Source organism: Gastrolobium bilobum, unplaced genomic scaffold (assembly GCF_033153095.1).
Source record: "Gastrolobium bilobum isolate Gb01-03AN ecotype WA unplaced genomic scaffold, APGP_CSIRO_Gbil_v1 utg2160, whole genome shotgun sequence".
In the NCBI taxonomy this organism is placed as follows: domain Eukaryota; kingdom Viridiplantae; phylum Streptophyta; class Magnoliopsida; order Fabales; family Fabaceae; genus Gastrolobium; species Gastrolobium bilobum.
The window spans coordinates 12,956-85,044 of NW_026900008.1; the positions used below are offsets into that span (position 1 = coordinate 12,956).

The following is a 72,089-nucleotide window of genomic DNA, read 5'->3' on the forward strand; positions in this document are numbered from 1 at the left end:
AAACTTGTTGATAAGGAGTTGGAGGTGAAGACCTGGTCGAAGAAGGCGTGGACTGAGAGCGAAAGGCGGGTCTTGGTGGAGAATTGCTTGAAGGAGAAAAATAATGCCCTTAAGGTGAAGGAAAATTTTTTCTAGTCTAGAGTCTGCAAACATTGCATTTTTCTGAGTGCCAAGTTAGTTGAGCGTGACTTTGACACCTGCGCTTAATTGACTCTTAGTGAGTTTACTCATCGAATGGTTTCTTTGGTGCCGAGTTCAGGTCACGTGAAGGATGTATATCTCCCTATCAAAATTCTTGTCGAGTCTTTTAGTTTGTCTAGCAGTAATTCTTTTGGCTCAGATTTATTTGCCTCTGACCTCGGATCTCCTTGTTCTAGGATGTCTATAAAGCCTCTGTCAGCCATCCTGTTCGCGTAGTTCCCTTGGGGGCTTGGGAGGTCCTGAACACTACCTTCGAAATGGACGCAGAGGATGTTTCCAAGTTCGTGGTTGGCAATACTGACAAGGTCTACCTCTTACCCCCAGTGATAATGAGCCTATTTTTTATTTAAGGCGGTTTATGGATGAGTCGTTCTTTTTCTTTATGTATCGGGATCTAATCACTAAGATCAGGCTTCAACTTCCCTTCACTGAGTCGCCCAATACCCAGCTATATCCTAATGCTTAAGCATTTATCTAGGCTTTTGAGCAAGTTTACGTCTATTTGGTGCAGCCTTGTCTGGTCAAATTATTTTTCTACTTTTTCAAAATTACACTTCTTACTCTGGGGCCTAAGGATTGAAAGGCCTGGGTGAACATCTGCGACCATTCAAAATGGAAGATCTTCAATATCTTTAGTGACTGTTTTAAAAAATTTAAAGGTAATTTCTTTAAGGTTGCCATCCAATCTGAGATGTTGGCTTTGTTCGCCTTAGAGGGCGAGGAGGGAAAATTTCCCTTGTACTGAGCCTATGAACATTATTATATGAAGACTAATTGTTAGCAAAAAGCCCGAGTCCGATCTGACGAAGGAGAAAGTTGCCATGGCAGAGGCTTGTTCAAATATGTTAAAGATAATGCCACTCTGGACGCGGCATGACTTGTGAATAGATTCAAGGAAAAGCTAGACAAGGAATTTGGTATGCGACCTTGTCCTTGACCTAGTCTTATCTATTTCTTTGTTTTAGCTTCTAAGCTTTTCTTCGTTGTTTTTCCACAGTTCACATGGCTGACCCCAAGTACCTCAACTTTCTCAGGAAGGACACTCCTAGCAAGGGAAAATGTGTGATGCCCCCTCCTTCGAAAAAGAAAAAAAAATGTCATGGTGAGCTCGACCAATCCTGCTCCAGCTAGGGAGAGCTTTCAAGCCACACCTTCCACTCATACAGTCTTTGCATTACCTCTGACCTTTGCTTCATCGACCCGACCCCTACTGTTTGTGGTATAGTTACCCTCAAGAAAGGAAAACTCTGGGAGTCTGAGATCTCGAACAATCTCTGTTGAGTGTCTCCCCAAACTTTCACTAGTTGTGCCCCATTCTCTAAGGTGTAAAAAGAAACAAGAAGTTCCTTTCTTAATTTTTTTTCGGAAGTTGTTTTTCAACAATAAAAAAATGGAAGTTCAGACCAACATGATGACTAATGCTTCACCTTATGCTTCTTCAGAACATGATGCTGGATCACAAACAATCTTTGCATCCTTGGAGCCATATGATCCACTAAAAGAGGCATTTGGAATTTCATCAATATATAATAATCCAAAAGAAAAAAAAACTAAAAGTAGTTCAAAAGAACCACACGGTGGCCAAAACATAAAGAGTCTAAATCAAAATGTCAAGATCTAGAACTATCCCGAGTCTGAGCATTCAGGGAGAGCAGAAAGTGATGTTCAAATCGTAAGAAAAGCCTCAAGAAAACTTCCATTTGACAAGGGGATTATAATGATGCCAAAAAACTAATCAAGTTCCAACAACTGTAATGGCTCCCTAGGCGATTCTTTCATACATGTACGTCCACCTTTGTACCAATATCTTCATAGATATCGAAAAATACTTGTAATGAACATATATTATTATCCTTGGAAGGATTGGTCGACATCTCGAAAAATGGGCACAACCACCATTTACTTCCCCACTTCTCGAGAGAAATAGATGATTGAGGGACTGGGCGAGAGAAAAGAGATAGCTTTTTCGAATACAACCCATCTTTTCCATTGGAGTCATTGGATGCTTAGCCATTTTACCTTCCAGAAAAAGAAAGCTAAGATTTGTAAAGCATTGAGTTCAAGCTTAATATATGTTTTATAGAATTTAATAAGGGTTTTAATTTATTAAATTGGGTTATGTGTGTTCTGAATCGTGAACTATTTAAAAGAAAAGGGAGAGGAGTGATTATTCTATAAGAATAGACATACAAGTCTTCATCTTGTGGTAATGATATAAGTTAACCAATCAAGAGGGAGGGGGTGGATTCATCATCCCTGACCATTGGATTGACTTGTGTTTTGTGAACGTAAAGAATAATTGTTGGATCGATAGATACTAGCTAATTAAGTTAGAATGAAATTGGATACCCAACAGGCTACCTTTGTTCTAATTTTATGCCTTAATCTTGTGATGATGATGTATCCTCGAGGAACTCTCCCAGGTTGAGGATAAAACTCTAAAGGCCGCTTTTATTGTTTGAGCCTTCGTCAATCTTCATTGCAACTATGATTTTTCTAATTCTGACAATGTCTCCCTTCGTACCTAAATAGACGTTGTTTCCAAGGAGAAATAGACATATTATGTCTCCTTGGCTAACTCGGAGAAGCAACTTGCTGACAAAGAGGTGGAGGTGAAGACCTGATTCGAGAAGGTGCAGACCGAAGGCGAAGGCGGGTCTCGGTGGAGAATATCTTGAAGGAGAAAATGACACTCATAAAGTGAAGGATGACTAGCTCAAGGAGTTTCAGGATGCCAATCATGCCCTTTATGCCGCTTTTGAGAAGGCAATTGAGACATCTTTTTCCAATGAAATTGATTATACCAAGGTCCTTAACCTAGAGCTGAAAATCGACGACCTGAGCATTACTAGCTATGTCAAGGATGAGGAATTATTGCTCCTTCAGCCGAGGCTCCCCTTCCCGAGGATGAGGAGGAAGAATGCGAGGAGAATAGGGTTCTGGATTTGACTGCCCAAGATGACATCGTCATCCCGGAGCATAACGCCACAACAAAATGACTTTGAAGGGTCGGGATGCCGACTTCCTTGTCATCATTTTTCTTTTCTTGTTCCTTTTACGGGGGCCTTTGAACCCTCTTTTGAGTTGTAAAATACCTTATCACATTTGTTCTCGGTTTTATCTCCTTTAATGTCCATTGTAATCTTTGTTCTATTCTTATAATGCATCTTTTCTTTTTGTTCAAGTTACTTTGGCACAACTTAAATGGCAGAGGCCTTAGATTTTGGAGGCAGTTGTTAGCCCCTTCCTTCATTTATGGCCAGACTTGATTTTTTTCGAGGTATAAGGTCTTGAAAGTGGCATTTGACCCATTTTTCCTACTGTTTAGGTCCGACTTATGTAGCTATGGTCGTGAGGGCGGTGTCCAAGCCCCTACAAACTATATTGTTTTTCGAAGTACTTTGCAGGGTCCATAACACAAGCGTGTTGAAACCTTTGTTTAAAAATATTGGGATAATTGTATATTAACATAGTAATATTGAGATTCTGGATTATTTTTTAGAATCATTATAATGTAATAAGATTATGATAGTACAAATATTTTATGTTTTATGGATTTGAGAGTACATTGGATAAGCTATTTTTTTTGGAAAAAAAAATGTTTCTCGCTATAATTAAGTATTTGGATGTCAAAGGCGATATTCTACAAGCACGTGTAGAACATGAAGAATGAAAGTCGATGGTTGACAATCTGGTTGGAGTTATTTCTAGAGACCAATGTCATTTGTAGTTTTCGGCTAGATATTGACTCATCTCCCACCCACCCATCGCCGTAAATATCCTCCTAAATATATCAAAAGGCACATTCATCATTCTCTGATAAGGATGCAGGTTTAGGGGGTGGGAAGCAACCTATGTTACTCTCCTGAAAACCCTATCATACATTGGTACTATGTAGGTGGCACCTAATAATTTCCCAAATGCAAAAACCTCCTCTCAGTTGTTCTTGCATGGGCGTAGGAGAAAATAGTCCTTTATTAGGAAACTACTTCTACCAAAGCCATCATGTTTATCCTGTGGTGGAGCACGACAGTGGTAACCACCATAACATAGTGGCAACACAAAACTCATACTTTACAAAAACAAGATATCATAACCCCTCCCAATCATGTTTTCATAAAGTAAAGAATACGGTGGAACACCAACAACAACAAAGAACAACGATGGTAGCCACAAAACCACAAAGAAAAATTAGGAAAAGTGGGATACCTAAATGAAAGGAAAGATGATTGAAGTGCTTTGATCACATAGTTGATTGTGTTGTAAGATAACACTTCTTTATGAACTAAAACATTTAATTATGTAATTAATAGTCTAGACTTGTGTTGGGCATATTATTGACATATGAGTATGTAAAAAGGAAATTGAATCAATAAATGGCTAAGTCTTGTATATTTACTTGACTGATTAATATGTAATTAATGGATATGTATGATTCCTCTAGGTGTGCCTAGAGATACTTACTTGTGAGGACATTGAGTTGGAGCGTACGTATTTGCCTTGGCAAGTGGGCTTGAGTATAGCTCTGAGGTAAGCTCTTTGTTTAGGATGTTCCTCTTCTCTTGTGAGTCTACCATGATTGTGAACATTATGGTTGCATTGTATGAGAGTATGAGATATATTGTATATGTACATTCATTCACATTCATATAGAGATTATATGATTCATTATGTTATGATGCACTAATGATATATGTTATGAGGTTCCTGGCCAGTGAATAGGTATGTAGGCTCTTGGGTCATTCCTTTGAGCTATTCATAGTAGGCAGAGATTTGTGTGTAGACCGCCTATGACTGGACTCTGAGAGTTATTGCACACTATGCATGTTGGACATGCTAGGATGTTGGCTATTCGAGGTTCGAATCCTGAAATAGCTAACCAAGATCAGATATAATGCTATGCTTATGCTGTATGATTATATATATGCTTTATATTTGACTTGTCATGCAAGAAGTGGGTTCAAGGGAATAGAGGATTCTCTATAAACCTTGAGCTTACTGAGATTGTTGTTATCTCATCCCATCTTGGAGACATCATTGTAGGTACCTACCATAGTGGTGAGCCCTCCATGGGCAAGGACCAGGCACGTGACTAGTGGAGTGCCAGTTGGATATTTATTTAAATACATGTTCAGTGTTTTTAACATCCTATGGTTATGTTATTTTGAGATTATGGTAATTGTGTAATAATGCTCATGACTTGTATTTGATGAGCTAATTGGAGAATTATGTATATGCTATGTATTTATTTAGAGCATGTGTTGATGATATGAACATGATGTGATCACAGTCCGTGTGGGACTTGTGAGATGTCTGATTATATAAACCGTGTCTATTAAGATTATGTTATTGAGTGTGATTCTTATCTCCCAGATATTCGTTAAACAGCCGTTATGCTGTCTGTGAGACTCTAGCAGGAATGACACTTGTTGTCATATCCAGTTAGTCAATGGCCACTAATCATGGCTAATGAGATTAGTTAGTAAATGTATGGTTTAGAAATTACGCTTATGTAATATTTCATGTGAACGCTTTTGAAAATATTTTTAGAAAACGTTTTGGAAAAAGTTAACTCATATTTTTATAAGATGATTTCATATTTAATAAAATCAAGTCTTTCACTGTGTACGCTAAATATCATGTATGTTAACAATCAGAGTACTACGGAGTGTTACACATAGAGCATCCAACAGAGTGAGACAACACTCTGTGAGGCTCAAGGATTTTGTAGCTTGAGTTAGCACAAATATGTGTAATTAGTTAGTTAGCTTGAGTTGGTTAGAACGGTTAACTAGTTGGGCATATGTGTATAAGTTGGGAATTCATTGTAAAAAGAAGGATATCAAAATAATAAAAATCTTGTTTGTTCTTTCATTTTCTTTCTAGGTTAGGTCACTACCTAACAATATATGCTAGTTAGGTGCCAACCATGGTGTGTAGAGTTTAGTGTACATAGTGCAGGATACTTTACACACATATATATCGGGTTTTAACTTTCTTACTATTTTTTCCTCATTTTATTTTATTTGCTAAACCAAATTTAAAAAATTAATATGACTGGCAAAAATGGCAAATTTAAAGGGATAGTGCTGAGTTTCCCCTGGGTTCACGAGGAGCAACGTCATTGGCCCATCCATCCTTCCAATTTTCATATTATTATTATTGTTATTAATTAATTAATTAATTATTATAACACAAAAAGAATAGCAAGTAGAAACGGGAAAAGTTTATTACAATAGCGTGCACTACAAAATTTGAATCATTTCCAAATTAATATAACTAAATTTGTTCACTTGGAGACAATTTACCGTAATCCCGTAATTCATCTTAAGGATAATGTCTTCTTCAACATTACAAGTGCAATTGAATTTTATTATATTCATTCTCTGCACAGATAAAACATTTCTTAAAGCGAATTTTGAGTCGTGTAAGCAAAAGACAAAGGGTCATTCCCTCGCTTTATGTGTGTGCCTCGAGTGCATACGTCAAATAATAACCTAACTAACTATATCTCACCTAACACTTAGAGCTTTTCTCATGGATATAAAATATGGAGAAATAATTTGTTGTTTTAAAGGATATAACATACATCATTATAGCAATTTACAATTATGTATTAAGGATAATATATAATTATAATATTAAAATTATACTTTTTTCTCTCTTTTCAGACACTGTTTGCTAACGTGTAAAGTAAAAAAAATCCAACTTTAATATTATAACTATGTACGATTATTAGTACATAGTTATAAATTGCTAAAAGGACATAAGTTATATTCTTTAAAATGACAAACTTTTAACCCAAAAAATATAGGATTTAACTTTTCTGCAGTTAATGCAGAAAAGTTATTTGCAATACACTATGTACTAAGGGTAGTACATGTTGGGTTTGCTCTTTTACTAAAGTCCAAATGGGCTATTAGTATGAGAAGAGTTCAAGAAACCTAGAGTCCAATGAACTAGGGTTTCTTGTAGGGGTGTTCATCAACCGATCCAAACCGATTCAAACCGCGAAAATCGAACCGAAAAACCGATAACCGAAAATCAAAAAATCGGAAACCGAAAGAAAACCACAAATTTTAATTGGATTGGATCGGTTTTCGGATGGGTTGATGAAAATCGATCCAATCCAAACCGATCCACTATATTAATTATCCTCTACCTACTTGTCTTTTCTCCAATCATAACCCAAAAATTTCTAAACTCAAGACCCATTAACTCACCAACTAAACCCAAAAAAAACTAAACTTAGTCATGTCTCATCAACTATAGTATTGTTTACTGATATATTTGTATTTCAATTTTTTTTTTACAAAGCCAATATATACAAAAGATGTTATTTGCACAATAATCATGAAACTAATTTTAGGATATTCAAAAAACCGAAAACCAATCCAATCCAAACCGAAAAAAATTGGATTGAATCAGATTGGATTTGAAAAAAAATCTAAACCGAATGGATGATTACATGATCAAACCGAAGGGATTGGATCGGATGAGCTTTGCTTCCAAAACCGATCCAATCCAGACCGCGAACACCCCTAGTTTCTTAGAACCCATATAAATAGTACCACTTAAATCATCAGCCTTCTAGTGCTTTAGAGAGAAAAGAGGCAAGCTCAAATCTGATTGGTGCCCACACACTTCCCCTTCCTCCTCGAGAGATAGCTTGGAAGGTTTACCTCAACAGTTCGTGAGTTCGTGCTGTGACGCAAAGGGCTCAAGCGTGAGGAACAACATCATCTCACATCTGCGTCGTTAAAGAGGTAATTGATAAAACCATGATGATCCTTATACATCCAAATCACAATGGTCTCATACGCTTCCGCAGATGCAATTGCTCCTACAATACAGTGTATGCTGATAACTTTTTCGCCAAATGTTTTTTCTTAAAATATAGGGAGAGGTTATTCTACTTACCTTTACCTACCTTTTAATACCGTTAGAATATAATCTCATCCAACGGTAGAAATTTGCAGAATAAAATAAACTCTTATTCCCATTTCTTTCTTTTGAGTGCCTCTCACACCTTTTCTCTCTCATTTCCTTTCTTCATAATTCGTTTTACTATAAAACTAGTAATTCTAAACACCTAAACCAGGTTTAAGGCAGAGATAGCAAAAGAGTGCATTTTCATCCCCATAATTCCAATCACCGACAAAATGAAGAAAATTCAATAAATAAAAAGGGGAATTTTCGGATCAGGGACCTCTAAATTGTTGAATGGTGCGAATGAGGATGGAGACCTCCATGGTTGAGAAAGAAAACAAAAATGTTGATTGATTTATCTACAATACAATGAGTTACAGGCACAAGTTCATTATTCGATTTTTTTGTTTTGCTGATTCAATTGTTACAATTTTATTACAATGAGTTGCATCATCATATGTTATTATTTAAAAGAGAAATGCTGAATACAATTCTACAATACAATGAGTTGTCTCTGTCTTGGTCGATAAAGAGAAGGAGAAGGAGAGAGAAAGGGTGAGAGGCAGGAAGGAGAATGAAAGAGGTAAAAATGTTTATTTTATAGTACAAATCTCCACTTGGATGAGATTATAATGTAATGATGTTGAAAAGGGTAGGCAAAAGTAGGTAAATCAAGAGTATACAGAATAACTTATCCCTAAAATATATGTAGTAACAAATAAATTTCATCATCATTTTTTTTTAAATATATGCACAAAAAGCACAAAACTGAGCATTGTAAAACATATTGGGATTGATCAGTATATTTGGGCGTCAGTGTTCAAATCAGATTAATTAAGTTTTCGATGAATAAGTTCGAAAAAACAAAAAATTATTAAGAATGGATTGAAAGTTAGTCACATTATAATAAAGTAAATAAAAAAAAGGCTTTAGGTACACTCAATTTAGACTAAAGAGAAAAATTATTAAATAGTGGAACATTATATATCTGGATACACACATAATCTTATCCTTGATCGTGGGTCTTTTACTCTTTTATACGTAACTGTTATCGAATATATTTATATCCTAATCCTCTATCTCATGTATCCCTTAATAAATAATGACACAGTTATCTTAATAGCATGAGATGATAAAGATAAGAGACAAAACCTTTATTCCTATAAATAAGAGGTAAAATCCTACATCAACTGAAAAATCTACACAGCCCAAGTCCAAGCCCAAGAGGTAACCCGTATAAATAAAAGTCTAAAGAACCCAAGTATACACTTTTTAACTTATTTATTATTATTGCCAATACTGTGCACAGCCACGTCTTGGCTGTAAACATATTGTCTGTGCGTAGTGATTGAGATATTGACTATAAGCCAACCAAAATATCTATTTCTAAGATATCTCTAAACATATACCTTACAGTATAGGTACATGATTCTCTAGACCAAACAGTAACCAAATAGAATTGATCCCCGCATAAATGTGTTTTTGCTCAAGTTTAAATTTATTATATTTGTGCGAGTATATTTCTTTTTACTTAAAATAATGTTGTCAAGCAAAGAGATTAAAACTAATAAAAAGTAGTTTACCAAAAAAAAAAAAGTGTCACAAAACAATAATTATTTGTAAACCGAATTCTTTGGACTATAAATGATCATTTTTTCGTGATGATATTGAACATGGAAAGAAAGAAATTAACCTTGGATAGAGGCAACCTATGTTGGTTCAGCATGTAAGAATTGAAGCATTTTGCTTGCAGAGCGCATGTTAAATTCTCACTACTAACATTCCTTTTTCGCAGATAATATGTAATATGTTGTAAGTTTTTATGACACTCCAACCTAGAAATTAATTAGTGTCGTTCATTCTCTCTAAACTTTAATGTACCGAATACAATTTAGGATATGATTACCTAATCATATGAACTAACATCTGCCTAATAAATTGGCATGGATTGGGAATTTTTTTTTAGAGAAAGTGTCCGTATAGCTCCTAAACTTCACACTGTTATAAAATAGCCATCATAAACTTTTTTTTTTTTTTTTTTGATAATGATAGCCATCATAAACTTTATAACATTTAGGGGTGCTAAACGAACCAGATGTCTTTGGCTCGGCTCGTGAACGCATGAGCTTATATGTCTAAAATTGATTGTTGGAACCAAACTTGACATTGTATAAAAGCTAGTTTAATAAAAAGGTCTCAGGCTTCAATTTAAAAGCTCAGCCTTTGAGCCTCTCAGACTGGCCTGATATATTAACTTTTATTTTTACTTTATATTTTTTATACTATTCATAATAGTTTTCTCTCTCTGCTCAATCCATTTCACTCCATTTTATTGATTAAACAGACTTTTTAAATGATTTTGTTTTATATTATGCTTTTTGGATATACATTGAATTTATGAAGGGTTCATTTTCTCTGCAATTAATGTAGATAAGTTATCTGCATTTGAGCCCAAAACGATGTCTTTTAGGAGCAAAAATTAAGGTAATTTAATAATTTTAATTTATTTCAGGGTTATAATAGTCTTTATAATTATAATTTTTTAATATTTTAACACCAAAACAACGTCGTTTTGGGAGCAAATACAGATAATTTATCTGCAATAACTGCAGAAATATTTTTTGTAATTTATGAATCTTTGTGAAATTATTAGTGTTTTGGATCATATATTTTGTTTGAATAATTTTTTATATTTTTTTTAAGGGTTCGCTTTTTCTGCAGTTACTGCAGATAAGTTATCTGCACTAAGCCTAATACGATGTTGTTTTAGGACGAAAATCATAGTGTTTTTGTAATTTTAATTTATTTCAGGGTTATTACAGTCTTTATAATTATAACTATTTAATTTTTTAATACCAAAACGACTTCATTTTGAGAATAAATGCAGAAATACTATTCTATTTTTTAAACAGGCTAAACCAGACTTTTATTTTTTGTAAGTAAGCTAGGCCACATGCCGACAATTATATTCATAACAGGTAACAGACTAGGATAGGTCAGGCTGACATATTTAAACACAGACTTAGCTTTTTAAGATCAAAGCTCGACTCGGCTTAGTCCGTTAACACCTCTAATCACATTGATCCAACCCTTTCTCAAGCCTTCTTTCACCAACATATAAAACCCACAAACAAACTCTAATACTCCAACTAATCAAAATAATGTATCACGTAACTTGCATATATATGTTCATTGATACAAGCATTAGATCTCATTCATTCAAATTGATGTTATGATATAAAAAAATTAATAAAAGAATTTCACAACTTTCATTTTATGAATGGTTTTCGCTTAATTAGCTGAGCGATTTTCAAGGTTTTTTATTGGTTTAATATGTGCGAGAAGTATTGAGTAATTTATGCAATAATTTTATCTTGAATTTGGTTTAAAAAAATATAAACGCTACTATTATAATATATAATTGAATTCAAAAGAAAAAACGCCAATTGATACCTCACTATATAAGAGAACAAGAGAATCCCAGGTCATCCCTGTGCAATTTAAATCTGAACCACATGCAAATGCAACCATAAAGGAACGAAAAAACGTCTCATGACACATCACTATTCCCCTGTCTTTCCATGCAAAGCCACGCCATTTAAGCCAGGAATCAAGTTTTCTTTTCTGTTTCTTTACATTTTCTTTGCAATTTAATTTTAAATTTTCAAATGGTTTTCTTAATGCCAAAGAAATGACTAATTAATTAGTGTATATAAAAATTAGTCTTCCCATGAAAAGTAACGCTCAAATTCAAACATGATGATAGTGTGAAGGCGTTAACACCAAGGAAGCCATGGTATTATTTATATTGAGCCTGTGATAAAACCAATCTCTGATATAACTTATAATTCTTCTACTCATACGCTGCAGAGAGAGAGAAACAAAGAGCTCAATTGAGTGCTTCTATATGGCTACCCTTGTTGCTCATCATAACCAATCATCTCCTGTTGAAGACGCTGAGGCTCTCCAAAAGGCATTTAAAGGTATCACACAAATTTATACATCTTCAATTTGTTTGGTTTTTGTGTTACATTTTGTGATCAATTAATTCTTTTTTAATAGCGATCTCATTTCATTCTTTTTGTTTTTATTTTCATTTTATCATGTTAGAAAATACATACATATAGTTGAATCGCCTCTAAACCACCTTTAATTTTATTTATTTATTTATTTTTGTAAAATTCCCTTAATCTCGGATGCTCTTGATTACCGTAAAAATCAGAATGCCATAGTTTTTACTAATAATTCTAGGAGCCCGTTCGACATTTTTTTTTTTTGAGCTCAAAGCTATTTTTAAGCTGAAGTTATTTTTTTTTATAAATAAAATTATAAGCTGTTTGATGATTATATAAATTTTTTATCTTAAAAGTTATTGATTTCAAAAAGAGCACACATTTAAAAAAAAAAACAAACAAACTCATACAACTTAAAAAAACTTCTCCTAATAGCTTTTGGCCTTAGACTTTTTTCTTCATTATATAATTTTTTTTAAAGACTTTTGTAAAAACTTATTTGGTCAAGCTTCTATAGATAATTAAGAAGAAGAGAAATTAAAAAAAAAAACAAAAGACCTCACAACCAGGCACGGTGTGTTTCATATTTTTTATATGTTAAAAATATGAATTTTTTTTTTAAAATTATACTCCCCCTTAGATGGTAAGAGTATCAGATAAAGATCAAAGAGGTATAAAAATGTTATTATTAATATTTTTTAAATTAAAAAAAATAAAACTAAAATAATGTTAACCCGTCCCATCACGTATTCAACCCGTTTTTATGCAGAATGGAAAGTGAGGGTCTATAAAGGGGGTTTATTTTCAAAATGGAAAGTGAGGGTTTATGATAGGGGGTTTATTTTCATATTTCAGGCAAAGTGAAAGTGGTAATTTAAGTTATTCGTATTTGGTAGAAAAATTTTAAATTTTTTTTCAAGAATGTGATTTTCACAAAATTTTGTTTTGTGTATAAAATATAAATCAAAATACCACACAAGAATACCACCCGAATGGTGGTATTTTCACTTTCCAAAGAAAATGAAAAATTAGATGCAAAATATTGACAAAAATCTCGATAATATTTTGGCTACCAAATAATTTTTTGATAATATTTTCGTGAAACCCAATTTTTCATCTGAGAAATCGTAATTTCTTTGTAAAAAAAAAAAATTCTTCTACTAAATCCACCGTTATGTGACACAGGGAATAGCACCTCACGATCGAGGTGAGGTGCGACCACTGGAATTTTTATCTATGATTCTTTTAATTATAAAATTGGGTTCACCAAAAATATTATATGTAACAGTATTTTCATAACGAGTATTATAATTTATTTATTTATAATCTTTAATTACATTAAAATTTAAAAGTCTATAATATGCTGATAGATGTAAAGTGTCCCAACAATGTAAGCCTTTGGCTTACAGCTGTGTAAAACATTTTAAATTACCATATATAATGTCTGCGTGTGAGTTTGCCACCCCTCAAAATTTTCCTCCTTTGCTTTGGATTAGGTGAGACATTTAAATCATTCATATATATGGTTACCCCTTAAACGAAAATGGTTACCTCCAATATAAATGTAGATCAGCTTGTAATATATTCTGTTCAATTTATATAGAAAATATCAGTAACAAAAAGAGATATTGTTATTGCATATCCATTTAAACCTTATGTAAGGCCTTGGCATTGATGACTCATTCAATACTGACAAGGAAAAGAATAACTTAGTACTCATTTAATACCAATTAAAGGATTGACAGTAGCTACAAATTCTTTACTTTCTTAGCATATTGATATAAAGGTCCAAATTGAAAGTGACAAAATCTTCAGGCTTGATAACACAGTAAAAAGCAAAGTTCATAGCTGTATAGGTTATTAATTATATTATATATAGAAGAGCTAGGAAGCTAAACTTACAACATAACTAGCACCATAGTGAGAATATATAATCAACTATGGCTACCCTTATTGCTCCCATCAATCATTCACCTGTTGCAGATGCAGAAGCTCTTCGAAAAGCTTTCCAAGGTTGTTCATTTCTCAGTCCATTTCTTAAATTGGATTTTTTTTCTATTATTATTATTGATTGGGATTATGAATTTGCTATGTTTTTTCTCCCATCTTGAAAATCCTTTAAGAACATTGATTCTGTCACTTGGTGGAAAACATTTGATCAATATGATGTATCTTTGACAAAGTAAACTAAGATATAGTATTTAATATATAATGGTTTTGAACTCTGCAGGATGGGGTACTGATGAGAAAACTGTTATATCAATATTGGGTCATAGAAATGTTCATCAGAGGCAGCAAATCAGAAAGGCTTATGAGGAACTTTATCAAGAGGATCTCATCAAACGACTTGAGTCTGAGCTCTCTGGTGACTTTGAGGTACCATTAATTAGAACATTTAAACATGATTTTGCTAACAATTTCATATAGTTTTTGTCATAACCTCACTAGTCATGATTTTGAATAATGGGGTCTAATCAAAACAGAGAGCCATGTACCGTTGGATGCTAGAACCTGCTGATTGCTATTCTGTTTTGGCCAACGTAGCCATCAAGAGTGGCAGCAAAGGTTACCATGTGATTGTGGAAATAGCTTGTGTCCTTTCCCCTGAAGAGGTTTTGGCAGTGAGGCGTGCCTATCATAACCGTTACAAGCATTCCTTGGAAGAAGATGTAGCTACTAATACCACTGGCCATCTTCGCCAGGTAAGTCATTCAATCATGTAATATATCACATCATTAACTCTTTTTTTATAAATGTAGCAACACATAATTCGATGATAGTATAAACAAAATGTTTCTAAGAGAGAGTGAATCAAAAGTATATGCTTAATGACTCGAGAGTTAGTTTGGTCAGTGGCGTCCCAGCTAGACCTTAGGATTTGATCTGTTCAAAAAATAATGGATTTGATTCCGAAGAGTCACATCTTCTGGAGAGGATGGAGAGACTCAAACCCGAAATTGGATTAGTCAGACCTATTAGGGTTTCAGATACCTGATGGTATTTAAAAGAAAAGGGTATATGCTTGATGAAATGTTAGAGGTATACTAATGGTCTTAGTCTGTACTTGGTTTATGAACTTGTGCAGCTTTTGGTTGGGTTGGTGAGCGCATATAGGTATGGTGGTGATGAGATCAATGCAAGATTGGCAAAAACTGAAGCTGATATTCTTCATGAATCTGTCAAGGAGAAAAAAGCCAACAATGAAGAAGAAGCCATTAGGATTCTTACTACAAGGAGCAAGACTCAACTTATGGCAACTTTCAACCGCTACAGAGATGACCATGGCACTTCCATCACTAAGGTATAAAAGAAAATGTTCAATCTTTTTCTTTTTCTTTGCTCTTTGCCTCATTGCCATCTTTCCTTGTTAATTGTTCTCTACTTGTTCAATCAAAAAAATTAAAAGACACTTGATAATTGATATGTATATTTCTGTTACAGAAATTGTTGGATCATGCATCTGATGACTTCCACAAGGCATTGCACACGGCTATTCGCTGCATCAATGACCATAAGAAGTACTATGAGAAGGTAAATATACATTTTTTAAGTTCAATTTGACTTAACAAACCTAAACTTCATTTGTACTTGTTCTATAGATCTTTAACACTTGTGCTTCATGTCAGGATTCATAAATAACCAAAGCCATTTTATTATTACTATTGGAACTTAAATAACTCCAAAATTAGATTCTATGCTTAACAAATGGAATGTCTTCTTGAGGATAGAATAAGTAACATTTCGTACACAATGATTTACGCTTAATATTTTTATTTTTTTTACCATGATGTATAGGTTCTGCGCAATGCGATCAAAAGGGTTGGAACTGATGAGGAAGGACTCACCCGTGTGGTGGTGACAAGGGCTGAGAAGGACCTGAAGGACATCAAAGAGCTCTATTATAAGAGAAACAGTGTTCACCTTGAGGATGCAGTGGCCAAGGAAATCTCAGGGGACTACAAAAAATTCATCCTTGCTTTGTTGGGGAAGCAGGATTGAAGTAATTACTAGCTGAGGGCATACATTGTAATGGGTTTTGGTTGTGTTGGTTTCTTATGGTGTGATTTGGTTTATTTTCCTATTTGGAGTATGTTTTCATGAGTACTGTCTCTATTATCTTTCTTGTGTAAGACAATATGTAATTCTATCTTAATTAATTACTATATTTGATATTGGAGTAGTATAATGGAATTGTTATGAACCAATCCCACAAGCTCAAGTCAACCATTAAGACCCATAAAAGGGGTCATAACTATATTATGGGGAAAAGAATTATCATGTTACAGGAGAATTCTTTCTCCTACTAGTGATACATTAAAATGTGTGCAATAACTTTTTTGACTTTTGTTTTTTAATGGGAGGTGAAACTCATCACATCTTGTGTCTATAATAGAAGAAAGAAATCTCCTTCAACATGAGAAAAGAGAACCCATACTATATATGCATAAAGTGAGATAATTACAAAAATCTCACTCCCCAAGCACATACATCTCTTATGAATCACATGAGGATGTTTGTCTTATACCTAATGGGGCCCACAAAGACAAAAGAGTTACAACTTCCTCACTCTTTCATCATTGGAGAATCTTGTTCACCTATATATACCCCATTCTGTCATTGAAAAGACACATTTTGCAAACTCATTCTTGTATTGTCACTCTACTAAAATATCACCTCACATGTCGTGTGCCTCTCCCTAGTTCTCATTCTTAGCCTAAGACATATTAAGTGTTTATTTAGATTCTCTCTTTTTTAAGCTAGAAGCTACTTATAAGCATAAGTTAGGCCAAACAGATTTTGAGAAAAACTCTTATAATGAAAAACTCTTTTGTTTTTATAATGAAAAAAAAGCTAAAAACTAAAAGCTCATAGAAGGAGCTTTGGTTTAAGCTCTTATATATTTTTCTTGAATTATGTATTTTAAACGAAGAACTATAAAGATATAGAGAGATAGTTTTCTTGAAATATGTGCTTTTAAGAAAAAAAAATTTATGTAATTACCAACAGCTTTTAACTTTTTTTAAACTCTTTTTTTTTAGCTTTAACTTATAAGTAGCTTCTATCTTATAAAAAAAGAGAGGATCCAAACATGTTCTAAGACATACTCATCATATAACTCTGCATTGAGGAAATTATTACATTTGCCCCGTAAATTATTATAATATTGACATACTCTACCTCGTTGAGGAAAATTGGACATTTCTACTACATCAATCGTTGAGGACAATTTGTAACATTCCCGTCTCGAGCCGGTTCAATTTACATACATATGATACAAACAGAAACAACAAAAGACTTAACTTACGAAAATACGAGTTAACTTTTTCTTTTTCTTTAATCTTTTTTCACATGACATAACACATTGCATACTTCTTCTAATTTAATTCTTATTTGAAGGAGACGAAAATCGGACAGAGTAACCTCTGTAAATCGGACAACTGGGGATTTGCAAATCCCACTCTCAAGGTACCCTGATAGACAGTTTATACAGTATATACTTTCAGAATAGCAGATATCCATATAGGATCATATACTCATCCATGAGTGCATGCATAACTTGGCACTGTGCCACTATGTCTAACAACATGCAAATCCAATAGGTAAACATATAACTGAATACTGCATCATAATATAAACATGTCTGAATACACAATTGTACATGCATCAAAACGGAAACATGTACAAAACATATACAGGCCATATACAAGTATCGAATCAGACATCATGATCCACCAAAAGAATGGAATAAAAAATAACCAGAATATACTCCAAAATAGCAGTAGCCTACAGTTACTCCAAAATTTGGTCCGTCGTAGCTCCTCTAACCATCGGTCGTGTCCCTGCCTAGTGAAGGCTCACCGGGAATCTGAGAACCTGAAATGATGTCCCCAAAAAGGGGTGAGATAACAAATTTCAATAAGCTCTAGGTTTATAGAGAATTCTCCATACCCCTGGCCCACTCCTGCATGATAGTCAGATACAGGGTATACAAAGCAACATATAACAGATATCATCACTAAACAAAACATATATACATATCTTATCAGAGGCGTACGCAGTCATTTCCAAGGGAGGATCCCAAGCAGAAATCAACGCACGTGTTCCCAAGGGATGACCCCAAGCGAAACTAGAACATATCAGAGGTGTGCTCAGTCAGTCCCGAGGGAGGACCCCAAGCAGACATCAGCATACAATACAATCAATGGCCAGAGATTAATACATAAATCACATCAGAACAAATCATATCATGTTATCAAATAGCTCTATATAAATGCATCTATACAAAGCATCAAATACAATCATACAATCCAACCATAGTCCACTAACCATGGTGAAGCACTCAAGCAGGAAAAAACTTCTTAAACATAGAGTTTACCTTTTGAAGCTTTACCAATCTACTCACTTGTAACACAAGTTACCTATTTAGCTCCAAAGGCAATTCAAACCCTCTCAGTCCCTAGGCACACCTAGAGAAAGAATTCAAAACAAAATCAATAAAATGCTACAATGCCATGAAATTTACACAAGGCGTATATCTTATTGCTTACTTTCATTTTTTTCTTACACTTTTGCCAAATCTATGCCAATACACAAGTCAAGACCATATTTTCCTCATTTCTTTATTAAACCATTTTAAGGATGATTTAATGAACCACAAGCACCCTCATGGTTTCTTACTCATGTAGGGTCCTAAAATAACCCAACCACGCTTCTAAAATACCATTTATAATTTTTAACAATTCCAAGCCCCCCACAAAACTTAATTGGCTGAACCAACATCAAGGGAATCTAGGAATTTTTGCATCAATTCAATAGATACAACTCCAAGTTCCTAGAATTCACACATAGCCCTAAACTATTCAAATATTCTCATAACAATTTTAAGCTTAACTTTGCCTAATTTTTTGTTCACAAGGTCATGGCAACTCATACAAGGGAGCTAAGGTGCCTCTCATTTTGTCTTAAACCATTTAACTTCCAAATCATATTAAAACCATGCATTAGGACTTAAATGCATCATCAACATGATTTTAACATAATTTTCCCTAATAATACCCTAATGGCCGAAATGCATAGAGAAGGTTTCCAAGGAATTTTCCACAAGTAATCTCACTTTCACACTTAATCTCAACATAAACCAATATTCAAACCTTCACCATTCATGCAAATAAATTTTTGCACATCAAACCCTAAATACCTACCATGGCCGAATTCTAGGGTGGTTCAAGGGGAATTTTTCTTAAATTTTTAAACACATGTTCATGGTTATTCTACATTACAACTTACTACACAACACTAATTCATCACAAATTTCTAATTTTAAACTCAAAATTTTCCACCAAAACATGCTTCAAACTTTCAAGACTTAAATCACAAAAGTCAAACCATGGAAATAGAGATTTCTCGCCTCTAATCCCTTATACCAAGCCTAGAGAACAACCTCCAAGCAAAGCTCCATGAAAATTCACAATTTCTCTCCTTGTTGAATAATGATCCGAATTGGGGGAAGAGGATATCTCTTTCTACAAGCACTTTCAGCCCAAAATAAATGGTGGAATTGATTCCTTGGGTGATTTACTATAAATTTCATCTAATGCACCTTACGATGTGGATGATTGTAGAGTGGGAAATCAAGGAAGGAAAAGCTTGAAGCCAAGCTTCCATGGAGATGCTACGGTGACAGAGAAAAAAAAGGAAAGAAAGAGCGTAAGAAAGAAAAGAGAGGATACAGAGATGTCACGGTTTCTAAATATGAAATAGGTTAAGATACTTTAACTGGGTAATAGCTTATCTATCTACACACCTCCTTCAATACCAAACTATACCCAATGAACTAGAATATTTTTCTAGTCATATTTTCCTACACCCATTTTTACCCCAAAAATCTCACTGAGTGTACTTTTACCTAAAAAAAACCCTAATTTATTTAATTAGATATTTTACTTAATTTAACACATTTATGCATGATTAAATATTTAATCACATGCCCTTTTCTAATTAAATGGGTTAGAGGTATTATACAATTACAAGGCTTTATTTAGAAAGCTAAACAAAATTGTTGGGTCTTATACCTTGTCTAATTTTGATGATAACAAATAAGTGAAGTCAAATTATTCAACAATTTTTTAGTTTTTGAAAGTTTGTTTCAAGATTTAATTTGAAATGAATTATGAAGAAGTGAATATAACAAAATTGTTGTGAAATCGTGAAGATCGAAATTGCAAAATAATATCTTAATTTCATGTAATGGTCAAATGAGGTGAAAAATAATCATGCCTTGTATTAGATTATCTTAAAGTTTTGGAAACTAAAGAAAATAAAAAAGTTTTATTTTTTATTTAAATAGATTTTTAAGATTTGAGTTTTTATTTGAAAAAGAAAAGTTAATTTGATATTTAATTCTCTTTGAAAGATTCGATTCTATTTTATTTTGAAAAGTTATTTTTTGAAAAATTATTTTAAAAATTTTGATTCTATTTTTAAAAAAAAATTTGGAAAGTTTTCTTAAAAATCATGATAACCTTAAAAAACAGATTTATTGTAAAAATTTAGATATTTTTCCTAAGTAATTGATATTGAGAAAAAGTCTATAAAAATCATACTCTAAGTCTTTCCTAAAAATATGGGTGAGCATTCAAGCAAAAAAAAAGGGGGTGGGGGTGTTGAATGTACAAGGAGTATTTCTTCTTAACGTGCATTCAAAACAATTTGCTAACCAAGTCATAAACAGATTCATTGAATCCACCTCTTAGGTTTGATTTATACATATTTGCTTATTTATTAGAAGCATGTAATATAACTCTTAATTTATTTTTATTTATTTTTAGCTATTTTCGGAGTAGGCAATACGTGAGCAATTATCTAGTGATAATTAGGGTTTTATACTTTTGGCGAAGAGTTAAGCCGAAAGTGTGTTTTGCAATTGTTGAGGGTTTGACAATTAGGACACAATTTACTAGGGTAAATTAGAGTGCTTGAATCTAGAGGTAGATTTAGTTGAATTTTTGTAAAATGATAGACTATGTTCTATTCTTATATTTTAAATTGAGTTTGGCTCATTACAGTGGATTTGTCTCTCAATTGAGTAGAGGCAAGTATGTGGATTGGGATCATGGTTTTCCCTAGTGTTGGCAAAACGGGCCAACCCGACCCAATCTGCGTTCAACCCGAAAAAAAGAGTCGGGTTAGGGTTAGCTCGAAAATAAACGAGCCAGAAAACTTAATCTGACCCGACCCGAGTCGGGTTAGGGTTGGCTCGCGGGTTGACTCGAAAAAATAGAAAATAAAATAAAATTCCATTGATGCTGTAACTTCTAAATTTTTTTCCTAAATTATTAATTCATTCAATACAAAGACATTATATAGATAAACCATAGAAAATTCCTTTTGCATTTGGACTTGGACTTGGACTTATTGGCAGTTGACACCTCATTCACACTGTCACACATATTATAAAAAGGTCCTTAATGCACGATTTTGGACTTATTGGCAGGCTGCAGAGTATTTTTCGTTTGGCTTTTTGGAATTGAGATTTTAGGTTTTAGCTTTCCACTTTACCTTCATTAATTTTTATACTTTTATATTAAAAGAAAAAACCATAACCCGCGAGCCAACCCGTTTGACCCATGGGTTGACTCGATTTTTTTCGAGCTGAAACGAGTCAGGCTGACTCAAGTTACCAACTCATTTTTTCTAACCCAACCCGGCTCATTTTAGCCGGGTGGGTTGGCTCATTTTTGCGAAGCCTAGTTTTCCCCCTTCCTTTTGGAGTTTTTCTCACGTATGTATTTGTGTTAACTCTTTGCTATTTTTTATTAGTCAAAATTTTTATGGAAAAATTAACATTGATTTAAATTTAAAAAATTTGTATAACTCAATTCACCTTTTGAGTTCGGGACCAACAAAAACTATACAAAAAATTGAAATAATTAAGGTCTGATTTCCTTTTAAAATAGGCGCTTAGATTTGGTTGGTTCAAGTTTTTAAATTTCCTTGTACAAAATTTAAATAGATTATTCAAGAATTGTAGCTCAAGTGACATTAATTGGGAAATGTTATATTTATAAAAAAAATTTACAAACTCAACTATGTCTTACTGATAGTAGATTTGGTAGGAATGTACTACCGGTAAGACATAGTATAATTTGTACATAAAAAATTTATAAATATAAGTTACCCCTTACTTAAAACCTTTACAGGAACTCTAATTTATTTATTTATTTATTTTATTCGTTTTTTATTCAATCCATGAATATCGTTTGGAATAGAAAAATCTAAGTGAGTTTAAAATAATAAGAAATATTCCTTTATTCTTTTTTCATGTACAATATTTAAAAACTTGCCTTGCACGTGGTTTTAGACATTATTTCATATAAAAATCTCATTTTAAAAAAATTGGCAATAACTCACACATCTATAAACATTAAAATAAAACTCTAAAATAATCAAGAATTCTTTTTATATGCTGGTCTATTTAATTTATAAATTTTAATTAATTGGATTGGTTGAAATATTATTTTTCTTGAATATCTTTGAATATTTTTTGTGAAAATGAATTGTTTAGTTTATGATTTGAAAACAATAATGTCTTTCTTTATACACGTTTTTCTTTATATTGAGCATGAAATTTTTTCCTCAATGTTTTCTTTTCCTTTTCATTCTGTTTTTCCCTTTATGGACCGGCCTTTTGCAATATCCTATAAGATGGAAGCGCATGCGTTACAAAATGCAAAAGTGCATAAAAATATCCAAACAACTTAAATAATAGAAAACTATATCACCTTCATTCGAGTACTAGTTTGAAAAGCATGGCTCGCATGCGAACTTAAATATTATTTTATTTAAAAATAACTTTTAAAACTGTACAATAACTCTTAACTTGCATATATCAAATAGAGTTTAATTAGCTACAAATATTAAGATAAATATTTAAAATCAACAAAAAAAACTTTTAAATTTTCGGCCTTAATTTTTTTTTTATAGATTTTTATTCAATTACTTGAGATATGAATTTTTTTGTTTACGATATAAATCATATTTGAGCAAATGCATTACCAACTTTAATTTCAAAGAACCAATAGTTTATTTTTGGAATATATTATTGTTTTCTATTGACACCAAATTCGGGATATACTTTTAATTATCTTATTTTTGTTGGGCTTCCTCCTTCAATGCTAAGCCAAAGCCTATTTGAGGGGTTTCCTAAAAACCCTAACCCTAATTTCTACCTCCACTATAAATACTCATTAGTTGTGGGTGGAGGCTAGGTCAGATTTGAGAGAACAAATTTGAGAGAAAAATTATTTGATTGTTTGAGCAAAGCTTTATGCTCTGCATTTGATAGATCTCTAGAGAGAGTTTGAGTGAAACATCTCTAGGGTAGTTTGATTATCACCATTGTTGGAGAGGTTGAGTTAACCACCACATTGGTGTATTTGATTCTTTGTAACCATTATTTTCATAGTGAATTTTTGATCTGGACTAGGTCCCGTGGGTTTTTACTTCTTAATTCAAGAAGGTTTTCCCACGTTAAATCTGGTTGTGTTCTTCTTCTCTCTCTCTCTCCTGTATTTATGTTTTGATTTTTCCGCTGCGCTGCCTGACCTGGTGAAGTTCAGGCTAAGGTATTGCCGAGATCCGAGATCAGGATCTTGTTTATTGACTTCCGCACAAAGGCCCCTGAGCCGAGCTTGAGGGAACCGAGTTTTCCCAACAGTGGTATCAGAGCCCGAGTTCGACGGGTTCTGAAGGAGACGAGATGGAGACCAGTGGCATAACTCATGATGGAGATATGTTCAAGTTGACCGCAGACAACTTCACTTATTGGAGACCGATGATGGAAGATCATCTCTACTGCAAAGATCTGCATGAGCCCATTATCCTTGATGAGAGACCAGCAGGAAAAACAGATAAGGAGTGGGAGATCCTGAGTCGGAAGGCGGTAGCCACGATCAGGAAATATATTGATAAAAGCCTCTTTGAGCACGTGTCCGAATTCACGAACGCGTATGAGTTGTGGACGAAATTAGAGTCCATGATTCAGAAGAAGACTCTCAGGAACAAAGCACACCTGGTTCACCGACTTGTTAAGCTTGAATACAAGGACGGCATGAGCATGATTGAACACTTGAACACCTACAAAGGTATTGTGAATCAGTTGTCAAAGGCTGATATGAAAATTGATGAAGAATTGCAGGCATTGCTGCTATTGAGCTCGCTGCCAGAAAGCTGGGATACTCTGGTGGTGACCCTGAATAACTCGACTCCAGATGGAAAATTGAAGATGGATGTCGTGACTGACAGCCTCCTGGGTGAAGAATCCAGGAGAAGAGAACGAGGTACTTCGAGTACGTCTGAGGCCAACGTTGCTGAGAATAAAGGGAAATCTGACTCTCGTGGTAGAAGTAAGAGCCGCGGTAGAGGTCGTGATAGACGAGATAAGTCCAGAGGTCGGTCAAAGCCGAAATATGAGTTGAAGTGCTTTTACTGTGGAAAGACAGGCAATAAGAAGCCACACTGTTGGACCCTACAAAATGATGAGAATAAGGGCTCTGTGAAGCCGGATCAGATTGTTCCCAAGAAGAGGGAAGACAAGAGCACCACTGCGGTGGCTGCAAATCCTGATGCCGAGATATTCCTCCTTGGTGAGGATAATTATTTGAATGTTGCATATAATGAATGCACCTGGATTGTTGACTCCGGTGCCTCCTTCCACGTTACTCCACACAAAGGTTTTTTCTTCTCTTATCGAGGTGGTGATTTTGGAGTCGTGAAGATGGGAAATCAAGTGACCAGCAAGATTGATGGTGTCAGTGATGTAACTCTGACCACAGATGTCGGATGCCGACTTGTGTTGAAAGATGTGAGGCATGTTCCTGACATGCGTTTGAACCTAATCTCGGTAGGCAAACTTGATGATGTCGGGTTAGTGAACTACTTCGGTAGTGTGAGATGGAAGCTGGCCAAGGGAAACTTGGTCGTGGCCCGAGGTAAGAAGGAAGGCTCCTTGTACGTGATGCAAGGAAAGATCAATGGCGGAGAAGCCAATTCTGTTCGAGATGAACTTAGCTTGGAGCTATGGCACAAGCGCCTCGACCACATGAGCGAGAAAGGGCTCCAGATCCTGAACAAGAAAGGATTATTGACCGGGTTGAAAGGCCAAGCGTTGGAGAGTTGCACGCACTGCCTAGCTGGAAAGCAGCACCGGGTTTCTTATGTGAGACCGGATCAACCTAGACGATGCAGGCATATTCTTGACCTCGTCCATACTGATGTTTGCTCCATGTCAGAGAAATCTCTTGGAGGAGCTCAGTACTTTGTTTCGTTTATTGATGACCATTCCCGCAAAGTGTGGGTATATTTGTTGAAGTCTAAAGACCAGGTACTCCAATCCTTTAAAGAATTCTATGCTATGGTTGAAAGAGAGACTGGTAAGAAATTGAAGGTGGTTCGATCTGATAACGGTGGTGAGTATTGCGGCTCATTTGATGCATACTGCAGAGCAGCCGGGATTCGACTTGAGAAGATGCCCCCCAAGACTCCACAGTTGAATGGACTTGCTGAGAGGATGAACAGAACTATTGAAGAGAAGGTCCGAAGCATGTTATCCAATGCCGGATTGCCGAAATCATTCTGGGGAGAAGCCGTCAAAACTGTTGTTGACTTGATCAACCTCTCACCATCACGGCCACTTGAAGGAGAAATTCCAGAAGAAGTCTGGACAGGTCGGAAAGCGGCCTATAATCAACTGAAAGTGTTTGGATGTCGAGCTTTCGTGCATATCCCTAAAGATGAAAGGGCCAAACTTGATGCAAAGACCAAATAATGCATTTATCTTGGTTCGTCGAGATGTGAGTTCGGGTTCCGACTTTGGGATCCAATCAATAAGAAAATCGTGAGAAGCCGAGATGTGATCTTTCATGAGCAAGAGAACATTCATGACATCTCGAAGCCCAAAGTCCGGGTTACTGTCAGACGTGAAGAACCCATCCCTCCTGTCCGAGCTGAAGCAGGGGGAGAAAATCAAGAAAATGAAGAAAATGATGATCAGCAACAAGCTGAAGATGATCAAGACATTGAGGTCTGAGCTGATGATGAGATCCGAGATGAGAATGATGAACCGGGTTCTCAAGCTGAAGAACAGCCGAGATATTCAACTCGAGAAAGAAGACCCTCTACAAGATACCCATATGATGAATACACCGTTGTTGTTGAAGACGGTGAGCCTCAGAGTTATGATGAGGCTGTGACTAGCTCAGAGAAAGAAGAATGGGAAAAGGCAATGCGAGACGAGATGAAGTCTCTGCACGAGAATCAGACTTATGAGCTGACCAAGTTGCCTAAAGGAAGACGAGCTTTGAAGAATAAATGGGTCTACAAGATTAAGAATGAAGAGAACGGGCAAAAGCCGAGATACAAAGCCCAGATTGTAGTGAAAGGCTGCAATCAGAAGAAAGGAGTAGATTTTGAGGAGATTTTTTCTCCTGTGGTGAAAATGACCTCGGTCCGAACCGTGTTATCTATGGCGGCTTCAATGGACCTCGAGGTAGAACAAATGGACGTGAAGACGGCATTTCTTCACGGTGACTTAGAAGAAGAAATATATATGGGGCAACCTGAAGAATTCCAAGCTCCAGACCAAGAAGACTTGGTATGTCGGTTGAAGAAGAGCCTCTATGGCTTGAAGCAAGCACCTCGGCAGTGGTACAAGAAGTTTGAATCATTCATGACTGATCATAAGTTTGAAAAGACAGATGCCGACCACTGCGTATTTGTGAAGAGGTATGAGGCCGGAGATTTTTTGATATTGTTGTTATATGTTGACGACATGCTTATTGTAGGGAAAGACAAATCGAGGATAGTCGCCCTGAAAAAGGCGTTGAGCTCGTCCTTCGCAATGAAGGACCTCGGCCCTGCAAAGCAGATACTCAGAATCAAGATTATCTGAGATAGACAGAAGAAGCTACTGTGGCTGAGTCAAGAGAAATATATTGAGAAGATTTTGAAGAGATTCAGGATGGACAAAGCCAAAACAGTGAGCACCCCCCTAGCCGGACACATAAAGCTGAACCAAAAGCAATGTCCGAGATCTGATGAAGACAAAGATGAGATGATGAAGGTCCCTTACCAATCCGCCGTCGGAAGCTTGATGTATGCAATGGTTTGCACTAGACCCGACTTGGCGTATGCTGTAGGAATGGTAAGCCGGTATTTGTCAAACCCCGGCAAAGAGCACTGGGAAGCAGTGAAGTGGATCCTCAAGTACCTCCGAGGTACAACCGACTTATGTCTCCGTTTTGGAGAAGGAAAAGCCGAGTTGCAAGGCTACTCGGATTCTGATTTAGGGGGAGACACCGACTCGAGGAAGTCGACTACATGATATTTGATGAGATTTGTCGAAGAAGCTGTCTCTTGGCAATCAAGACTTCAGAAATGTGTTGCACTATCGACAACTGAGGCTGAGTACATTGCCGCTACTGAGGCAAGCAAAGAGATGCTGTGGATGAAGAAGTTCCTCATGGAACTTGGCCATGACCAAGACAAGTACGAGCAGGGTTGTGACAATCAAAGCGCAATCCATCTTGCGAAGAATTCAACCTATCACTCTCGCACTAAGCATATTGATGTGAGGTATCACTGGATCCGGGATGTGGTGGAAGGTGGTGAGCTCGAACTCGTCAAGGTGCACACTGACCAAAATTGGTCCGACATGATGACAAAGCCGGTTCCAGCAAGAAAATTTGAAGACTGCTGTGAAGGAGCCGGGTTGATGCTGAAGCCGACGCATTGAAGTCGGAGGGGGAGATTTGTTGGGCTTCCTCCTTCAATGCTAAGCCCAAGCCCATTTGAGGGGTTTCATAAAAACCCTAACCCTAATTTCCACCTCCTCTATAAATACTCATTAGTTGTGGGTGGAGGCTAGGTCAGATTTGAGAGAACAAATTTGAGAGAAAAATTATTTGATTGTTTGAGCAAAGCTTTATGCTCTGCATTTGAGAGATCTCTAGAGAGAGTTTGAGTGAAACATCTCTAGGGTAGTTTGATTATTACCATTGTTGGAGAGGTTGAGTTAACCACCACATTGGTGTATTTGATTCTTTGTAACCATTATTTTCATAGTGGATTTTTGATCTGGACTAGGTCCCGTGGGTTTTTACTTCTTAATTCAAGAAGGTTTTCCCACGTTAAATCTGGTTGTGTTCTTCTTCTATCTCTCTCCTGTATTTACGTTTTGATTTTTCCGCTGCGCTGCCTGACCTGGTGAAGTTCAGGCTAAGGTATTGCCGAGATCCGAGATCAGGATCTTGTTGATTGACTTCCGCACAAAGGTCCATGAGCCGAGCTTGAGGGAACCGAGTTTTCCCAACAATTTTTTCCTTGTATATCCTTTCTCAAATTATTCAACATGCCTGGGTATACTTTTGTTAAGTTAATAAGATTCATTCTTATCTTTCTTAATTGTTTAAATTTATTTTCATCTTTCTTTAAAGTAAAGATTTTCTTTTATCTTTTATTCCTTCCTTAAAATACTAAACATGCATATGCTGCATAAGTTTCAAAAACATAAAAAAATATCATGATCAGATTGTCTCGTTTCTTGACACGTAACTATAAAGTGTATCGGATCTATCAAAAGAAATTTAAAAACCGAGAATAATGATGTGTATCGATGTATTGAATATTGATAATAACTTTCCTACCCCTAATTAATAATGGTTCGTTTTTCTGCGGTTACTGTAGATAAGTTATCTGCAGTAAGTCTAATATGACGTCGTTTTGAAGTGAAAATCATGGTGTTTTTATAATTCTAATTTATTTCAGAATTATTATAGTCTTTATAATTATAATTTTTTAATATTTCAATCGCAAAACGACATCGTTTTGAGAGTAAATGATAACTTATCTGCAGTAATTATAGAAATATTTTTCCCATTAATAATATAATAAACTTGCATTACATTCAGGTTTAACTATTATTTTATATAAAAATATTTTATTGCACAAATATCTTAAATAAATAATTGTTGATTTATTTTGGACTTATATTTTATTCAGTTAAAAATTACTTTTTTGTGTACATTTATATTTTTTATAGTAAGGAATAAAGAAAAAGATTGCTTGATTTCAGTGTCTGACAGACGTTAACAAGGAGTTATATTGTTAATTACTAAATCATTTACGATAAGGGATTACTTGCAATGAAAATCGAATTTAAGATGTGTTTGTTAATGGAGAAAAATACATAACAAAAAGAGGAAAGAAAAATGTTTTGAGTAAACTTTTCCATATCTTGTTTAGGAAAATGAGGAATTATTATGTAACCCTCCAAATCTCTCCGCGCGTGTTTATTTTTATGGACACTGTAATGTTCTTCTATTTTCATTTCATTGAGTCTGAATGAGTATGGATGAAAATTAAACTATTTACTTCTTTCACTATAAATTTCTCATAAGCAAAACATATAAGAGCAAGATATATAATAGCATTATAGTTGATCCTCTAAATGAGTCCTTAATTTAGAAGAAAGCCCAATTCACAAGGAATTTATGCACTTTCATGCACAAAATCTTTATCCAAGTGTTGAGAATCCTCGAGCATGTTGCCATTTGTCCTTCATGCACGAAGAAAGGGACAAAAGTACCTCATACCAATGATATACTTGTTTTCACACATTGTTTTTGCAAGCAATGAAACAGGTTACTTGATTTCAGCGTTTGCGACTGACGTTAACAAGGACTTGTATTGTTAATTACTGCATCATGTACGACAAGGCATTACTAGCCATGAAAGTCGAATTTATGTACGTTAAGGTGGTTTGGTGGAGAGGGTAGGATATGATATGGGACTAATAAGGATAGGATATGATATGAGGCTGATAAGTCTATAATCTGTCCTGTGTTTGATGAGCACATGATTAGCAATCTGATAAGATTATGTAGAAGGAGAAAGGAGAAAGAAAAAACAAAAGATAATGCAATAAATACAAATATATTGGGTAGCGTGAGGATATATTGAGTATCTAATATTGGTATCCTATCCTGTTGAATCCTAACCCAGCTCCCCCATAGGATAAGAAATCATGTATTTGATAGGATAAAAGGAGACAATAGGATAAACTAATCATATCTTATTGACCCACTAAACAAGAGATGAAAATAGGATATGATAAGTTATCATATCCTATCTTCTTTATCAGGTGCTCCAAATAGGCCCTAAGAGATAAGACGTGTTGGGATATATATTTAAGTGTGATGAAGTTACATAACACATATTATGATTGCTTAAGATTTTAAATTGAGATATAACATATTTGATATAGTTGATATAGCTTAAAATTACTCTACCCTTGTCCAGTTTAGGAAAATGCAAAGAGAAAAAATGAGGAATTATTATGTAACCCTCCGTGTATAATTTTTAGAAAAAATATTTATCATTTTAAAGGATATAATTTTATGTCATTTTAAATAAAAAGACTATGTTTTGTGCATATTTAATTTATTGATATTTTACCTTCCCCTTCTAAATGCTCCACAGTAATCTCTTTTTCTTTTCTCATAATTTTGTAGAGGAGAAATTAAGGATGTGTTTTTACTTTCAATACTATTTTATAAAACAACTTATAAAAGCTGTTTTGTAGAAAAGAGTAGAAAATAAATCTGTTTGATTATAATTACCGGAACGTCATTGATAAAATGTTGTTCTCCGTGTTCTGTCACTTTTAAGAGTAAAAATAGGAAAAGAAAACAAAAACAGGTAAGAGTTTAAAAACTAAAACCTAAAAAACTGTTATTCTCCATTTTTTGTTTTAAAAACTAAAAACAGACTTTGTCTTTAAAACAGTAAATACAAAAAAATTATATCAAACAAATTTTTTTAATTTTTAAAATTAAAAAACTGTTCTACGTAATCGAAGTCAAACAGAGCCTAAGAATGTAAGAGGTCAATAAATATATACAAAAACATCTGTTTTTTTTTTTTTGAAAAACTCATCCTATCGTTTAAAAAGACACAAAAGTGTGTTATTTATAACAAACATTTTTTCCCCTTATTTTTATGGACACTGCAATGTTCTTCCATTATTATTTCATTGAGTTTGAGTTTGAGTATGGATGAAAATGAAACTATCTCCCCTACTTCTTTCACTATGAATTTCGCATAAGCATTTTATTTATTAATCTAGAAGAAACCCCAATTCACATGTAATTTATGTACTTTAATTCATACACGAAATCATCATACAAGTTTTGAGAATCCTCGAGCATGTTGCCATTTGTCCACCATGCACGAAGAAAGGGACAAAAGTACCTCATGGTATACATGTTTTCACACATTGTTTTTTCAATCAACGAAGCTTCACCTATTAAAACCGGTGTGAGTTTTTGTATCTCGGGTGAGCGTTTGGTTGAGGAGAAAATTTTTGAATACTAGAAAAATGTAATTGATAGGAAAATTGTTGGAAAGTGAGTTTGGTAGGAAAATGTAAAAAAAATTGTTTGGTTGAAAAAAAAATTTACTAGAAAAATTAGATAAATTTTATAAAGTTTATGTTTGGTTTGAGGTGAAATATAGATGGGAAATAAGTTGTAATTACAAAAATATCCCTACTTTTAAAAAACATTTCAATCACTAGGAAGCATGATAAAGCTGTCAATGATATTGAGATCAACACGATCCCAGCGGGGCATTTCTGTCTCACCATTGTGCACATTTTTTTTCAGTTGCCTTGTTATCTTCAAATACCACCTCGAATGTGGTTTTTTCAAACAGTAACTTTTGCATCAATCTGAATGAATGGGGAAGATGGTTGCCTAGCTTTTTTTTTCTTAAACTTCTACCAAACATAGAGTAATTAAATACTCACTCTCATTTACCCATCAATCTCACAACAAACCTCCTACCAATAAGTGATTTCGAACCCGAAAGGAAGCTAATTCAGTAACGTATATAATAAATAATATAAGAATCAAAAGTAACGTCCGAAGTCCAAACATGATATAGTCGTGTGTAGGCGTTAATTCCGAAGGATTAATGTACCTATAAATCGTCACCACTATTGATTTACCATAATCCATCATCACATTTTTAACCACAACAGAAAGAGAAAGAAAGAGCTCTGGTGATCAAAATTGGCTACTCTAGTTGTTCTAGAACGAAATTCTCCTGTTGAAGATGCTGAGGTTCTACACAAGTCCTTCCAAGGTATAATTAATCGTTCATATTTTTCTTCAGTTTTCTAATATAGTTTTAATTATTTTATGTTCTTACTTTATTTTTATAACGTTTGAATTGTGGCTGTAACTTGCATTTCACCCCCAGCATTCAATAATTCATTTCCTCCTTTTCTGATTAAGTTCAAACTTGTAATTATTATTTTTTTGTCTACATGCTTGAAAATAATTTTATTATAATATTTCTTTATGTCATCATTCCACTTTTGTTACTATATAATTTTTTTAGCAGCTTTTTTATTAATGTATAAGTTAAAAGTAAAATTGTCTCTAAGTTTTATAGGTGTAAGACGTAGAGAAATGTTAACGGATTCCACTTGTGGATTAGGCCTAAAAAAACCCTTATTGCAACTTAATTTATAGAGCTTGAATTTTATCTATTTATTTTGAATTTTTACATATATGGTACACAGCTTCCAGAAAATTCGATAAAGGGATTAGTTGAACAAACTCTGACATTGTTAATGTACCTAACATGTGGCTGGTACTCCATACTTTTACATAACATAATTTTTACTGAAAGTCTTCCATGTATGCTGATAATTTTTATAATTATTATATATTTCTTTTGATCCCAAGTCGAAATTTTATGGTAAGTGATTTATATTTTTTATTTTTAGTGTTATTTGCATTATAGACACATCCTTATGATGATAGATTTTGATCTGCAATTGTTATTTGTGCAAATCATACTCTAGATGTTACAATTCAGAAAATTATAGATACACCGTATCATCATGCTTTATATTTAGAATCAAATCATGCCCTTTAAGACCTTTAAATGGCTAATTTTAACCGTCCAAGTGGCCTTGATTTGTGCTGAGTTGGGTAGCAATAAAATTTCACCAATCTAAATAAACTATTTGCATTTGTTTACATGTTGGTCTGTCACTAAAGTAATGCCAAAATTGGGTTAGAATTTGAATGCATTGTAACAATAGGAAAAGGACAGAAAATTAATGTAATAAATTATTGTCTAAATAAAGCTATAAGCCTTATCGGATTACAAGGCATGAATTGGGGGATTTAAATTATTCATCTTTGTAGCACTTCCCAATAGAAGAGTTACAACATAACTGTACAAAGCACACGCTATTGTATACATAGTATTATAAATAGAAGACCTGTGAAGATACGTTTCTTCATAACATCATCATTGTTAGCACTCTAGAGAATACACATTCAACTATGGCTACACTTATTTCTCCCAGTAACCACTCTCCCCATGAAGATGCTGAAGCTCTCCGAAAGGCTTTCGAAGGTGTGATCAACCCCTTATTTGTTTTTTGAATCATGTTTATTCATTGGTCTAATGGATTCCCTCTATGATGAAAAGCTTTGAAAATTTTGCAATCTTGATTAGTACTTTCATTTCAGTGTAAAGTCGAGTACTTTTTTTTTTTTTTGGTCCATCAGGGCAATCAGTTAGAATGGTTGATGAATCTGATACTCCTATGTATCTTTAAAATGGGTGTTTAGAATGGGTTAGATCATGCTGATTCACTTGATTTTCAACTTTGTAGGATGGGGGACTGATGAGAACACTGTCATAGTAATACTGGGTCATAGAAATGTTCATCAGAGGCAGCAAATCAGAAGAGCTTATGAAGAAATTTACCAGGAGGATCTTGTCAAACGCATGGAATCTGAGCTCAAAGGAGACTTTGAGGTACCATTAATATCATGATTAAGCACAAAAAAAATGATCTTGTCAATGTTCTATGTGCTTTTGAAATTCATATGTACTAATGAGTTTTTGAACTGTGGAAATTGTACTTCAACAGAAAGCTGTGTACCGCTGGAATCTGGAACCTGCAGATCGTGATGCTGTTTTGGCCAATGTTGCCATCAAGAGTGGTAAAAACTACCATGTCATTGTTGAAATTTCCTGTGTCCTCTCCCCTGAGGAGCTCTTTGCTGTGAGGCGTGCTTATCTCAATCGCTACAAGCGCTCCTTGGAAGAAGATGTGGCATCTCATACCTCTGGCCCTATCCGCCAGGTAAAGTCCTTTTCCATTAACTTTCTGCAATATTTCTTTTCCATTTAAATTTAAGAAAGAATGCTAAATAGTATGATTAGATGAAGGGAATTGAACCTCATGTCAATGTAGAGGATTCAAAAATTACTCCCTTTATCTAATTGCAACCCTCCATTACCTTTGATTTGTATTTGGATCTCGTATGACCTCATGTCAATGTATGACCTCATGTCAATGTAGAGGATCCAAAAATTATTCCTCGTTAAACCCCGAGTAGCATGGGTGGGGTGAGGTAATCTATGCAGAGAGCCTTACCTATTTATAATTGCAAAGAAACAGTTTCTCGAATTTGAAACTGACCTTTTGGTCACAGAAGAACAGTTTTACCATCACTTTCGCGTCTTCCATATAAGATTTTCATTCACCTTAATAACATATTTCATTGTATAGTGTTTTGGAATTTTCAATTCGACATATGGGATTAAATATTTAATCTAATGTGAGGTTTCTGAATTACAAGAAGAATATGGAATTTTATGGTACTTGTGATCTGAGTCAATGTGGTTGATTTTGAGCAGCTTTTGGTGGGGCTAGTGACCTCATTCAGGTATGTTGGTGATGAGATCAATGCAAAATTGGCACAAACTGAAGCTGAAATTCTTCATGAGGCTGTGAAAGAGAAGAAAGGCAGCATTGAAGAGTCCATCAGGATCTTGACTACAAGGAGCAAGACTCAACTTATTGCAACTTTCAATCGCTACAGAGAGATCCATGGTACTTCCATTACTAAGGTATAAAATGAAGAGATACCTTTAATTTCCTTTTCCCATGTCACTAAAGTAATGCCATTCAAAACAAATAAAAAGATGAAAAAAAAAGTTCAGATGTTTTATTTATAATTTGATATTTTGATCCCTTTTATGCCTTCAGAAACTGTTGGATGAAGGATCTGATGACTTTCAGAAGGCATTGTACACAGCCATTCGTTGCTTCAATGACCATATTAAGTACTATGAAAAGGTTGAACTCTCATTTTTTTCTTCTAGTACTATACAACAATCTCACTAACCATTGAAATTTGGGTTGCACTAAGAGACTAGTCCAATCTTTTTCATAAATTTCACCTTATTGTCTGCTCCTAATAAGAATTTCCTATTTTATAGGTGCTGCGTGATGGAATCAAAAAGCTTGGAACTGATGAGGATGCACTCACCCGTGTGATTGTGAGTAGGGCTGAGAGGGACCTGAAGGTCATCGCTGATGTTTATTACAAGAGAAACAGTGTTCTTCTTGAGCATGCTATTGCCAAGGAAACCTCAGGGGACTACAAGAAGTTCCTTCTCACTCTGTTGGGCAAAGAAGATTAAAATTCTTCTCTGATGGCATTTGTGATTTTGAGTTCAGAACATCAATTTATATTGGTGTCTGATGGTATTATCCCAGTTGGTTTTCCTTGTTGAGTCTGTTTTGAGTTTTCCTTGCTTTATCCTTTGTTATGTTTGCTGTATGACAACTTGAAGTTTATCTTATAGTTACTATGATAGCTTTTTGGTGGCTGTTATTGATGGTTCATTTTGAACTTGAATCCTTTATTTGAAGTTTGAACCATTATCAATGGTACATTACGTTTTTTTCCATCTTGCTATGAGTACATAATAGTTGAATTTTTCAGCTAAGAATATGGGGAGTGGAAAGTTAAACTCAGGTCTTTTACCACCAAAGGAGATCCATGAATCAATGGTGCAATGTGCTCAAGTGTTTGTGTACCGTGACCTTATAGCTACAAAAAATCTCAAACCTTATTTTGTGCCTCTAATTTAATTATTCTCTCCCATATCAATGACTAAAAACACATGCTTACGATTTTGCGTGGGTGCAAACGACCAATGATCCACAACTCCATTAGGTTCCTTAAACTGTTAAACACATAGGAGGACTTGCATCGTCCCATTGTTGTGATATATAATCTCCCTGCATTTAAAGATGAACATGTACACTTGAATGTGATTAATATTAGTTTGAGCAGAGAGCATTTGGGTAACAAACAAAGCATCCAATTCATCAGATACTAAAGATTTGAATCTTTATCTTAACTAAGTAATCTCAGACTAAGCCTCCAAAGTTCTGCCACAAAGTCATTTAGAGGTCGTTTGTCGGGCGTTATCAAAAAAGTAACTTTTATTTCTTCCTTATTTTAGAAGTGTTTTTACAAAAGTTAAAGTTATTTATATTTTTATAAAAATATTTAGTTTTTGAAAAAAGATATTTGACTTTTGATTTTTACTTTTTCTAGAAGTTAAAATTTTTAGCTTCTGAAAAAAATAGATTTTTGACTTTTTTGATAACTTTTTATTTTTTTTAAAAGCAGATATCCAAACAAATTAAAAATGTGAAGTGCTTTTTTTTTTAAGAAAAAAAAACAGCTTTTATAGAAGGAAAAAAAAAACTCATCCAAACGGGTCCTTATTCTTTTCATTCTCCTGGAATGTATTACATCTGGTTTACTAAAATTTCGTGGGGTAAGCACAATCACTCCATGTGAGACTCTTGGTGAGTCCAATAATTGGGGTAAGCACTATCACTTCTTTATTTGCTGATCATACAAACTGTTCGAACAAGAATTACTTCACCCTCTCAAAATTAGGTACAATGATTTTGTACTTTGTAAATCTGCCAGCACAAAAGAAATACTGTAATAAGCCAAACAAGGAAGGTGTCAATACAAAACAAATCAATCAAACAAGAAAACAGCATTGCAACACTTCAAAATGAAGAACCAAATCAAACAAATTCAATCATATGGTACAAGGATTGGTATTTGACTAAAACACAGCCTGTGCTGAAAGATTTCTTGTAACATAGAAACTCTTCTAAAAAATTCAAAGAGCAGCCTCTGTTTATTTCTATATGTATATCCTACTATTTAGATTTGTATTATTCCGGCCATTTTATAAAATAAAAAAAAATAAAAAAAAAACAAAAAAAAACCTATGCTATAGCTATGTATAATTGATTGGAGATTGTAAACTTTGATATCGATGCCCTATCATATATAGGTGTATAATTTTTTTTCCAAGGGGAATATTTTTTTACACTATCATTATGTTATGCTTAAGAGATCAACGAGAACGGCACGAGCAAAGGCCTACAGGTGAAAAAACGGGTCTAACCCATCGGATTGGTCTCTTTAACCCATCAAAAATGACGGGTTTGGTTGAGATTTTCAAACCTGTTACGGACCAGAGGAAGGCCCACGATAGCGAAAAGCCCAACCCGAATCAGCCCAGAGGTAATCTCTATAAATAGGGACTAAGGACCACAGGTATGACTGATCTCTCTAACCCTATTTCATTAAGACACGACAGTGCACACACACACCCCTTCTGGCTAAAGCCATCATATAGTGTGTAGTGATCAGTTGTCCCCAAGATACCTAGTTCATAGGTATCTAGAGAGAAAGTCCTAGATCCAACATCAAATACCCGACCATCGGTCGGACATATCTGCCTCAGGAAGAACATTGGCGCCGTCTGTGGGAACTTTTTTCCACTACTACATGATCGAAAGCCGTAATGGCGAGAAACACAAGAAGCGGATTGCGACAACCATCAAGATCGAATTCCAGGATCCAGTCCATCTCTCCAATTAGGGAGAATCCTTTGGATCATCGGCAGATAGATCCAGATGCAGTGCACGTTAGCGATGTGCACTCCGATTCGGCATCGACCTCGGCCATAGATCAGGACGCCCCGTATGTACAAGGTCTGCAACCAATGGAGGAACAAAGGGTAGAGGATGAGCAGGGACCAATTGGGGCAGTTGGTGACTCTCGAGTAACAGATATGGCTGTTGCGGCGGTACTTCGGAGGATGGAGGAAATGGAGCGAAGGCATGGGCTTGAAAGGGAGGCAGGTGCTAGAAAAATGCGAGAGCTGGAAGCTCGTATAGGTCGAGCCGTGAACCCGAACCCAGAACGTGCTATAACGCGGGTCATGAATGACCTACGGATCACCAGCACCCAGCAAGTAAACCCGGATGAAACCAGGGAAAGCTTCCCCTCTCGAGGCCAAGTAGGGAGGCCGAAGTAATAAAGCAGCCATGTGACCGATGTCCGAGTAAAAGCATAACAATCAGCTCGACTTGGGCATCCCGGCAACCTGAAGACTCAATCTACCGGGCTGGGGAGCAACTGTTATGGACCAGAGGAAGGCCCACGATAGCGAGAAGCCCAACCCGAATCAGCCCAGAGATAATCTCTATAAATAGGGACTAAGGACCACAGGTATGACTGATCTCTCTAACCCTATTTCATTAAGACACGACAGTGCACACACATACCCCTTCTGGCTAAAGCCATCATATAGTGTGTAGTGATCAGTTGTCCCCAAGATACCTAGATTATAGGTATCTAGAGAGAAAGCCCTAGATTCAACATCAAATACCCGACCATCGGTCGGACATATCTGCCTCAGGAAGAACAAAACCGTTCCGCATAAGTGTGGTTAAAATAGGTACAACCCGCCATGGGGCGGGTTGGCCTGCCAGGTTAGTTTTTTAATTTTTGGTTAAGTAGTATTTTATTTGTCATTAAGCTTTTGTGATATCTAAATTTTTTTAACTTAGTACTTCCATAGAAAATATAAAGAAGAAAAACTTTATTTATCACAAAAGTTATTCATATATGGAGGCAAAAATGAGTTCTTAAAGAATGTTTGTGTGAATATTATCACACTTTTAGGCTTGAGATTAGAAAAAAAAATTAAGGGGAGTGTAGACTGAAATCAATTAATATTATAAGATTCATAAAATGTAATTTATTTTTAAATTTTAATTATTTTTTATTTTTTAAACTGTTTGACCAGCCATAAAACGAGATGGGTTGATATTTTTAACCCACATTCAAGAGACGGGACAGAACAAGAATTACTTCACCCTCTCAAAATTAGGTAAATGTTTTTGTACTTTGTAAATCTGCCAGCACAAAAGAAATACTGTAATAAGCCAAACAAGGAAGGTGTCAATACATTACAAATCAATCAAACAAGAAAACAGCATTGCAACACTTCAAAATGAAGAACCAAATCAAACAAATTCAATCATATGGCACAAGGATTGGTATTTGACTAAAACATAGCCTGTGCTGAAGGATTTCTTGTAACATAGAAACTCTTCTAAAAAATTCAAAGAGCAACCTCTGTTTATTCATATATGTATATCCTACTATTTAGATTTGTATTATTCCGGCCATTTTATTAAAAAAAAAAAAAAACAAACAAACAAAATGCCTACGCTATAACTATGTATAATTGGAGATTGGAAACTTTGATATCGATGCCCTATCATATATAGGTGTATAATTTTTTTTCCAAGGTGAATATTTTGTTACACTATCATTATGTTATGCTTAAGAGGTCAACGAGAACGACACGAGCAAAGGCCTACAGGTGGAAAACGGGTCCAACTCGTCGGATTGGTCTGTTAAACCCGTCAAAAATGACGGGTTGGGTTGAGATTTTTAACTCGCCTCGCATAAGGGTGGTTAAAACGGGTTCAACCCGCCATGGGACGGGTTGGCCCGCCAGGTCAGTTTTTTATTTTTGGTTAAGTAGTATTTTATTTGTTATTAAGCTTTTGTGATATCTAAATTTTTTTATCTTAGTACTCTCATAAAAAATATAAAGAAGAAAAATTGTATTTATCACAAAAGTTATTCATATATGGAGGCAAAAATGAGTTCATATAGAATGTTTGTGTGAATATTATCACACTCTTAGGCTTAAGATTAGAAAAAAAACTAAGGGGGTGTAAACTGAAATCAAATAATATTATAATATTCATAAAATGTAATTTATTTTTAAATTTTAATTATTTTTTTTAAACGGTTTGACCCACCATAAAATGGGGCAGGTTAATATTTTTAACCTACATTCAAGAGATGGGATAAACCCGCCCCGTCCCAGTTTTGGGGGGTCGGGGCGAGCCAACTCACTTTGCCACCTCTACGGCCCAACCTAGGTAGTAGCAGCGATGTAAATAGACTAGGTTGGGCTAGGTTTTACCTTAAATAGGCTAGGACGGTGTAAAAGACTTTACGCCTAATCTGACCTATTAGCCTTGTGTAGACCCAAATTACAAGTTTGGTCTGACCTATATTTAAAAAATAAAAGCAATGGTCTAAGACTGTTAAACTGTTTAAGCCTATTAAACATTCAATAATTAAAAAAATAACTAAAATAATATTACTTTATTATTCAAAATTATTAAAATAATGATTTTATTTTTTATTTAAAATAAATAATATAATATAGGCCGTCTGTAGGCTTGTAGACCTAACATGTACAAAAAAGCTTATGGCTGCTTTCTAAATAGTTTTTTTAAAAGCTTTGATCTGTTCTATTTGACTATTTCTAATAGGTCAAGCCTGACCTAATATAAATTATAAGCTAGTTCGTAGGCCCCTGTGGGCCGGCATAGCCCATTTACTCCCCTAATCAATAGACTATGTTTAGTAGTTAGTAGTAAGTTTGGTAGTGGTGTAAAGTGGTACTGTAAAGCGTAATTGTAGGAATGATGTGTAAAGTACACGAATGGTAAGATAGAAAGTATACTGGTTTGTTAGGTTAGTTAAGTGATGTGGAAGCTATTTCAAAGTGTATAAAAGAGGGTTGTTGTAACTTTTAATAACAAAATCAATTTTTAGTTTCTTTCTTGTTTCTCAGAGCCACAAGGCTCTATCGTTCGTGTTTTCATCAGGAACCTTCTTCTTGTTCATGATGGAGGTACAAGATCTAGCTAAAGAGTTAGGATCTTTCCAACAGTGCATGGAACAGTGATGGGAGGAGAATCAGTTACAAATAACGTCGTTGACTACTTAAATACAGTAGATTCATCAAGTTGTTTTTGCGGTTAGAAAATTGTTCTTGTGACCCTTCGATTTTGAGATTCATATTCAACCACTGACCCAGAACCCTCATTTCTTCAAAATGCTCCTGCAGATGCGAATGATCCTCATTCTTTGCTGAAGTGCTTGTGTTTAGAATTTCCATCTTTCAATGGATCATATCCTAGAGCATGGATTTTCAAGACATAAATGTTCTTCAATCTCCAACAAGTTGTAAAGGAGTATAAGTTGCAACTCGTTACTTTGAAAATGGAAGGACCAGCAACCCATTGGTTTCAATGGATTTACAAAAGGGGGTCCTATTTGTACTTGGAACAAATTCAAGAAAGCAGTGCGCCAATGTTTTGGGGAAGAAGGGCATATGGATTTGAGGAGTGTTCTATCCAAAATTTTCATATTGGGTCTTTCAATGACTATATCCCCCAATATGATCAATCACTCATTAATCAAGTCACCGAGTTTTCTAATGAGGTGTTAGATAGCTTTTTCATTTCTGGATGACAACTTGATCTTCGGCGAGCAATCTAATTCCATAACTCGAATTCTCTTCATCAAACAATGCAATTAAAAATTGCTTATGAGGAACATCTCAAGGAACTATGTTCTTCTTTTTCATCACAACCTTAAAAGCGTACGCTGCAGAAACCTATTATTGTTATCCATTATATCAGCAATTACCTAGCTCCACCATAGTAGCATCAACATCTCTGAAATAGTTTACAACACCTGCAACAAGTAATTCGATAAAGAAGCTCAAGAATGAGGAAATGCAGAAGAAGAAAGAACTTGAGCTTTGCTATAGTTGTGATGAGAAATGGTCATCTCGTCATAAATGTAAAACCAAGTTATTACTCATAGTGGGAGATCCAGAAGAAGTGGAAGGAAGATAAACTTGATATTTCAACTGTGTGTTTATCTCATTCATTGGTAGCCTTCAAATAGGAGAACATACAATAAATGGTTAGCACAAGATCAGCGATTTGCTAACAGCTAACAACGTAACAGACTAAAACAAATAAATACTCTATCTAAACAGTCCTACGATTACAAAGAATTCAAACAATATACGTTACAAAGAATTCAAACCTACGGTTACAAGGAATTCAAACAATATACGTTACAAAGAATTCAAACAATATATTGTTATATATAATCTCCAACACTCCCCCTCAAGTTGGAGTATGTAAGGATGAAATGCCCAACTTGGGAAGAAAACTAAGAAGCTTGCGTTGTCCCAAGGCTTTAGTAAACAAATCAGCAAGTTGGGAACGAGAAGGCACATGAGCTGTTGTAATATGCTTGGCTAGAATATGTTCACGTACAAAGTGGCAATCTAACTCAATATGCTTGGTACGCTTGTGAAACACCGGATTCGCTGCAATGTGTAAAGCAGCTTGGTTATCACAAAACAATTCCATAGGACTTGAGTGAGTGACCCCAAGAGAGGTGACAAACGACTTGAGCCACACAATCTCTGCTGTAGCTGCAGCCATTGATCTATACTCTTCTTCTGCAGAAGAGCGAGACACCGTTACTTGTTTCTTGGTCTTCCAGGATACGGGTGAAGAACCCAACATAATAAAGAAACCAATGAGAGATCGTCTGGTAAGAGGACATGAAGCCCAATCCGAATCACAATAGGCATGAATTTTTAGGTCACAATCCGATTTGAGGAGAAGTCCTTGACCAGGATCTCTCTTTACATATCGAAGAACCCGGAGAACAGCCTCATAATGAGCTAGGCGCGGTGAATGCATGAATTGAGAAAGGATATGAACAACATAGCTCAGGTCGGGTCTTGTGATAGTGAGGTAAATCAACTTACCAATGAGTCTTCTATACCGTTCAGGGTTCTCATATACTGGTCCGTCATCCAAGGCAAGACGATGATTTTGTTCTATGGGGGAAATCGCTGGTTTACATCCACTGAGCCCGGAATCAGAAAGAATATCCAGGGCATACTTACGCTGATATAAAAATATTCCTTTCTTGCTGCGGGCAATTTCAATACCCAAAAAATATTTCAGACTACCCAGGTCTTTTATTTTAAAACACTGATTCAGATACTCCTTGACTGCAAGACAAGCATGTGAATTATTACCTGCTAAGATGATGTCGTCGACATAAACTAAAAGTGCAAGAGACACCTCCCCTTTTTGCATAGTAAAGAGCGTGTAATCAGCTTTTGACTGAACAAATCCATATGCCGTCAACAAACTGCTGAGTTTGGAAAACCAGTTTCGGGGTGATTGGCGCAAACCATACAATGACTTTGTAAGACGACATACTTTATGCTTAGACCCAGTACTGAATCCAGGGGGTAATCTCATGTAAACTTCCTCACTTATTTCTCCATTCAAGAATGCGTTATGAACATCAAGCTGGTGCAACTCCCAGTTTCTTGCTGCAGCCACTGCAAGCAATGTACGTACACTCACCATCTTTGCCACTGGTGCATAAGTCTCACTGTAATCTTCTCCGGCAATCTGATAATTACCTGCAATCACCAATCTTGCGTTATACCGTTCCACCGTTCCATCAGAACGATATTTTATTTTAAACACCCACTTGCTTGGAAGAGCACGCTTCCCTGGAGGTAAATCCATGAGGCACCATGTATGGTTGTCTTCTAAGGCTGTGATTTCAGCCCTCATGGCTTCCACCTATCGGGAGTCTCTCATAGCATCTTGAAATGTACGTGGTTCATGACCTGTGTCAATAGCTGCAACAAAATCTTGATGTTGCTTAGAAAAGTTAGTGAGGCTAAGATAATTGCACATAGGATACCGAGTACCAGAGGTGACATTGGTTTGAGTAGGGGGAGATGAAGGAGTGTGTGTTTCAGCTACTTGACATGCATAGTCCTGCAAATAAGATGGTTGTTTCCTGGTACGGTGCTGGCGTGTGACTGTTTGACGCAGATTTGCTTCCAGCAACTGCTGTTGGGTTGATGCATCACTAGAACTCGAACTTCTTTCTAGTAAGGAGGACTCCCTAGCGGCAACTTCGTTAGTTGGTGTTGCTTCCAGCGAAACACTCCCCCTATCGTCCAGAGGAACACATGATCCACTAGGCGTTGGGCTGTCATTTGATGCATCAGAACCGTCATGGACAATTTGGCCTTCGTCAAAGTAATTTGGCTCTGTAGGCACACGAGAATTTGGTGCAGAAACAGATTGTACTGGAGCTTCGCGAAAAGGAAAAATATTTTCAAAAAATTTTACATCCCTGGACACAAAGCTTTGTTGCGCTTCTATATCAAACAATCTCCAACCTTTCTGCCCTATTGCATATCCGATGAAAACACATCGTCGCGAACGTGGAGCAAACTTGTCAGTTGGTTTCGGTCTTGTATTAGCAAATGACAGACAACCGAACGTGCGCAAGTATGTATAATCTGGTTTAACTCCATGCAATTCTTCATGTGGTGACCTGCCTTGGAGAACTCTTGTAGGTGTTTTATTAATTATATGAACAGCAGCAAGAATACTCTCCTCCCAAAAATCAACAGGGAGATTTGCATGAAACAGTAAGGCACGTGATACATTAAGGATGTGTCTATGCCTCCTTTCGACTCTCCCATTCTGTTCAGGCGTATAAACACAAGTTGTTTGTTGCAAAATACCTTTTTCATGCAAGAGTTTCACCATGTTATTAGATTTGAACTCAGTACCATTATCAGACCTTATTATTTTTACAGTTTTACCAAATTGGTTCAGAACCATAGCAAGAAATTTGCACATCCGATCATAAGTTTCACTTTTATCGGCCAACATAAAAACCCATACATGCCTACTATAGTCATCCACCACAGTTAAGAAATAACGTGCACCAGAAGAAGAAGAATTTTGATAAGGACTCCAAGTGTCACAATGGATTAAATCAAAACATTCTTTGCTGCGAGAAAAACTTATAGGAAACATTGATCTAGTTTTCTTGGCACGATGACAAACTTCACATGCCTTACCTACTACTTTATTTTGCAAAGCTTTAAATTCTGGAACCAGAGATAAGATATCATAGGATGCATGGCCTAGCCTATTGTGCCACAAGTCAATTGACTCTCCTGCTTGAACTGCCGAAGCTAAAGCACATGAAGGCTGAAACACATAGACTCCTTCATGAAGTTCACCCAAACCAATCTCTCTCTTCAGCACTTGGTCCTGCAAAATGCACTTTTTATCAATAAATGTAACGCTATTGCTCTTGGAGTGAAGCAATTGGGAAACAGAGATGAGATTGCAGCGTAAGTTAGGCACATATAAAACATTTGACAAGCTGAAGTTTGTATTAAACACCATCGAGCCTTGTTTTGAAGCATAAGTAATAGAACCATTTGGTAGAGTCACAGATAGAGGGGGAATAGGTGTAATGTCAGCTAATAAAGCCAAAGTGCCTGTCATATGACGTGAGGCCCCACTATCAATGAGCCATTGAGAATGAATACGCTTACCAGATAATTTTTCATGTGACTGAGGCTGGTCTACCAATGTTAACAGTTTGTTCACAATTTCTGGGGTCAAAACGGAGTGTGCAGCAACTTGAGAAGAGGCAGAATGGGAGACGTCTGGAGGAAGAGAGTTAGCATCAACTGGGTGTGAGGTATCCATTGCAAACGTCACATGAGCATGCGTATAACGTCCTGTCGAACGTCCTCCCCTTCCTCGTCCGCGACCAGCACTCCTGTTTGGTGGAAAACCATGAACGTTCCAGCATTTGAAAAAGTCGTGATTGGTCCTGCCACAATGAGGGCAAGGTATTCTGTCTTGTGGTTTGTTAGGAACCATCCGCTGCTGCATGGACGTGTCTGACTGCTTCATGGAATCGGTTTGGGCTGAGTATCCCACTACCTGACTCCTCTCATCTTGAACGCGAGAAATACTACGATGGGTCTCCTCTTGAGTGACAATTGCGTACACTTTGTTGACACTAGGAAGAGGAGAAGTGTTGAGGATATGGGATCTCAGATTGCCAAATGTAGATTCATCTAGCCCCATCAAAAATTGATAAACGCGATCATGCTCTTGCTCCTCCTCGATTGCTTTGGCAATGGCACACTTATCACCACAATCGCAAGACTTGCGAGTTTTGCTGCCTTCCAGATCGTCCCATACAGCCTTGAGTTTGGTGTAATAATCACCAACGTTATCTCCGTGTTGCTTGATATTGGCTAAACTGGATTTCAGTTGATACTGTCTTGGAAAGTTTTGCACTGCATACCTTTCCTCTAGGTCATTCCATAAGTCCTTGACGTCATCAAAGCACTTGATGAATGGTTGAAGTTTTGCATCAATGGTGTTGTGAATCCAACCATTGAGCATCGAATTGCACATCTCCCAGGCGCGCCACTCTTCGGCATCATCCTCTCCTGGTTTCTTGACTGAACCGGTCACAAAACCCAATTTGTTTTTCGCCTTCAATGCGTTTTTCATGAGCTTGGCCCAGTTGTCATAGTTGGCCTCACCACGCAACATGACAGTCGTTAACAAGAGACCTGGACTGTCGGATCCAACCAAGTAAAATGGCGAACTAGGATCAGTTGTTTTGGACTTGCTGCCACCACCTGGTGCCATGTTAAATGAACCAGCTTTCGCACTTAAAGGGAATGCGGAAACGTGTATACTAGGATTGCTCTGATACCAAGATAAACTTGATATTTCAACTGTGTGTTTATCTCATTCATTGGTAGCCTTCAAATAGGCGAACATACAATAAATGGTTAGCACAAGATCAGTGATTTGCTAACAGCTAACAACGTAACAGACTAAAACAAATAAATACTCTATCTAAACAGTCCTACGGTTACAAAGAATTCAAACAATATACGTTACAAAGAATTCAAACCTACGGTTACAAAGAATTCAAACAATATATGTTACAAAGAATTCAAACAATATACTGTTACATATAATCTCCAACAAAGGAGAAGGAGAAGAGTAGATAATTTGGCAACCAGATGATAAGTCACAAGAGTCATTAGATGCAGTGTTACACTCATTTCATGGTGATAAAAATCCAAGAGCCCTTCATTTTTTGATTCCCTTAATAGAGGAGAAAGTCTCTATGTTAATTGATTCAGGTGACTCTCATAACTTCATCCGTGGAGAGTTGGTAGATAAATATCATCTTATGGTGTCTAAAACTCCAAAATTAGATTGTACCTAGGCAATAAAGATTTCTTGAATTGTGATAGGAAATGTGTGAACATGGAACTTAATATCCAAGGCCATAATTTTGTTGTGGATTTATTGGTGATTGATTTAGCTGATTTAGGGATAATAGTTGGTATTGCTTGGCTAAGTAAATTGGCAGAGTTTTACATGAATATGCTTCTTTATCCATAGAATTTGAATGGAATTTACAAGAAGGTACTGTTACATGGTGTCAATAATGAGGCATTGGAACCTAGCTTGCATGCTTTGATCTCATCTCTTGAGAAAATTGTAGCTTCAGTTTCTGCTCCAGAGATAGAAGCTCTTAAAATTAGCTTCCCTTACGAATTGTGGAAGTCCTTCAATTGTTTCAATCATTTTTTCAGGTTCCATAGGGCTTACCTCCTTCACGTAGCTATGATCATTCTATCCATTTAATAGAGAGCTTGCAACCAATTAATATGCAGCCTTATAGATATGCCCATCATCAGAAAATGGAGATTGAGAAGCAAGTCACTGATCTCCTAGTTGCAGGATTAATATTCAAGGAGAGTCGTAGCCCCTTTTCTTCTCCTATGCTCATTGTCAAAAAGTAGGATGGCTCGTGGAGAATGTGTATCAATTACCGCCAACTGAAAAATATAATTGTGAACGATAAGTTGTTAGGAATGTAGCTTCCATACTCAAGAGGGGGGTGAATTGAGTATTATAAAAATTTCGCAAAAGCCCCCTTCTAGTTTCTAAATAATTATTTAAAGCAAACTTTGATATATGGAAAGCTAATCAATACATTCAGACAATCCATAACATATAATATATCACAATTATAGAGCTTATGCTAGCACATACAAGATATCAAAGAAGCAATTAAAGTGCTAGAAATAAAGAGTTTAGATTTTAGAGAATTGCTAACACAATATATCCTGGTTCGGTCACCACCACTTGTGACCTACGTCCAGACTGAAGCCGCTCGATCAACTCTTTCACTAATGGTCAAGCTTCTCGGGTGCTTGACAAACCTTTACAATCTTCCAAGACTTCGGGTTCTTAGATACCTTTCAATCTCCAAGTTTACGGGTACTTGGTAACCTTACAATTCACTCCAAATTTACTTAGGTATTTGGCCACCTCTTAAACAATGGGTCTCACAACCCTTTCAACTCAAGATACAACGAGAAAATATTTCGAAATGAATATACACTCTCAAAGTGTGGATATACAACTTGAAGCACTATAGGTATATGGATTTTCAAGGTATGAGCTCAAATATATTTGATCTTTGAAAGATATGAAAGAATATGCAAGTGATAGTGTAGAAGCTCTCAAAGTATGCTTAATGTGTGTAGAGATAATGCTCTAATGTTTTTGAGTCATTGTGAATGCATATATAGTGTTTCCAAAAACTAGCCGTTTATAGCAGTTTGAAAACTAGCCGTTTATAGCCGTTGGAAAACTAGCCGTTTATAGCCGTTGGAAAACTAGCTGTTTATAGCCATTGGGATCTCATTTAAAAAACTAGCTATTTTATAGCCATTTATAGCCGTTGAGATCTCATTTGAAAAATTAGCCATTTTATAGCCGTTGAGATCTGTCGCAGTGGTAAATGATTCCCAACTTGACAGCAAAAATACTATTTTTTATTTTGGCTATAATTTGAGTTATACTTGTCGGATTGATATGATCTTGGTTTTGTTGGAAAGATAAAAGATAAATCTACAACTTTTATGAAGAACACAAGATCTAAATCCAACATCTTAGATACGAAAAAGTGTATGGAAGACAGCAGCAAAATTAAACAATAAATTTTAAGTTCATATGTGTTTTAGCTTGCTTCCAACTACTTTTTATGAAAGATCTTGACTTGATAAATATGTTTTGAAGTTATAAAATATGTCAAATATCTTTTCTATGGATTTGAAAAACTTGTTTGCAAAACATCTTGATTATGCAATTTGAAAAACATGTTTACTTTGAGAAAAACTTTAAGCTCATGTAATGCAATCTATCATATACCCTCACATATATTCTAAGTCCTAAAGATATATTCCAAAAATAATTTTAGACTTAGCTTTATGTCTTGTGTCTTGGATCTTTTCTTGAGATTGATGCTTTGACTTGTTGGATATGACAATGCTTGACACTTTGTTGGTTTTGATCATTTTTCATCATGGTTATGATATTGTGCTTCTCTGAGATGTTGTCCATGGTTAGTTGTCTTTAATCTTGGTGTTGCACTTGATCCAATGATCTTGCCACTTTGATATGACATCACTCTTCTTGTGTGGCTACATCATACATCTTCAATATCCACATATGGTTGATGATTTTCGCTATTGATCAATGCACTTCTCTTTTTGTTGTTACCACTTTGATATCATCAAAAATACCTTGTATCTACATAAGTTTCCTATACCAACAATTGATGAGCTCCTTGATGAATTGAAGTTATCAAGGGTGTTTACCGAGCTGGATCTTTAAAGTGGTTACCATCAAATTCGAGTAGTTCCTCAAGATACTTGTAAGACAACATTCAGTATGCATGAAGGACATTAAGAGTTCATGGTCATGCCATTTGCCTTGACAAATGTTCCTTCAACATTCTAAGCAACAATAAATAGGATGTTGAGAGTCTATCTTCGTATGTTCATCATCATTTTCTTTGATGATATTCTTGTGTATATGTATCTATTGAGGAACATGTGAATCATCTGAAGATTTATTGGAATGTTTGAAACAAAATCAGTTTTGTGTGAAGCTAATTAAATGTGCATTTGCTATTGATGAAATAGAATATTTAGGCCATTTGGTTTCGGGTGAAGGGGTTAAAGTTGATCCTAAGAAAATATCAACAATGACCATATGGCCTACACCTAGTTCTGTTAAGCAATTGAGGGGATTTCTCAGATTAATCGGGCATTATAGATGCTTTGCTCGTAATTATGCATCCATTGTTTCACCTTTTTCGGATTTATTGAAAGAAAATGCCTTTTCTTGGTCTTCAGTAGCAGAAGAAGCATTTGTGAAATTGAAGGATGCTATATCTTATACCCTTATTCTTAGATTACCAAATTTTTCTTAGCCTTTTGTCATTAAAGCTAATGCCTCCAATTCAGGAATGGGAGTTGTTTTTTTTCAAGGAGGCCTACCTACATCTTACTTCAGTAAGAAAGTAGGCACAAAAATGAAACTAGCTTCGACATATGTTAGAGAATTATATGCTCTTATAGAAGATGTTAAGCGATGGAGACATTATCTCATAAGATCACAGTTTGTGGCTAGAACTGACCATCGAAGTCTCAAAGAGCTATTAACTCAAACGATTTCCACACTTGAACAGAAAAAAATATCTTTGTAAGTTAGTGGGGTATGATTTCTTTATTGAATATAAATTAGGCACTAGTAATGTCATAGATGATGCATTATCAAGGAGTTATGAAGAAGAATCAGCAAAAGCTGTCTTGTTGAGCCTACATATAGCCTGGTTGACCAATTGAGATAGAAAACTCGACAAATCCATACTTGGTTCAGATTCATCAAGACTTGTGTGAAGGTAAGGGTATGCAACAAGCAATATCTGTTAAGGATGGTATTCTTTTTCATAAAGTTCGATATTTGTTGAATCCTAAATCAATATTGTGTCAAGGCCTTATTGCGGAAGCCCATTCATCACATGTGGGTGGCTATGTTGGAGTTATAAAGACTTTATTGCATTTGTCAGCTTCCTTCTTTTGGAAGCAAATGCGTAGGGATGTCAATACTTTGTTAAAAGCTGCCATATATGTCAGTGTGTTGAGACAACAACATCACCACCCTTGAGTTTGTTACATCAACTTTCAATTCTAGAAGGTGTCTTTGAGGACCTTACACTTGATTTTATCACTGATTTGCCTTTGTTAAATGTATTCTCATTGATTTTAGTAGTTATAGATCGTTTAACCAAGATTGCTCACTTTGGAGCAATTACTCACTTGCATCTGTAGCACGATTATTTTGTGTAATGGTGGTTAAACTTCATGGGTTCCCAAGGTCTTTAGTTTTGAATCGCGACAATGTTTTTGTCAGTAAATTTTGGGATGCTTTTTTTTGATTTAGTGGAGCTACTTTGAGGACAAGTATTGCATATCATCCTCAATTAGATGGACAAATAGAGGTAACCAATAAGTACTTGGAACAATACCTTAGAGCCTTTTGTTCCGATCAGAATAAAAAATGGTCAATGTATTTGAATTGGGCTGAACTTCACTATAATACACTTTGAGGACTTTTTTTCTAACTGTTGTACCTAGTTCACTATGCCCTGTAGCAAACTCCTTATTGGGTGCCATGTGTCCTGCTTTTACTCGTAGCAGAATGACATTTTGACCACCTAGTTGGTTACTACTAGTAGTGAACTAGGTGGTCACCAGAAATGTGCCACATCAGCAGGCAAGTTTGTTACTCGCTGTAGCGAACTTCTACGCGTGGCATATTGGGAATTTTTACTGTTCGCATGAAAATCAGAAAATAATTCTTGAAACAGTCGCATTATGGGCACTGTTCCAGACGGGCAACCAATGTCGTCCAACATTACTGGAACATAAATGAACCTAGACAACATAAGACCAAAGACGGGGGCCTGTGTAGCTTGACTTGAGAATGTGGTCGAGCCCCTAAATGCGGTGACCAACAAGATTAATAAATCAACATGCTCCCTCCACCTTAGACACTCGGGCTACCATGTATGGAAGCAAAGGAGGATGTCCGAGGTAAGAATTCAACACAACAAGATTGTTAAAGCCATAAGCCACATATTAAAGGCTAAAAAGTCTTGGACTAAGAACATAGCCGACCTACTGATACCAATATAAATTATAGTGAATGTGATCAGAATCAGTGCATAGCAACCCATATATACTTATCAAATAGAACTAAAGAACCGACATAATATACACCCCAACAGCCCAGACAACCCGACTATCGGGTTGGGGGTAACTGTTATGGACCTAACAAAAACCCACATTTAAGAAGGGCTAATGGCTAAGAGAGAAATTAAGGAAAGATTCCTTAATTACAGAAATCCTAGTGCGACAGCTGTGAATCATGAATTGGACCCCGATATTCCTAAGAGGCCCAAAAATCTACTCATTGCAGGTAACCCGTTTATAATTAATGGGTTAAGCCAACCAGGTAACACATTCTAAACTCTCTTAGATGTCACTGAGCATATACCCCACGCCTTGGCTATGCAGTCTACTATAGTGCAAAGTGAGTCGTTGATCTCTAAGGTATCTCTCCCATAAATGCCTGAGTGATGACATTCAGATCCAAGATCAATTCACAAACCACTAATTGGACATCTCTGTCACCAAAATAGAACATAGGTTTACCGTATTACAACGGTTAATAATTAACAAGAATGTGAATTTGACATTTAGAGAATAATAATTTGATATAATATTTAATAAAGTAAAATCACTTTATACCAATATAAATTTTACCTTTAATCTATTTAGTAGGGTGACTTTGATGTATCTAACTACTCAAATTTATTAGTATTATTTAAAGACTTCTTGTTAGGGTAGTATAATTAATGGTTTTGGAATTTGGGGAAAAAATACAAAGAATTTCGAAAAGATTCATCTTACAAAAGTGAAATAAAATCCTCACATTCTATTTTTTCTTCAGATCCTAAAATGATATCGAGAAGCGTGTATATATATATATGATTTATTATTTGTACTGTCACTGTATATAATTTTTCATATTGTCAGTTAAAAATAATATCGTTTTGGGTGAGATAAAAGAAGTTCGCATTCACAATTAATTGTAGAAAATGAAAATATTATATTTATTTCTACCTTTGTATGGTTATGATTCTCGATATTTAATATTTTCCAAAATTAATTGTAGAAAATAGAAATATTATATTAATTTCCACCTTTATATGGTTATAATTTCTCATATTTAATGTTTTCAAACTATAAGACTGCACCAATGCTTAGGTTCAGTCATTGTATATCCGAAAAATCTCTCTCTCTCTATATATATATATATATATATACGGGGCAGGATATACTTACCACCAAAAAAGTTTACAACTTTTACAACCAACATAATCACCGTTGATTTCCGTCAATTTAACGGTTATAATTTATTAGAAATTAATAATTATTAATAAATATGACCCATTAATTTTCAATAAATTATAACCTTAGATTGACGGAAATCAACAGTTATTAGATTGGTTATAAAGGTTGTAAACTTTTTTGGTGGTAAGTATATACACACACACACACACACACACACATATATATATATATATATATATATATATAAATACATATATATATAGGGTTCATTTTTTCTGCATTTACTGCAGATAAGTTATCTGCAGTAAGTCAAATACGACGTCGTTTTGGGCGGAAATCATGGTATTTTTATACTTTTAATTTATTTCAGGATTATTATAATCTTTATAATTATAATTTTTTAATATTTCAATCCCAAAACGACGTCGTTTTGGGAGTAAATGCAAAAAATTTATCTGCAGAAATATTTTTCTAATATATATATAGGGAAAAACATATATCCTTTTAAAGGATATAAGTTTATATCTTTTTAGATCCTAACCGTTGATTTCCGTCCATCAACGGTTATAATTTATTGGGCCAAACTTAATGGGCCAAATTTATTATTAATTAATTAATAATTTTAATCCAATAAATTATAACCGTTGATGGACAGAAATCAATGGTTAGGATCTAAAAGAATATAAGTTTATATCCTTAAAAAGGATAGATGTTATTCATATATATATATATATATATATATATATATATATATATATAAGTTAAATACACCATTTAATAACTTCGTACAGATTGTAATTTTTGTAACCAGTTATTTTGATTGTTTGTGTGAAATAAGATATACGTTCGCATTTTGCTTTCAATCATATCATAGTAGATGTTCTACTATTGCTTACGATTTTATTTTTTATTATTTTTATTTTATGATATAACATCAAATAATACCACAATTTTTACCATGAATCCCCATTATGTAGGTTCTGTGCAATGCGATGAAAAGGGTTGGAACTGATGATGGATTAACTCGTGTGATTGTGACCAGGGCTGAGGAGGACCTGAAGGACATTAAAGAGCTATATTACAAGAGAAACAATGTTCACCTTGAGGATGCAGTGTCCAAGGAAATCTCAAGAGACTACAAGAAGTTCCTCCTCACTCTGTTGGGGAAAGAAGGCTAATGTAATTGTTCTAATTAAGGACACGTCTCAATGGTTTTCTGTTAGTCGTATTCGTGTCTCTGAATCTGTCACCTCATTTAGTTTCTCTTGTTGAGTCTGTTTTTTAGTCCTATCTTTGTTTTGTGTAACACCCTGAAGTTCTATGTTAGCTAATAATGTAAGTTAGTTTAACAAATTTTGCATTTTAGACTGGCCCTCCCTCATGCATTAAAGACTTCTTGTTATAATATATAAAGGGGTATAAAGGGGAAGGATCCGTTTACAAACATAGTTTATAAAAGTTTGTAAATATAATTTTTCCCATATACAAATGTGTTTTCATAAATTTAAGAGTAAATTTTGAAATCTCGCTTTTGGTTCGCCTCTTACAAGAGTTGTAAGTGGATGCCTTGTGATTCTCGTTACCTCTTTTCTGTGACAATGACTCTTCTAGGCAGTGTTTCACATTGTAGCTAATCTTATCTTCTTGATAATAGGAGTATTGCTGAGATATTGGAATCGTTTTCTAGTTTCTCTCTATACGTAATTGCAGAATGATTTTAGGATATGTGATTAATCGTCTTTCCTTTATCTTTTCAGTTCTTTTATATAGGGATTTCCCAACCCTACTACTGTATAAATATTGTACAAATGCATCAATCATAATCATTCCATTCAAGACAATTCATCTCTTTACAGTTATACCTTAAGAATCAGAGAAAATAAACGATGCATTTAACTCTAAAAAATATAAAACACACACAAAATTGTCACACCATGATAACTAAGGATATTGACTAAGATTCAGAAGAAATATCAGAACAGTTTTATTTGATTATACTTTTTTTTATTCTCATGTGACAATAATCATACAAGAGTGATGCATCATGCAGAGAAAAAGATCAGCAACAAACTACATAAATTTGGGTGGAAACACAATACAGGGGATAGAAATTAAAATCTCAAATTCGGGATTGTTCTCAATTCAATTTCTTCAATTAGTTTCCTCTAGCAATCAAGTTTAGCAAGAAATCCTTGTAGTTCCCTTTAGCTGTCTCTTCAATTTTCTGGGGTAAAGAAACTCCATATAGGTTATGGTACTCAGCCTTTATCTCCTTCATATCAATGTCAGCTCGAGTAACAACCACACGAGTAAGTGCTTTCTTAGTGTTCTTATGCACATCAATTCTCAATGCTGCATCCAAAACCTAGGGACCGAAAAAAATGCAATTTAAAAGAAAGAAAAGCAGAAGCAAACACTTTTAGAGGTTGGATTCTAAACTTGTAACTTCATCTTACCTTACTAAAATATATTTGCGGGGTACAAAGGCATTGCACAGTCTCTTTAAATCTTAAGTCATCAAGATCCTAGCCAAAGATAATGAAGTTTTAATCAGAGAGAAAATACCATATCCGAAGTTAAAGCAAAACAGAACCTCAAAACTTAAGGTAGCACAAAAATAATAAGAGGATTATGATAGAACTTGTAATGGTGCTTTAGTAGTGTCTAATACCTCGTCAAGGTTATTGCCAGATATCTCTTTATAGTGCTTGTAAATTGCTTGGAGATGTGGCTTGCTTCTTGTTGCCAATATCCTTATTACTTCATCATCCTCAATAATAGGCTTCTTATGAGCATTCTTCACCGCATTGGAAAGAGTTTTGGCCTCTGATTTTGCAGTGTCGTCTTTAAGCTTTGATCCTTCATATCTATAGACACTCACAAGTGCAACCAAGAGCTGTTTCCAAAAGAAATAGGTGTTGACTTAGATAATGTTATATTTCAAATGGTGTTGAGATATATAGTCCCACGTTAGTTGTATGAGCCAACTAATGTGGAGTTTATAATGTTGAGATATATAGTCCCACATTTGTTGTATGAGCAACCAATGTGAAGTTTATAAGGCTTTGGGCACTCTCACCCTTTCTAAGGTTCTTTAGATGGTATTAGAGCCTCGTGTCTCGGGTTCGATCCTCGTCGCTTCCCACTTTCTCTAGTGGAATTTCTTTAGCACAGGTAGGCTGGGCCTGTTGCATCATCCACTATTCAAGCTCAATAGGCTCTTGTGTGAGGGAGTGTGTTGAGATATATAGTCCCACATTGGTTGTATGAGCAACTATGTGGCCTTTGTAAGGCCTTAGGCACTCCCACCCTATAAGCTTTTGAGGTGGTGTATCTCAAAATTCTTTACAAATGGCATATACAACAAAGACATTAAGATCAATGAGGTGGTGCATTTTCCTACACTCGAATATGTGACTTTCCATATTTGTGTAATCATGGAGTTTCAGGATTAGTAACTGCAGAAATATATTTCTGTTTATTTATTTTATCAAATACATCTTGCATCTCATTTCTAAGTTTGTACATTGTCTACAAACAATAACTCAATTGCTTTACATAAAGCATTTATACATTATAAGGAAAGGGCCCTACAAAGTAAAAGAACAATTTATGATTGTCAAAGTTTCAATATGATAGTCTTATGGGAACCAATATAATATGATGGTGCCAAGTGTAACTCACCTTTCGTTCGATGCCATGGATGTGAGAGGCAACATCTTCTTCAATGGAGTGGTCAAAGAGTGAATGGTAGGCCTTCCTAGCTCCCAAAAGTTCTTCTGAGGATCTTGTGCATGCTATCTCAATCAGCACTCCATATGAACTTGGACCCTTCTTTAGTGCCTCTTTTGCTAAACGGGCATCTCTTTCCCAAGGGTGCATGGTCCAAAGCACCACAGCATTCTGGTTAAATCACATAAGGGACTACAAATCAGATTTCTTTCATTTTATTAGTTGAATCTTATTTCTAATAAAGTCTTGTGATAATTGCAAGAACGTGTCTTTACATTTCGTCATTATTTTTTTTAAATAGAACTTAATAATAAAAAAGGAGAGTATTATTTCCTTGATTTCCTTCGTATAACTATAACCTACATTAATGAAAAATAATATAAATTCAATTAATTCTCGCTCATATTTTACCATATAATCAAATTAAAATATATCCCAAAAAGATAATTATTTAGACAATTGATAACAAATAATCTTTTCACTTTATTTCCGTCCATTCAGTCCATTCAACGGTTATCATTTATTTAAATAAATTAATAATTAATTAATTAATATAACTCAATAAATTATATAAAAATTAATGGCTGAAATAAATAAATATATATAAATATATTTGTCTTTTAACAGGAGAAAATAAATGCCTTCGAGACAAAAAGTGGCGCTTCCATTGATTTATAATAAAACAATAAACAAAAGAGAAAAAAACACGGAAGTGCACGAACCATTTATTTTCTGCTGAAGAAAATCATTACCCATATATATATATATATATATATATATATTATTTAATCCATATGTGGTCCTGAAAGCTAATCTTATAGTTTTCCTTTCGCAATCTGTCCCTTGTTCATCTTAGTCCTTGATAAGTCATTTTTTTTTTTTTAAAAAAAGGGCACATTGTTAATTATATAATTTAAGAAGGGGAGGAAAATGATAATTTTATTTTAAAACAAGGATAAAAGATAATAATTAAATTGACTGTATATAACATAAACTAACCAAAATTCAAAATATAAAATAAACCGAAGAAGAAAACAATGTACCTTAAAACGGACGAATTCATGCTTGAGAAGACGGACATAGTGATCATCCCACCTCTGAAAATGGCGTTCATGATCCTCACTGAAGAAATGTGGTGTCTTCTTCCTGAAAGATTCTCTCTCCAGAGGATCCCATTTTCCCAATATTGTTGTCAATGTTTTCTCATCCACCCCATGCCCTGAAATCATCAATTATTAACCATCACAATCATCAAGGACATGTATGTTAATAATATTGAAAAAAAGAGAGAGGTTAATATTGGTACAAGTTGAAAGGAGTGTCTTAAACTAAAGAGAGAACCTGAGAAAGCTTTGGTGACAGCTTCTAACTCTTGATTGAGTGCCATTCTGATTCTTCTTCTGTGTGAACTTTCAAGTTTTTGATAGTTTTAAGACAATGTAGCATAAGAGGGTGTGCTTTCATTTTATAGGACCCTGCAAGGCTACTTTCGTCATTTGAAATGTAATGAAAAAGGAATCAAAAGATATCTGCTCTGCTGTTACGACTTTTGAGCAATCAAGTATGAACACGTAAAATATATAATAGGGAAGTTACATAAATATATATCAAGGACTTGGAATGACTCTTATGTCCCTGACCTCATATCAGTTTGAACTTGAAAGTGCTTCTCTTCTAGCTAATTAAAAAACACTTCAAAATAGTAAATAACACATTTTTAACGGAAATTATACTTATATTGAGTTTATGTTAACTGCAAATTATATACATGCATGTTTCTAAAACAAAGCTTATATAATAAAATCTAACATATTGTATTATTTTAAAACTACAGAAAATGTTGCTATAACAATTCCTACAAATGAAGTTAAAAACTCAACTTAAATTGTGGTAGTTATAATATTAAGTTAACAGCAATATGTTTACGAAAAATTTATAACTTAAGTTACACCCAAACTTCTGTTATAAAGGAAGGCTATACTCAACAAATGATAAAAAAACGTTAAAAGGAAAAGGAGAGATAATTGATTAATTATTTTATCGTAAGTTAAAATATTAAAGTGTTGCAATTGCAGCCATGCCCCTCATTTCCGTGTATATACAACTAAGGCCGCGGGGTTGTTTCGAATTCTAAAATAACCACTTAAAAAGTTAATATCTATGTATAGTGCAAACATGGAATCAAAGAGAATGTCATGAAAGGGAACTACTAAAAAAACTTACTTTTAAAGCTTATTATATTCCTTTATCATGCCTTTTTCCTTTTATACATATTTGTTTTTTTTTCATTCTTATTAGAAAAAGACATTCATATTTTGTTAATGAGAAAAAAGTATTTATATTTGAGTAAATATCTTTTTTGGTCCTCAGAAAATTTTACGATGTCTGCTTTAGTCCCTAGCAAATAAAAAGACTATTTGTGGTCCTTAAGAAATTCAAAATGGACCCATTCTGTTGAAATCATGGTTCCTCATAAATTTAAAAAAGATCCACATTAATTCCTCAAAAGGACTAAAATGAGTCCATTTTAAATTTTTTAGGGATCATGAATAGCTTTTTTTTTTTTTGTTAGGGACTAAAGCAGGTATTGTAAAATTTGTTGAGAATCGAAAAAAATATTTACTCTATATTTTAAGACCAAATAATTAAGGTTGTGCCAGCTCAACGATCCATTTTCTTTACTTATGGATAAGGTTTGGTGTCACTTGTGGGTATCATGAATTTGTACTGTATTTTGTTGGAGCATAGCTGATGTGGAAAAAAAAAAAGGAAAAAGGAAAAAAATCGTTTACAACTTTTATGAGTGTTTTTTTAAGGGGTTTAGTGTTGTTTATATTGTAGAAAATAAATTTTTTTTTATGCAGACATAAAAATGTATGAGACTCATATTTTTTTTTCTTTCTCTCCTCTTCATATGGACTCCATATACTTTTATGTGTGCGTAGGAGATAAAATTATCTCCTATCATATGAGAAACATTAATCCTTTTTTTAATGAAAAATATTACTTTTATTTTATACGAAAGTAGTTCATTCATGCTATAGAAAAGTTAGATAGAGTTCATTATTAAAGGAAAAAAAAATAAGAGGGTAAGATTTTCAGAGTAAGAAAATATGAGAAAACTATCTTATGTAAAATAAAAATAATATTTTTTTTAAATTATAGATGTCATATGATACAATTTTCAAATGAGAATGCAAATAAGTTTTATAATCAACTATTTCACTTGATTAAGACCTTAAATTAAGTAGTACAATCTAGAACTTGAATATGATACTTCGCAGTTCAACCCTCAAACGATAACAGATCTCACTCTCCTAATAAAATATATTACATTATACTCATCTAAAAGAAGGGGGGAAAGTACGTTACATTATATATTAGAAATTTATCCAATTCTATTCACGATGTTATAAAATATGGCTGAAGATTGATCACAAGATCACAACAACCGTGTTATTTAGCATTTTCCATTAATTTAATAGTAGAAGGGCACATGCTGTGTCATCATATGACGGGTGGGGTAATAACATATGCGTACGTGAAAAACGCGGTTTCCAAACATGAGTGGACTAGAATGCATATATAAAATTGTCCCATTGTTGGCCAATTAATCTCTACATCAATAAATTTAAAATAGTTCAGGATGATTAAATAATTGGATGCTTTCTATCACATGGACCAATTTTTTTTTTCAGTTTTATCCAAAAAAAAATTTCTCTTTTTCTTTCCCATTTGTGAGAATGCACCACAAAAAAGATGGTGGTCCAACTGCATCAAAAATGATCTCCAATTATTGACACGACTTATGATTCATATTTTTTTTAAAAAACAAAATAAACATTAATTATGATTCATACTTTTAGGTAGAGAGATAATAGCACGATTGTAGACGTGAAATTGTGGGAAAATATTTATTTTGTTAATTTTTAAAAAATTATTAAAAATATTAAACTCAAAATAAATTAATTCAAATACCCATTTATATATATATTTCATGGTAAAAGATTTCTCCTGTCGATGGAGATAAGTTATCTCCAGTGAATTCAAAACGACGTTATTTTGAAACAAAAATCAAGGTGTTTTTGTAATTCTAATATATTGCAAGGTTATATTAGTTTTTACCAGTATAATTTTTTAATTTTATAACCCAAAACGACGTCGTTTTGATTTTACTGGAGATAAATTTATCTTCAGTAGTAACTGGAGAAATACTTTTCTCATATTTCATTTATCTTTAATACTTGTAAACTTGGTAAGTTATATTAAAATGTATTTTTTATTTGTTTATTTTAAACAAATCCTAGATATCTTTCAAAGAAGACAATTCTCTTCCAATCGAAAACAAGTATATTATGATGAGACTAATTCTCACAAAGAAAATTTTGTGTGTCGTATTTTTTTTTTTACAAAACAATTTTACATACATATTAAGTGTTGAATGCTGTTTATGATTATTTAAAAAAATTCAGCGTGTGAACACCAAGTGACCCCACTAATAATACGACACTATTCTTCATAAACTTATATTTTAATTTTGTCCCCAGTTTTTAATGTGAGAAAATATAGTTTCAAACAATGTATAATAAGCATTATTCTATTTCGATACACTATAAAAAATATTCTATTAACTTTTTTAAAAAATATAATTAGTGATAAAAGTTACAAAATGAATAATAAAACGTTTTTACTTTTAATTATCAATTTTTGTTTTTGAATTTATAAATTTTATAAATATAATTTTAATTATTTAATCTATAATTTTTATAGTTTTATTATTTAATTTTCAGTATTCAATATAATTCAAAATAAGTAATATTGTACTCCCGCGGAGACAACTAGAGAGTGGACATGGGTGTTCATTAACCGAGTCAAACCGCGGTAACCAAATCAAAAAATCGATAACCGAATAAATCGAAAATCGAAAAACCCGCAAATTTTAATTAGATTGGATCGAATTTTGGATGGGTTGATGAAAACCGATCCAATCCAAACCGATCCAATATATTATTTCTCCTCTACTTACTTGGGTCTTTCCCCCATCATAAATCAAAAATTTCTAAACTCAAGATCCATTAACTCATCAACTAAATCCAAGAAAAAATCTAGTCACATCTCATCAACAAAATTTTATTTTTGTAGAGTTTCATATCTCATTGTCCAAAAAAATTATATTATAGATTACTAATGCTTGTGTATTTCAAAAAAAAAAAAATTACAAAGCCAATATATAAAAAGATGTTATTTGCATAATAATTATGAAATAAATTTTAAGATTTTCAAAAAACCGAAAACCGATCCAATCCAAACCGAAAAAAATTGGATTGGATCGGATCGGATTTGAAAAAAAATCCAAACCGAATGGATAATTATATGATCAAACCGAAAGGATTGGATCGGATAATTTTTGCTTCAAAACTGATTCAATCCAGATCGCGAACACCCTGTGCATTCCATAAATTGCAAATATCGACGCATCCGTGAAAAACGAGGTGTGGAAAAATAGTTGACAGGCTGTGTTCACAACTAATTTAGAATGCTTTAAAAATGTTTTCAACATGGCAAAATGATTCGAACATCAACTGATGCCACGTACGTGAAAATTAATTAGGTAAGTTTTAACATATTATAAATATTTTATTTGATTAATACTTGTCAATTTCGGAAATTCTATTAAATACATGTTTAATATGTATTACAAATACGGTTACACACTAATGACCATTAATTCGAGTGTTAAGAGTGTTCAAGTCTAACGAATAAAAAAATAACCATTAAATGTCCGCGAATTGAATTAATCAAAAATCAAAATTAATTTTGAATATAACTAATATACATGGAAGTTGAGGGAGGTTATTGTTTCCTAGAAAGAAAAAACTTATTAACGAATGTATTAATAATAAAAATTAAAAATATTTAACGTATTATATAATATATATTTAATTATTTAAAGAAATAATAATAATGACTTAAATAGCATTTAATGTATTTTATTAAATATTTTATGTTCTTAATTAACTTTTTAACCAATACTTTTAAAACACTCGTTAATAAAGTCAACCAAAAAGTAACAAAAATAAAAGAAATTTTTTATTTAAGTGGATTCTTATTGTCGGCTAAACACTTCATCGCTCTCCGTGGAGAGCGTACGTCATCTTTGTTAAAAAGAAAGATGGAAGCATGAGATTCTGCACCGATTATTGCCAACTTAATAAAATTACCATAAAAAACAAGTAACTTGTCTCTCACATAGATAATTTGTTTGATTAGTTGAGAGGTGCTTGCGTCTTTTCAAAGATTGATTTCAGATCTAATTATCACCAAATCCGAATTGAGCCAAAAGATGTTCTGAATATTATTTTATGATACGTACATTATGACTATCAAGTAATTTCTTTTGAACTCACTAATGCTCCAATTGTGTTTATGAATTATATGAATAGAATATTCAATTTAACATGTTTGAAAGTATTTTTTAAATTTTATAAAATTATTATAATTACTTATTTTTAAAAAAAAATTAACATGTTACATATTGAAAATTAATAATACTTATTTTAATTTCTCTGAAAAATATATAAACAAAAATTAAAAGATATGATTAGTATTGGATTATTTTGTTTGTTTTTTGGTTAGCCACATTATTCCGCTAGCCAGGTTGTAATGATCATCATTCGAACTTCTTTTCTTCGTTTTATTTACACTTAGATAATTCTTGGCACTCTTCTATAGCGATTACAAAGGGGATATATATAAAACAGGGTTCGTTCGCTTTTTTTTTTTAATTGCAAATAAGTTATCTGCAGTAAATCTAATACGACGTCATTTTGTAGCTGAAATCATGATGTTTTTGTAATTTTAATTTTTTCAGGATTATTATAGTCTTTATAATTATAATTTTTTAATCTTTCAATCCCAAAATGACGTCGTTTTGAAAATAAATGCAGATAATTTATTTTTCTCTATAAATAATTTATAGAGAAATATTTTAAAATATTTTTCTCCATTTATTGGGCGAACCGGAGCAGTGGTAAAACTGTTCCTTCATGACTGAAAGGTCATGGGTTCAAATCCAGGAAACAACCTCTTTACAATTATGTAAGGATATGCGTACAAGGATTTCCTCTACCCCACACTCGCTAGTCGGGTAAGGCTGTGTATTGGATTAGGATTTTAAAAGATTCTTTTGAGATAAAAAAAATCTTATAGATTTTAAAAGGCTATATAGAATTGGAGGGACTTTTAAGATTTTTTTAAAAGACTTGTTTTACAATCAAGATTTTATAAGATTGGATTTTAAAGAATTTTAATAGAATTTAAAAGATTTGAAAGAACAATATGAATTTATAAGATTTTAAATAACTATATGAATTTTTTAAAAAGATTCAAAATTACAATAGTCAATAAAAAATAACAAAGAAATTCAATAATATTAATAAAAAAAAGTAAACCTAATACAATTTTCTCAATTAGTAAAACATAATATAATTTTTAACAAACATTTAGACAAATGCCATGCTTATGCGTGACGTGAAAACGCATGAGGCTAAGAAACCACGACCAATTATCCAATCTCTCACCCGGAGGAACAATGGCAAATGCAATAGGGAGAATGTAACCATCTCCATCTTGTGACGTTGCAATCAAAAGAGTTCCTTTGTATTTACCGTACAAATGCATGCCATCAATTTGGATTATGGGTTTACAATATTTGAAGGCCTCAATGCACTGGTGAAAGGTCCAAAATACTCGGTGAAAGACAGCCTTATCCGTATACACTCGACGTTCATCAACACATTGGTCCGTATCAATCTTGAACACAGAACCCACATTAACCTGCGTCATGTATGTCGGCCAACCAGGCAAGAATGCATACGATTTATCCCAGTCGCCAAATAACTTGACAATGGCTTTCATTTTAGTCTTCCAAGCTTTCCTGTAAGATATGTTGTATCCATACAAATGTTGTACCCTCTCTTGAATAAGAACTGGCTTCAATGATGGATCTTCTTTTAACATACCTATATAAAAAAACACCGACCAACAGTCAGAATACAAACTGATTAACGTAAACATACCTTAGGAAGTTAGATATATCGAATAATACATACTGATAATGGTTGCACATATCACATCAGAATCCAATTGTCTATGATCCCGGGTAAGACCTTGGTTTAGGCAGGTGTGTTCTTTAACCCACTTACTGACCACCCAAGTATTTCCATTCTTCGGCAACAATGCCCTCACATACCAGGGACATCCATCATTATGGTGTCGACACTTCATCACAAATCTATGGTCATCACTTTTTGCCACAACGGCAGTACGGTGAGCCTTCATACAATATAATTTGACTGCATGTTGCATTTCAGATTTACTACGAAACTCCTGATACAAATATAAAGGATCCCCTAATTGCCAGCCACCGTGATCATCATCGTCACCATACAATATCTCCGTCTCATCATTAGGGTGGGCCCAATTAATGAAGGAATAATGTGAGCTTTCATTCCAAAATGGCTCGACCTCAGAACCTACGGATGCATTATAATGCCACCGGCAATACCATTGATAACAAAAAAAATAATTGCTAAATTAAATCTTTAAAAAACAAATCTTACCACTTCTAATAGGGTCAACACGAAGTGGTCTCGTAACCTGCGAACCCGGGGAGGGCGAGCTTGTGTCAGCGTCGAAATCACCCTCTACGTCAGTATCTGACGTGTCACCTAGCGGAATAACACTCTCAGGTTCACCGTCCTCATCGCTGTCCATATCGGCATCCTGTTCATCCTCATCTATTTCCCGTAGTGTTATCTGACTTATGACATGTGCAGGTGCAGATAAATCGACTACTCTTTCTTCATGACCAAAATACGGTTCACTTCTTGTATGCATGGGTGCAGATGAAGATTGACCACAATCTAATTCAACATATATCTCAATAAAATTTTGAAATTTTCGGTCAACAATTGCATCTATGACACATTCGACATCTTCATCATCACATATATCGTTACCAATGTAGTAAATAGCATCCTTACCAACTGTAGTCTCTACCCTGGCAATCATCCGTTGAACGCATTGGCTGCCTTGCAGACCCAATTTTTGCTGAATTCTCCCCTTTAACTCATTGTATGTAGTGCCCCGTTTGATTTTCAACATTTTCGTTTTTCCTTCAAATTGAACACCATTGGGGCCTTCATAATGCTTTCCATCATAGTAGATCATTGCCACATACATGTTTGGACTTGTGCTCATCTTCCTCACGAAATTGGGACTAGGGTTCTGAAATTGGGGGTTTGGGTTCGGATTTTGGGGGTTTGGAATTGGGCAATGACAATGATTTCACAATATTAGGTCTGTAGAGATGGTGGGATGAAATACAATCGGATTGAGAGGATTACACATGAACAAAGGGAGCTATTTAGGTTTACACAACAACAACAATCGAAATGAGACCGAAAACATGGAAAATATAGGGTTTCAGTCAATATTTAGTCGACTAAATATCGTTACTTAGTCGACTAAATATCCCAAAAATGTAGTCGATTAAGATGATTTTTTAGTCGACTAAATTTGTTGTAGTCCACTTTCTGCATTTTGACCATTTGCTCGACTAAAAAAGCAATGTAGTCGACTAAATGGGGGCAAGTTGGTGGATAGTTCTGGATCAGGGACAAATTGGTTATTAATTAATTAATGAGGGGCAAAAGGGTCAAAAAGCCGCTCTCCACATATCTAAAATTATACTAATTGAATACCTACGAATTTGGACAGACTCTCAAATAATCTTTTAAAATCCTAATCGAATACACATGATTTTTTTTCAATTCTTTATATCTTAATTGCATATCAATTGATTTTTTTGTCCAAAAATAATCCATTAAAATCTTTTGAAATCTCAATCCAATACATTCCCTTAGTATAATGTTTCTTATGTTTTAGAAAATAATTTTACTCCTAATACATTTTTTATGTGTGGAGAGTCTATTTTTTTTATCTCTTTTCTTCTTATATGATTCCACGTGAATCTTACATATTTTTATGTATATATAAATGATAAAATTATTTAGTGTAATATGAGAAAAATTTCCTTACTTTAATCTTGAAATAGATATAGTCTCTCTTCATTTTTTTAAACTAAAAAAAAGTCATTTAGTCTTGAATACATCTGGTCAGAGAAAGAATGAGAAATCACTGTGTCTGGGGAATCTCGTGTTAATCGTTAATGCAATATAGTTTAAAGAGTTGCAAGTATATACAGCTAAGGTCGTTTAATGTGTATATTTATAGTTGAGAGCACTGCGTGTTTGTCATAATCGTGCCTCCTTTAAATATAATTTAAAGACTTTGTGGTTGACGTGTATAGCTGTAGCGTATGAATAGTAAGCTACTGAGTTGGGTAATTATGATTGTTTGGTGTAATATAGTATGTGCATGAGTTGAACCGATTCGAATTTTTTAAAAAATCGAACTGAATTGGTTTAAATGGTTCGGTTCAAAAATTGATTTGGTTCAGTTTAAAACTGGTTCGGTTCGGAACCGGTTCGGGTCGACTCTATTTTGAAAAAAAAAAAAATTAAAAAATTAAAGTTATAAAAATAAATTTGGTTCGATTCAAAACCGGTTTGGTTTGGTTTAAAACCAGTTCGGTTCGGTTCTTAAACTGGTTCTAAAAATCGGTTCGGTTCATGAACTGGTTCTTTAAAAACTAGTTCGGTTCATGAACTGATTTTTAAAAACTGGTTATTTTAACTACAGTTCAGTTCGGTTCATGATTTGGTTCAATTTTTTGGTTATTTTGCATACCCCTAGTGTAATATATAAGGTGTGATAATATAAGGCTATAAGCTTATATTATATCTTATGATATTTTTAATTCTTTGGTGTAATCATCATATAATATAAGTTTATATAGAAAAATTTCTTAATACATAATGATGTATAACTTAATCCGATATAAAGGAGGAATTTTTTTCCAGTATATCACTTTTCCAAAAAAGAAAAGTTTTCTTTCCATTTAAACTCTTACTTTTATTTTTATTTCCATCTAAATCTTTTTTTGGACTGTTGTATGGTGCAGCGGTAGCACCAAAGTTTCACTCCTAGGAGAGTGAGATTATGCCTGATAAGGAATTGATGTATTAGCATTGCTAACCAGTGCAATTCTCAGTAATTAATATATTATTGCAATATTAATATATTATAATAAAAAATAATATTTTAATATAAAAATTTGGAGATTTTTATTTTTATAAAAATTAATATATTTTTTTGGACACACTAATCAATAGATTTTTATAAAAATTGATATAATATGTCATATTTGGAATAATTATATAAATTCTTTATTAAAGGGTAATGTTATTTAAAATATTTATTTTTATCATATCTAGTATTATACAATGTATTACAAAATACTAGATGATATTATCCTATACAATATCATGCCAAACACTGGATAATATTAAAATTTAATTAGGTATTATACAATTAAGCCTTATATTACCAGGTCTCATACTATCAAGCATTATCTTATATTGTGAAGCAAACATGCCCTTAGGGCATGTTTGGCGCATAGTATAGGATTAGGCCTGATAGTATAAGATCTGATTGTACAAGACCTGATTAAATTTAAAACTATCCAACGTTTGGTATGGTATTGTATAAGATAATATCCTCTAATATTTTAAAAATAATATATTAAAAAAATTATTTTAATACAATAATATTGAAATGATATATTAGTTCTTGAGAACTGTACTTGTAAGTAATATTAATGCATCAACCCCTTATCAGGCCTAATCGCACCCCTTTAGGCTTGATTAAGTTATACATCATTTTCATGTATTAAGGGGTTCTGCTATATAAGCTTATACTATACGATGGTCACACCAAATAACTGAAAAATGTCATGACGTATAGTATAAGCTTATATTATCAAGCCTTATACATCACACCAAACAGGCCCTTAGTGTATGGTTGAGGACGTTGCAATAAAGTTACTGATGTGTAACCAACGTGTAAATAAACTAGTGGTTAGTTAAGGGAGTGATTGTAATAAATAGGGGTCCTTATCGATGTGGGACATTCATTCACAAATAATATTCATTCACAATTATGCTGATATGTTGATGGAATTCAATTGTAACTTGAAGAGAGTAATTTTATATGGGAAAAAACACATTGATAGAAGGGTGCAAGCTACTGCTAAATGCGACTTTGTCTAGAGCCATGACTCAAGAGTCTTCATCAGAAACCTTACTACCTGAGTTACTTGCAATTAAGGATAAGATTCCTTCATAAGTGTAGGATATATTGGTGAAATATCAAACCATTTTACATTTTCCCTATGGACTTCCTCCATCAATGGAATGTGATCATGTCATTCACCTTGTTAAGGGAGCCAAATCTGTAAATGTAAAACCCTATAGGTACGCACACCATCAGAAGACATAAATAGAAAAACAAGTAGCATATTTTCTTGTGTCTGGATTTATCAAAACAAGCCATAGCCCATTCTCTTCACCAGTGTTACTTGTGAAGAAACAAGACAATTCATGGAGGATGTGTATAGATTATTGAGCATTAAACAACAAAACCATCAAGGAGTTGAAATGTGTTGGGGTCTTTTTCAAATTGGATTTAAGAAGTGGATACCATCAGATATGTTTGGCCTTGCAAGATACGCAGAAGATGACATTTCGCACGCATGAGGAGCATTATGAATTTTTGGTAATGTCATTTGGCTTAACCAATGCTACCTCAACCTTCCAATCATTTATGAACTAAATGTTTAAACCATATTTGCATAAATTCATTATTGTCTTCTTTGAAGATATCTTGAGTTATAATAGCTCCCTAGTTGAACATTTGGAGCATTTGAAGTTAACCTTAGAGTGTTTACAGAAGAATCGATTTTTGGTTAAGCTGAGTAAATGTGGATTTGCTTTATCGAAAATAGATTACTTGGGACATCTTGATTTTGGTGATGGTGTTAAAGTTGATCCCATAAAGATCTCAACTATGTTGCATTAGCCCCAACCAAAGAGCATGAAGCAATTAAGATGTTTCATTGGCCTCACTAGGTATTACCGAGATTTATTTGACAATATGCAACGATAGCAGCCCCTTTGACAGATCTTCTTGAGGATGACATGTTCTAGAGGGATGAGAAAGCTAATAAAACGTTTGTTTTATTGAAAGAAGCGAAGTCCACTACACCAGTTTTGAATCTACCAGGATTTACCTTGCCTTTTATCATCGAGATGGATGCCAACAGTTGGAATCAAAGATGTGTTGTTGTACAATAACAGACCTATAGCTTATTTCAGCAAAAAATTACGTCCTTGCATGAGAGTGGCATCTACATACGTTAGAGAACTCTTTGTAGTGACAGAGGTTGTTAATAAGTGGCGTCAATGTTTGCTAGGATCGAGATTTATTATAAAAAATGATCATAGAAGCTTAAAAGAATTGCTTTCCCAGACAATTCAGACCTTAGAGCAATAGATATATATTTCTAAATTGAAGGGATATGATTTCCAAATAGGGTACAAGCCTAGCATTTCGAATATTGTACCTAACTCTATATCCAGAAGGTATGAGGAAGATACTTCAGGTATGTCATTATCCTTAGTATCTGAGGTGACTTTTGATATAAGTGATCAGATCAAAAGTTAGAATAAAAAGTGATCCAAAACTGTTAGCACTTCGTTTTGAAAATTCTAAAATGAGAGTTCTCAAACCCTAACATCACTGAAAGAGAGAGGGGTTTTGTATCACAAACATCATTTTATCCTTGGTTCTTAATCTCAGTTAAGACAAGTAGTGACGAATGAAGCCCACACTGCCCTCTTGGGGACATGCTAGGGTAACATGCACTCTACTTCGTTTATTAGCTTCATTTTATCGTGTCAATATGCGAAGGGATGTCAAAGAATTTTTCCAACAATGTTCGACATGTCAATTAGTTAAAACAATAAAAACACCTCCATTGGGTTTTCACTAACCTTCGTCGTCTCGGGAAAGAGTATTTGAGGACCACAGTATGGATTTTATTATGGGTTGCCACAATCAAGGGGATTTTCGGTGATATTAGTGGTTGTTGATCAACTCACTAAATATGCTCATTTCGATGCCTTGGCAAATCGTTATATAGCTATATAAGTAGTATCCTTGTTTTGTGACATGGTGGTGAAGTTGCTTGGTTTTCCAAAGACAATAGTCTCTGATCGAGATAGTCTCTTCCATAGTTAGTTTTGGAGGTTGATGTTTAAATTCAGTAGTACCACACTTCGAACAAGCATAACATACCATCCTTAATTAGATGGTCAAATGGAGGTAACTAATAGATATTTGGAGCAATACATTAATTTATTCTATTATGATGAAAATTGTTGTTGGTATTCATATTTGGGGCAGGCTAAATCTCACTACAACACAACAATTCATTCTTCAAGTGGAATGAGTCCCTTTCAAACGTTATACGGTAAGCTACCTACTATGATTCCTTATTACCCAAGAGGAATGGTAAAAGTGGAAGCAGTGGATGCAACATTACTCCACTGTAATGAATTACTCACGAGACTGAAGAAACATTTGCAAGAGACCCAGAACAGAATGAAGATTCAATTGGATAGACACTGGAAGGATGTCTCTTTGTCCATGGGAGACTTGGTTCTAGTCAAAAATTGGCAAAGAGGTACCTTGGCCCTTTTCCTATAACTCATGTTTTAAGTCCAGTTTCCTATCATTTGGGACTGCCAATAGGGTACCATATACACCCTTTTTCCAAATCTCAGTTCTAAAGCCTTTTCATGGAGAGAAACACAATTTAGTTCCTACTTTACCCGAACTACGTCATGAAAATTTCCAGTTCAA

At 34.3% G+C, this 72,089-nt stretch overlaps 5 protein-coding genes across 6 annotated transcripts; 4 read left to right on the top strand and 1 right to left on the bottom strand.

Annotated features, from left to right (window-relative positions):
• The first annotated feature begins 12,037 nt into the window (after positions 1-12,037).
• On the top strand, positions 12,038-16,142 carry LOC133294840 (annexin-like protein RJ4). Its single transcript, XM_061493595.1, has 8 exons — positions 12,038-12,113; positions 13,806-13,855; positions 14,078-14,156; positions 14,374-14,519; positions 14,627-14,845; positions 15,229-15,444; positions 15,585-15,674; positions 15,939-16,142. The coding sequence occupies exons 1-8, from the start codon at positions 12,038-12,040 to the stop codon at positions 16,140-16,142; spliced, it is 1,080 nt and encodes a 359-aa protein (XP_061349579.1).
• A 17,371-nt stretch (positions 16,143-33,513) lies between these two features.
• Positions 33,514-35,939, top strand: LOC133294835 (annexin-like protein RJ4). Its single transcript, XM_061493590.1, has 6 exons — positions 33,514-33,632; positions 33,895-34,040; positions 34,156-34,371; positions 34,929-35,141; positions 35,281-35,370; positions 35,514-35,939. The coding sequence occupies exons 1-6, from the start codon at positions 33,560-33,562 to the stop codon at positions 35,715-35,717; spliced, it is 942 nt and encodes a 313-aa protein (XP_061349574.1). The 5' UTR covers positions 33,514-33,559; the 3' UTR covers positions 35,718-35,939.
• An 11,518-nt stretch (positions 35,940-47,457) lies between these two features.
• Positions 47,458-50,482, top strand: LOC133294841 (uncharacterized mitochondrial protein AtMg00860-like). Its single transcript, XM_061493596.1, has 2 exons — positions 47,458-47,536; positions 50,097-50,482. The coding sequence occupies exons 1-2, from the start codon at positions 47,458-47,460 to the stop codon at positions 50,480-50,482; spliced, it is 465 nt and encodes a 154-aa protein (XP_061349580.1).
• A 102-nt stretch (positions 50,483-50,584) lies between these two features.
• LOC133294842 (uncharacterized) lies at positions 50,585-54,649 on the top strand. The gene is made up of 3 exons (XM_061493598.1): positions 50,585-50,754; positions 51,496-51,553; positions 54,449-54,649. The coding sequence occupies exons 1-3, from the start codon at positions 50,585-50,587 to the stop codon at positions 54,647-54,649; spliced, it is 429 nt and encodes a 142-aa protein (XP_061349582.1).
• Positions 54,650-55,448: 799 nt separating this feature from the next.
• Positions 55,449-58,620, bottom strand: LOC133294836 (annexin D4). 2 transcript variants are annotated; one of them, XM_061493591.1, is made up of 6 exons: positions 58,545-58,620; positions 58,247-58,422; positions 57,156-57,374; positions 56,143-56,367; positions 55,928-55,996; positions 55,449-55,836 (listed from the first exon to the last, which is right to left on the bottom strand). In XM_061493591.1, exons 1-6 carry the CDS (start codon positions 58,588-58,590, stop codon positions 55,627-55,629), a joined length of 945 nt encoding a protein of 314 aa, XP_061349575.1. In that variant the 5' UTR covers positions 58,591-58,620; the 3' UTR covers positions 55,449-55,626. The 2 variants fall into 2 exon arrangements, with proteins under 2 accessions (XP_061349575.1, XP_061349576.1); XM_061493592.1 differs by having other exon boundaries at positions 55,928-55,969; positions 56,113-56,367.
• Between the last annotated feature and the right edge of the window lie 13,469 nt (positions 58,621-72,089).

Coding starts and splice junctions, on each gene's coding strand:
- LOC133294842 (XM_061493598.1), top strand. CDS start 50,585: ATGAAACTAGCTTCGACATATGTTAGAGAATTATATGCTCTTATAGAA. Junction 50,755..51,495: donor GAACAGAAAAAAATATCTTT/GTAAGTTAGTGG, acceptor TTTTTGATTTAG/TGGAGCTACTTTGAGGACAA. Junction 51,554..54,448: donor AATTAGATGGACAAATAGAG/GTAACCAATAAG, acceptor CCCATTATGTAG/GTTCTGTGCAATGCGATGAA.
- LOC133294836 (XM_061493592.1), bottom strand. CDS start 58,590: ATGGCACTCAATCAAGAGTTAGAAGCTGTCACCAAAGCTTTCTCAG. Junction 58,423..58,544: donor TGTCACCAAAGCTTTCTCAG/GTTCTCTCTTTA, acceptor TGATGATTTCAG/GGCATGGGGTGGATGAGAAA. Junction 55,970..56,112: donor CTACTAAAGCACCATTACAA/GTTCTATCATAA, acceptor AGATTTAAAGAG/ACTGTGCAATGCCTTTGTAC.
- LOC133294835 (XM_061493590.1), top strand. CDS start 33,560: ATGGCTACACTTATTTCTCCCAGTAACCACTCTCCCCATGAAGATGCT. Junction 33,633..33,894: donor TCTCCGAAAGGCTTTCGAAG/GTGTGATCAACC, acceptor TCAACTTTGTAG/GATGGGGGACTGATGAGAAC. Junction 34,041..34,155: donor AGCTCAAAGGAGACTTTGAG/GTACCATTAATA, acceptor GTACTTCAACAG/AAAGCTGTGTACCGCTGGAA.
- LOC133294841 (XM_061493596.1), top strand. CDS start 47,458: ATGGAACTTAATATCCAAGGCCATAATTTTGTTGTGGATTTATTGGTG. Junction 47,537..50,096: donor TGATTTAGGGATAATAGTTG/GTATTGCTTGGC, acceptor GTATCTATTGAG/GAACATGTGAATCATCTGAA.
- LOC133294840 (XM_061493595.1), top strand. CDS start 12,038: ATGGCTACCCTTGTTGCTCATCATAACCAATCATCTCCTGTTGAAGAC. Junction 13,856..14,077: donor ACAAGGAAAAGAATAACTTA/GTACTCATTTAA, acceptor GAGAATATATAA/TCAACTATGGCTACCCTTAT. Junction 14,846..15,228: donor CCACTGGCCATCTTCGCCAG/GTAAGTCATTCA, acceptor GAACTTGTGCAG/CTTTTGGTTGGGTTGGTGAG.